This window comes from Limanda limanda, chromosome 16, assembly GCF_963576545.1.
Source record: "Limanda limanda chromosome 16, fLimLim1.1, whole genome shotgun sequence".
In the NCBI taxonomy this organism is placed as follows: Eukaryota; Metazoa; Chordata; class Actinopteri; order Pleuronectiformes; family Pleuronectidae; genus Limanda; species Limanda limanda.
This window is the reverse complement of record NC_083651.1, coordinates 23866586-23923481: the sequence shown is the minus strand read 5'-3', so window position 1 is coordinate 23923481 and position 56896 is coordinate 23866586. Positions and strand designations below refer to the sequence as shown.

The window sequence follows — 56896 nt, the reverse complement described above, 5'->3', positions numbered from 1 at the left end:
TCCGCTCTGCTGACGTTTGTGTAAATTGTAATCGTATCGATGAATGAACTGATTATCATTATTGCACCAGAAAAGGCATCAACATCAAACCCAATCATTTCACTTCATTTAATAAAAATCAATTATGATAGCAATACCGAAACCACTTCTCTGTTACTATAGGCTTTGCATGGGCTTTTAAAAACCCCTAACAGCTACAGTGGTTACGAAAGCATTGCAGCCACACACACATACAACACACACACATATGTAACTGAAGTGACAATGAGGCTGACTATGTAACAGAGTCATTATTTATCTGTTTGTACAGTAATGATATCAGTGGTATTACAGAGGATGTAAACACCATTTATTTATTTAAATGAATGATATTTCTTTGTCAAAGAGCGAAGTTTTATTGATTAATAAAGTTTTATCCTGCTTATTCATCAATGCTGTTGAGTCTTTGTGTGTTTGTCATGGAGGGTCAACCTCCAAAGGAAAGTGTGGACCTAGATTATATAACTGGGTGACATGTAGCAATCAACACTGAGAACTAGCACATGGAGCATCAATTTCATTAGTCAATTATCTTAGATGTAGTTAAGGAAAAGTAAAATAAAGTTACAAAAAAATAAAACAGGTATAACTTGTATGCACACTATTCAATGGTATTTCAAGTATCACATTAAGATTTCCGTCCCACATTTAAATTCACTAGATCCAGATTTGTATTTGCACACATTCATAAACATCAGTCCCATAAATATGTCTGAAATTTGAGTGTTGTTTTTTTAATGCATAGAATTTGCCTTGAATTGCAGAACTTGCAAACTCTATCTGTGTATTTTAGTCGGAGATAAGAAGAGTGACATATGTTTTAAATGCATCAGACTTGGATTTAACATATTTAATATAATATATATATTTATTGTACCAAACTACAGCAGTTAAAAACACAGATATTTCTTTGTCACATTCCAGTGAATGCAAACCTCCAAACAATTCTGCAGGAGGATATTCTGGGCAAGTATCGACCTGAGCATGTGTAGTTTGAGTGTCATCATTGACGTGTCAGGTTAGAGGAGCGAGATCCTGCAGAGTTTCTCCGGTGGCGCTGTATGTGTGAAAGTGTATGTGCGAGTGATAACAAGCTGTTAGACACATGCCTTGTACGAGGCTTTCTGCTTTTTAATGTAGTCTCTGCAGAGGCAGATGGGAATCAGGGATTGGTTGGATCTCACACAGCTGAAGAGCAGGGGGTTAGACTGGAACAGACAGTTTTTGGTACCATTGTGGGCAGGAAACACCAGGTTACCGTCGGACACTTCTGATGTTTGACAATCTACACCATGTCTTGAAAAACGAGGTCACAAGATAGGTTACTATAACCTCTATTTCAATTTCTAATTTACCTGATATTTATTGTATATATTTGCAAAAGGTCTCATCATGACAGTGAAAGACAATGGAAAGACTTGTGTGACAGTAAGGTTTAACTTGAAGGCAACGTCTTGAAATTTAAACTTATCTCTATGTTTCCTGGGCACCTCATAGTGAAATTAAACATCCTTTTATCAAGTTGTGGCAAAAAGAACGAGCTATATCATTTGCTAGTGAATAATGTGTACACATATTGGGGGAATTCTGCATAAAAGACGTAATTAAGGTGGGTTTTGACTAATACGATTAGTTATATATCTAATCTATTGTTATTCCAAAAAGTTCAATGGTAACATAGAAATCTCTGTGTGTGTGTGTGTGTGTGTGTGTGTGTGTGTGTGTGTGTGTGTGTGTGTGTGTGTGTGTGTGTGTGTGTGTGTGTGAGCTTACTCAGCAAGATCTTTTACGCTGTTGAGCTGTGGGAAGAGCGCAGGTTCACAGATCCTTCCCACCATCTGACACGCCTGTTTACAGGAAATGCCCGGCTCCGCCTTCACAACCTGGACTGGAGCAGAAGTCCTAAAGCAAAAAATATATCCATCTATCTTTTTCTAATCATAAATCTATTTCCTCTCCATCGTTTTGGCAATTATACAGACAGGCTCCAACCTGTTTTTCAATCAGGACGCTGAGCCTCTGGAGCATCCCTTCACACGTGAACACATAGGGAAGGTAGGGCTCAATCTGAAAGGTTGAAGTAGAATGTTTAAGATGCAAATAGCTTTGCTTCAGTGTGATGGTGATGGAGAAATTGTGTGAAGGACAAAGTGAGGAAGGGTTTTCATCGAACGGAGCCTGTATTTTCACTTTGCTGTTTGAGAAACAAGTGGATGAGGCACCAAGTGGAAATAATCTTACACTTTGATTGAGAATAGCAGTGAGAGCTTTTTCTACTTCTGTCTCATTGAACATTTCCATCAGCCAAATGTACAGCTCTCCTGTGGCCTCAACGTCAGGATTCCGCGATGTCACCTACAACACAAACTGATCAACTGTCAGAAAATATCTTCCTGGAAAATGATTTGATTAATTCTGGCTCATTTCACTGAGGTTTGACTCCACCAAAGGTAAAATGCTCTAATATCTTTAAATAATATATCAAAGGAAGTGTCTCAGCTTGGAACATGAACACAGACTTCTCTGATGTTGGGCTTTCCTTTGAGGAACTCTGAGTTCCAGCTGCTCAGTGCGGGGTGCAACCTCGGGTTCAGGAAAGCACGGCCATTGGTGTCCAGAGGGGTGGGGCATTTATATGGGAAGGAAAGCCCCACAAAAACCTACAGACCGCAGATAAAATAAAAACAGGTTTCAACACATGTATACAACATCTGTTATATTTATACTATGTATGATGAGCACATGCACTTGTTAATTGTCACCACAAGGTGCCAGACAACACCAGCACAAGAAATGAATGCTCCTACAGTTCCTGCTTTTAGACATAAGAAGGGTTGTCAGGGTTTAAAACTGAGGCATCAAATTCATTTAGATTATGTTTTAATTATATTCAAACATGACATGATGAACATATGACATATGAAGAAACATGCAATGCTGCTTACTGTACACTGATGCATGAACAGAATATATTATATTGATGAGCAATGCAAATAACAATTTAATCCTTCAAAGCAAAGATCTAATTGTGTTGCTGGAAATCCCTTTTTACACATATAACAACATATAGTACTGTGCAAACATTGTAGGCACATAAGATGATCAGATCCTCAGTCTTCATGCAGATGCTGGTCCACAAGTTATTCCGCAGCAACAACACTAAACATTCAGCCGGAGTTTCAAACAACTTGCGATCTACAACAAAATGAATAAGTAGTAGCAGATAGGCTGGTCACCACATAAATCTGATCCCATCATGATGGAATCAGTCTGGGATTGAACAGATGTAAAACACAGAAGAAACCCCACCTACCTTCCAAATATCTTGAAATACGGTGTGCAGGCGTGTGTGGGTAGATGTTTTAAAGCCAAGGGCTCCTTACACCAGATAATAGTTTGACTAATGAACTAGTTATGTATAAAATTCGGTAATTATCAAAAATAATTCATGGGTGTTACTTCTGAAACTATGCTACTTTACTTTTTGTCCTACAAATCTTTGCACAGTACAGTAAACACAGCAGTAAAGCAGCTGCCTCCACCAAGGCCTGATTCCCAAAAAATATGTTATAATGAAAATCCATTTATTATTCCCGCATGAATTAGTGAAAATGCCCAAAGAAATGATTTGCAATGTGAAAGTGAAATGTGCTCCTTTTTTTCTGGACCAACCAATTACTTCTTTTTTGGCTTGTGTTCCATCCTTCAACCAAGTTTCATGAAATCTGTTCAGTCGTTTTTTGCAAACTCTTGCTGACAAACCAATAAACAACTTCCTCAACTGTTATAGAATTCAAAAAACTTAATATACCCAGCTAATTATCCACATTAAATTTATAAAATCCTTACAATGTCAGGAAACTACTTCACATTGTCTCTACGCTCAGAAAGTGTATGACTTTTTCCTGATAAACAATGCTAAGTTATTAAATGAATGAATTCCCTGCACAGAACAGTGTCTTTTAAAGTGTCAGCTCAGTATTGTGTGGTGGAGCCACCTAACAAATTGTCGCTTTTCTGGTTCTCTTATTGCGTAAATCCCTGGTAAAGGCTAGCTCAGAGGAAAGATCACTTGGTTTCAGAAGAATCTTAAACAACTGACACAGAGCAGATATGGTGTCTGAATGGAAAGTTCACAGCTGAATGTGCTGCTTGAACTTGAACTGTCTGAGTCTTCTTTTCTTATATGAAAGCAGTCTGGATGATTCAGACTTCCTCTTATCAATAGTTGCAGATAAATGTTAAGTTCATGCTTTGTGATCATGTCTTTACTTAGTCGCCTACATCAAATGTGCAAACCCAGGTTGTGGCAGAGAGAAATGCAATACTCTGTAACATAGTGGATTTATCCAAGAGAAAATAAATATAAGAAGAGATTTAGCATGAGGAAGTGGAGCCTCAGTTCATTTCTGGATAGAAGAAGGAAGAGGAGACACATCGTCTATCTTTATATACAACCTGTGATATAAAACAAAGAAGGAAATTATGTAGAAGAAAGACGTACGGAACATGGTGCAGAACTGCGATAGGGTCAGGCTGAAGCCACCAAAGGGATTTTTAAGTTTCTGCTTCTGGGCCCAAACTGCATGATTGAAGTCTGGTTCAGTGCTAAAAGTGTCCAACACACGCATAATGCATCTGATGGACACACAAACACATCCCACTTATAATACACTTACAGCAATTAATGGGAAATAACATGTACAACCTGTAGCTCCATTATCAAAACGCATCCTCTACAACGAAACAAAAGAGCAAGCGGACGCCTGGACATCACATCTGATTATTGTTGAACATTGCGTTTCAGGAGCATTCGCATTAATATGCTGCAATCAAAGGCTTTTACAAAGCAGCTGCTGGGATTTGCTCCCACTCGACCACGAGAGCATCAGTTATGTAGAGTCATAGTGTTCTGCTTCACAGCCAAGTTTTCAATTCTTCACAGGAACGTCAGATCGGTCGTGTTCTTTCAAACTTGAAGCAGAAATAAGATCATAAAAGTAAGATGGCAAAGCAAAACGGTGAAAACCCAAAAAAATAAACTCTCCCTGCTTTCTGAAAGATTAATAAAGGATTAATGATCCATCTATCAATGACATATATACTATTGATACATTCTAAATAGATCTGTACTTCAAAATTGTACTTTGAAGGTATGTTACAGTATGTAAGGGTTAACTGAAGCCACTCAGTACCATCTACTGCATTACTGGAAATAACCACATCTTTACGATTTGTGTAGAACGATTTGAATGCTTCAGTATGTGCAGCTGAATTTCACACTGAAAAGAACATACATCCATAGATCAAAGTATTAGAGTGTTGAGGTGCAGCCGCATGCTGTTCCCCACCCACACATCATTTCATTCAATTTACAGAAATGTTCATACATGAGACTTAAGACTACATGGAGATACAGTTATTCCACACACTCCAACCAAATCCAATCTGCACAATTTTCTCTTCAACCTAATAGTTATCTCCCAAATCCAGGTGGCAGTGAAATGTGTCCAATGTTCTCCTTCCAAAGGTATGATTTGGCTGAGTGATCACCTTTATCGTAAAACGCTTTTTTATCAAAATGAATCTTGTCTCCATGATGACAATGTCCCTCCAGGGGTGTGAGGGGATCCATGGATGTTTGATTTTAAAAATGATATGAATCCTCAGGCCTCCACACTCATCTGATCTCAAGCCAAATGAACATCTACGCTGTGAAAGAAATGATGCGAAGAACGGTTCAAATCTGGCAAGTTAACAAACAATATATAGCCCCCTTGTTGCCATTTGGCCACTGAGTTACATGGACGAGAATAACACAATTGTTGCAGTGTGCCTGACTACAAATTATGGTTTTCTTCCCAGGAACATGTATATCAGGCCTCAGTGAAGGCTCCATGGATACTACACTGTACCTAAGTATGCAGCTTCAGAATGCACGATCCAGTATCTTTGAAAGAATGATGTTCATTCCTCCTGTAGCGTACAGAGATGGAGAATCCGTGCCGAGGTACATTGAAGCCGTCCTGACAACCCGAGGGGCCAAGAAAATCCTGCGGTTTCGCTTCATTGTAAGTTGTATTATTCTATTCCTCTATAAATTGAATGTTTTTCAATGTGTATTCATAGAACATGAGGTATATGGAACAGAGTACTGTTGCTATATGAGTCAGTGTCAGCAGGAATTTGTGATCTAAAAATCTGAGGCTGAAATTGTACAAATTGTTGTTTTCTTTACCCTAGAATGGACCCTTTATATTGACATACTTTATATTTAAATACTTTATATTTAAATACTCTATATTTACATTCTTTATATTTTAATACTTGTATATTTACCTCGGGTCTTGTCTGCAGAGGCTGCCATGTTTTTAACAATCGCCCAAACTAAACCCCTTTGAGTTTTCATGACAACTGAGGGCGACCACAGGTTCTCTTTAATATTGGAGGAGGAGGGGGAGGTGACACATTGTCTCAGTCAATCTCACAAACACATCCGATTTATAAGATAAGGATACTCACTTTTATTTGATCCAGGATTTCTGAAGTACTTCCTGAAACTGTCTGAGACCAACGATGTCCGCATAGATCAGCTTTGTTTTTGATTTTGACTGACCAGAGGGGCAACCCACTTCATTAATGCCAAGAAAACTTAAGAGACAGAGAAACAAACTTAGATTGAATACACAAAAAACAATCAAGGGGAAATTAAAGAGCAGATTATAACTTTCAAAATACTACAGTGTTATTCTTTCATCCACAACCTCTTGTTTAAATCAAATTTTGTCTTCCCCCACTCACTTCACAACAGCATCCTGATGGACAGCCGTCTGCAACAAAAGGCTCTTCTTGTGTGCAGCCCTCACTTCTTTAGATCAGGTATAGAGGCAGAAAAGTGAAGATGGGGACCGAGGATGTGAAGTGTGGAGATAAAGTCACTCCACTGGACTAGTTCTCCAAGGGGGCCGCCACTGAAGGACCCGTCTGCTGTTCTAAAACCTGACTCGTCTGTCAGTGCTCCAGGATGCAGCAGGATCTGGGGAGAGGAAGAAGTCGTTTGGCAGAATCCAGTCATTACCATTCTCCGTTTATTCATGTCTACAGGGCTGTGAGCTCGGCCCCATCTGTCTAGCGTCATCAATGGCCTGTATGTTATCCCTACTGATTAGATGTTTGTCAGACCCTGATGATGAAGAGCTGGTTTTCAGTCTTTTGTTTGCTCTTGTATCAAACTGAAAACCCACTGAAAAATTTCCAGGAATTTCAAGTGGAAAATCTGCCACCATTGTTATGTTAAACTGCATATCTGGAATGGAAGAGTGCCGGAGCACCACAGACTAAGAAGAGCAGAGCTGATCAAACAGTCGTTCACAGGATCAATGGGGAGGTAAACATTGCGTGTTTGGCTTTTTGCTCTGTGAGGTTGGTTTTGGCTGAGAGAGAGCATCCGGCCTCGACCCAAATCTCATCCACACTATGAATTCTTTGGTGAATCCATCAAAAACTGGACTCTGTTTTTCAGAGATGAGTACAAACCCTCCAGACTGGTCTCTACCACAGCCTGGTCAGATCCTGCCTGCAAAAATCAACGAGACACAAATTCACTACTTTGTTGAACTTTAGTGCTGATAAATAATTATAAATATTGAGTACTCAACACCCTGTGCTCACACTCAAACAGCCCCTGCTTTGGTTTCATTAGCTCTGCTTGTGCACAAACTGCAGGGTGCTTGCACTCGCTTACTCAGATATATTTGTTTGTTGAACACTGCACAGAAGCTTCAGCTCTTCTCCTTGTGCTTCTCTCCACGCTTAAAATGTCTGCTCTCAGATTTTTCCTTCTAAGCTCTTTTTTTTTTGTCAAAATTCCCCAAAACCAATAATATGCCAGGTGTTGTGGTGACAAGTGAAATTGTCTGGCCTTTGTTCTGGGTGTGTAAGCTTGTATAGAAATTAGGTAAAAGCTACAAGCATAAAAAACACAGAGAAAAATAACACTACGCATACACACAAATATCATGGCGTCTCGGATTCTTTGGCCTCGTCTTTACCTCCGACTTTTCAGCTTGAGCTGGAGAGGAGGATCGACCTGGAAGCCCAGGGAACCACGTTTCAATCTTCAACACAACACGGAGAGGAAGCGAGGGCAAGTTAGACCCAAGCGTAAACATAAACATTGTGTTGCTGAGCAGGTGCTATGTGAAATTTAAACCACCTGTGTACCTCGCATGATTGCATAACAGGGATCAGTCTTCCATATCTCCTTCAACCAGTGGAGCAACAGCAAACCATAATGGCCACAAGAATGTCAATATAGTGACGAGCAGAACAGCTTCAGGTCAAAATGTCCAAAATAAAACAGGCTGTTAAAGCAAGAAGAGCTTCACAATAACCCCCCCGATGAGCTACAGTTGAAGATTGCTGCTCTACCTCATATCACATTCCAACTATGTTGAGAAACTCTGACTTGTGCTGACAACATGCAACATAAAAAGTATGGTATCGCTACTTTTGTGATTTGTGTTTCTGAGACATTTTAAAACTGATATTGTTTCTGTGAGGAAAATAGGTTGTCATCAATGTGGAAGAGCAAAGTTTTACCTTCACTTTTCCCCTTATACTGTGGGAATCCATCCAATGGTGGCAGTGGAAAGTTTCCATTCTCTTTCCTTCAACCGTGAAAGTGAAACACAAACATGCAGTTTTTATTCTAATTAATGCTCTATGCATTCAAATATAATAACAGTAAAATAATAGAAGATAGCAGTACAGACTCCTGTTGATCGTTGTATGCATTTCAATTAGTCATTTCATGCTCATTTTAATTGGTGATATCGATAGAAAAAAGAACTGGAGTAGATTATTTTCTTTCATTTCCATTCTGCATAAATACACATGAGCTGACCTGATGTGGGAAATAATGCCCCTATAATGCAAATGTAACAAAACCACATTTGTTCATTAAAAGTCTTCATTAACATTCAAGGGTGAAGCCCTTGGGTTTTCACCTCCTGCTTAAGGCAGTATTGTTTTTGTTTTTTTAAATCCACCTCTAATTGACAGGGATTCAGACAACTTGTAGTGTGTATCGATTCTGTCTTTAATAATTTTTTAAAATCTCCTGAAGGCACATGGGAGGAATAATGAGCAGTTTCCTCCAGTGAGTCAGTTGCTAAGTTTTCTGCTCAAGCTCCTTCCAGCAGTGAAAAAAAATAAATGAACAAAGGAAAATAAGAATCTATTCGTGTTTCTTTGCGTCTATAAACCTTTGAGATTGCATGTGAGCTGGCTCTGCAGCAAATAATCAATACTTACTCAACACTGCCCAGTAAACACAGTGTGCTAAATTATAAACAACTGTACAATGTAGTGGGATTTAGGTTTAAAATGTATTTTGATTTGGTTGATTTTGAAAACATGACAGGGGCTGGGACCTATAGTCAAAAACTTTTTAAACGGTATTTTAATTGTTAATATATCACCCAAACTTTACAGATTGTTGCTAAGTAACTGCTGACGGTATGCTTATCCTTTTCAGTTCTTATTTTATATTTTTTTATTTTTTTATTCTGTATTCATCTTCTTTTTAACCTATTATTTATTTTTAAAATGCTACTTTTAGGTATTGTCTTATGTTGCTTATATAATTTGTCACGATGTTTTTAATATTTTAGGTAAAGCAATTTGAATTGTCTTGTTGTTGCGCTACACAATTAAACTCTCCTTGTTGATTTTAGCTTCACATCATTATCGACAGTAACATTAAAATCAGCTACGTCAGTGTTTACTAAAACAGTTATTGGAATGTGATAGTGTGGATGGTCCCGTTGGGATTAAACTCTGTCTTCAAATGTTTTTCCCATTCTTTTTATAAATTTAAAATCTTTAATTTTCAATAAAAAATAGTCCCCATCATTTACCACTCTTTCTTAGTTATTTTGATGGACTTGGACCTTTATTCAATTTGACCCATTGTTATAAGATGCACCTCTTAAATATAAATTATTTAGCTTGGGGTGGTGTGTGACAGACACTGAAGGGATGTTTGGGGCCATATATTAAACTCATTTCATAATTTAGTCAACATGTCCCTTCTTGTCTATTAAATAACGTTATCACATGCTGATTAAATGTAATTGCTTTCCTCTGCACTGATCTGTTAACACTTTTTCACTGTTAAAAACAGACAAGGTGTGAATATAGTTAGAATCCTCTTCTGAATTCGATCCAAGGTAATTTTACCAGTTGTTTGGTCGTCTTTGTTCTCTTCCTTCTCCACCTGTAGCTTCCGGAGTTCCTTCAAGCGAGCCATTTGCTGCTGCAGATGCAGGTTATCAGAATGCAGCTGCTTGATCACCTCATCCTTCATTTGCCCTATTTCTCTCTCTGCCTTCATTTTGAGCTGGACCACCTGCAGCTCTTCTTTGTAGTCCCTCATAGGAGGTGGAGGTGGAGGAGAGGCTGAGACGGGGAGAGTTCAGGTTGATAATTTCAAAATCCATTCCATCTGCTTTGAAAATAGCATTTTCAGGAAGCTTGCATCTGAAAAGGACAGTGGAGCCAGTCGATTGCTGTGTACAATCACTTTTCAAAGGGTATTCAGTCAATAGATATGTTCTGCCTCCACAGTACAAGCATATGGATATTACGTCTGATAACATTTTAAAATCACATATGGAATAAATGTAAAACAAACATGTTTCCTCTTCCTATCAGATCCCATCTAATCCCATTGGTTTCACAACTGAAGTTATATTGGCTCCACACATCAAACCATATGGGAAATTCATGTGGTTGGTCAGTGAGGTTGGGTAAATTCCCATTTTAATTGAATATAATAAAACATATTAACAACTATGATATTAAATGTGTGCTTACAATAATTTGAGGATTCCAAAATGTTCAGAAGACCATCAACAAACTTGACAAATCTCTTCAAGTCTATGAGACATGAGCAGGGAAGTGGAAGTGTACAAATAAGTTAAAGGAGAGAGAAGACAGAGGGGAGCAGGAAGAATTTAGAGAAATTAAGTCTATTACAACATATTCCTTTGAAAACAAAAGATTGTTCTGACATGACAGAATATTCCTTTTTTAAATCAGATGTTGATAAAACAGCCTGTTTGTACACAGGCACTACAGTATTCAATGCCTCCAACCTATCCAAATAGAAAAAGGAGTCCAGCGTGAAGAGCTGCACATTCACTTTACTGTTTAATGGCCATGTGAGAAGCAGAGCTAAAGAGCGTTAAATGGCATCTAGATTCTAACAAAATCTCTCTGCTTCACCTTGTTGACAATACAGCACTGTTCACACACATACACACACTTTAACGTGTAGTCAGATACACATAGCGTAAACACACAAACATAACACATAGTTCTTCTCCTGCTTCTCAACCTCAGAATGTTTCATACTCCTTAAAAAGGGAGTCTGGCATAGCGGACAGATAACAGGTTTTCAAACCTCTGGCTTCATGAATCACTTCATTATATTAGTTCTGAGACTCCCTCACACACACACAGCGGACAGATTAGACTAGAGGTTTTCATGCCTTTCTCACAGTTTTCTATGACCTCACTTCACTTCACACACACATAAAATAAGCGCACACGCGAGGCAATATGCTCATGAACTTTAGTAACCGCAACACGGCTTGCACGTCATCACGCAACGCCAGGAGGAGGACCAAACGACGCCAGGAGGACGACCCGACGAGATCCGACCAATCCCAATCGAAGAAGGACCTCTATCATGCCCAGTATCAATATATAAGCTTTCTGCGTACTCTGCCTCACTGCCATTTTTCCTGTACAGGATCAGTGGACCATGCATGCTCATTTGCTAGACACCGCAGTTTCCTGACCTGTGACCTCTGAATAAACTTGCTTAATTTTAACTTGAGAACGACGCCTTCTGCCTTTGATTTCCACCCGCAACAACCTCCACTCCTCGTTTTTCACCTCATTGCTTCTTGTGTTTATTTCTCATCTTCAGCCCTAGTTTTTTCCATTCACATTTTGTCATGCCTCTTCAGTTCGTTGCTACCGAGCATCTCAATGTCATCCTGGTGGGAACTGTTCTAAAACCATGTCAGAAAAGACACAGCAAAGCGACACAAAGCCAAGTGGTTGTACCAAAAAACACTTTTGTCCATTCTGAATGGGAGCAGATTGTGACCTTCAGACTATTACATTTAGTATATATGTTTATACAGGGAACGAGACTAACAGAGTGACATTTATTTTAAGTGTTAGTGAATAAAATAGCAGAATTGACAATATGTTAGGCGCATGCTCATCTACAAACAGAACAATGTTGAGTAAAGGTAGCGTAACGCATGGTGAACCTAACAAATGATGTCATACGGAATTCTTTAGTCCACTCTATGAAATGCAAAGGGAAACCAAAACTAGCTGGATCAAATGTAACAAAGACCTGAACCTTGGTTTGGACCATGGTGTTCTTGATTAAATCAGCAGGTTCTTTACGTGAAGCATTGTCCATTTAATCAGTAAGGTTCAGTGGCTGTGCAGTACAAAGTGTCGGGTTATTTATCAGTTTTACTGCTTAAAAGTAGCTCAGGATCTAGGATTCTTAGATCCAAGATCAGATAGCTCAGGATTTGTTGGACAATATGTTGCTTAAGAGGCCACACACTGAAGACACACACCTGGAGGAGATTTAGGCAACTTAGACACCAGATGATAGTGATAGTAACAAAATGAAGCGATTTAAGGTCACAATACGAATGTTAAAGATATAGAAGAAACATAAAGCTGGGATGAGATGAAGGCAAATAGCAGAACACTGACAGACTTGGTGCGTTTGCTTTCTGCGTTTCTCGCGCTTATTTGACTCGTTCCTGACTCCGTCACATTGCTTTTTGAGTATCAAAAAAGAGCTAAACTGAACCCATCAAACACAGAATAGTCACCCTAACAATCTTTCCAATACAAGTGAATGAAACTAAAATACAATTTCTTTTAAAAATAGAAAACTCCTGTCTGTGCCTTGACAGGATCTGTCAGGTGGAATGACCCTGTTCACTCGACAACCACTGAAACTGACAATTTCCTTTTAACAGCCCCTGAAAAAAACAGTTTGCCAACTTCTTTGGCCGCATTAATCCATGAGAGTTAGCTTGTTCGCTCATTTGTTATTCATCAATCATTACTGGACAAGCCCTTGTACTGTACGTTATCCACATTCATCAGTGTGTCATTAAAAATCTATTTTCACGCATAGAGGCGCAGCAGGATCAGTTTATCACAGCTGGCATGTTTGGCAATTATCTCAAAAGTTCGCATTGAAAGTCTGTTTATACAAGTAAATGTCAAGAGTTTTGATTCAGGCTTGGACGCCATTGCTTGTATAAGGAGATTTTAAGTACAGTACAGTACAGCACAGTTTGCCATTTCAATTCATACAGTGCATTCATGGGGTTCAGGGACACTTCAGCAAGCGGATGGGGAAGACTGGGATCGAACCGCCAACTTTCTAATTGGAGGACGACCCCTCTACCCCTCAGCCTCAGGCACAGCCACCATTCTCTTCCATATGTTCTGTTTCTTAAAATAGTATTCACATACAGGCCCCTAATAAAGGCAACAAAAAGGGCTACTCTCTCTCTTCAGAGCCAATCACTGCATCCAGATTTCATTTTCTGATAAGGAAAGACATTTCAGGAAGTGTGATAACAGGTTACAAAATACTTTAAAAACTTCTGGAAAGGAAACTTGGTAGGAGGAGGTTCAGGGTAAACCTGCTTCCCAGGTGACAGAGGAGTTGTCAACTTGGAGGCTGGAAGAGACTTACCCAGCAAGACAGACACACTTAAGCTTCTTTAAGACATGTTCTGAACTAATGATTATCTCCTGACACTCTCCGGGGGGCGGTTTATGTCCAAGTGAGAGGCTGAGCCCATGTGCGAAAACAGCAGGAGATCCTCCGTAGGTTTTACAGCGAGCGAGTGGGCGTGTTGATGTTGAAAAACCAAAAACAAACAGAAATACAAATACCTCATGAATAAAAAGATCTTGACCTTGACCTTGGACCAATCAACTCCAAAAGTTAATCTGGAGAAACCCTCTGGACTAATATTCTGTCCAAGTATGGGGAAAATCCATCCATGAGTTGTTGAGTGATTTTACACACACACACAAACACACAAACACACAAACACACACACACACACACACACACACACACACACACACACACACACACACACACACACACACACAAAGCATGATGTGTGATGTATGCTGAAGTGTTTGATGCTCACTGTCCTCCACTTGTTTTAAAGTGTCACAGATTGGGACCTGGATCAGATGGAAAGGTTTGAATGATCCATGAATCCTCTGAGGTGAACTCAGGTAAAACCATTTCTGCTACCATGTGTCGTAGCTCGTGCACAACCTAGTACCGAATTCCAGGGTTCTTGTTGTGTTCACTGTCCCATTAAGTTGTAGTTGTATTGTATATGAAGAACTTTGTAACTCTCCTTCAAGTAACAAAAGTTCACTGTTGTTGTTACTTTTCTTTTCATTGTTGTGCCTCTTGGATTGACAAGCAATAACAGCATCGCAAACGGCTGAAGACTGCAGCCAGTAGAACTGTATTTCTAGGCCTTTGCTTGAATTGAGGCAAGCTGTGCGATCGATGGCAAACCTGCGTACTGTCTTGAGTGCAACAATTGATCCAATTGGGTTTTACTCTCGAAAAAAAAAAAAAAAAACTCAGGGGAAAATGCTGAGCAGAAGTACTTTGCAAGTGGTATTGATGGTGCATTTTGATACTGAGCAGAGTAGCTTGGGTGCAAGTCATCCACAGTAATCTGTAAATTTAAATTGAATACAAGCCAATTCTAATAAACTGGATAGGACGAGCTCGATGGGAAACACGAGACATCAGATTTGGAGCGAGGGAAGTTAAGATACTAGTATTATGAATGTTGATCTGTGTTTTCTCTTTCAATAATGACGACTTTACAAAAAAGGACATCCAAGGACTTTCATCTATTACATAGTCGTAAATTATTAGTTTGAAAAATAATCTTCTCAGGAAGAAATCTTGGAAACAAGTTGTATAGACATCACCTCTTGGGAAACAGTTGCCCTCTCTCTCTAAACAGATGCATGAAGCTTACTTCAGACTACAACTTTCAAAGTTGGTGGATCACAGTGTGTTATCTGGAGTCTTGCAGTGATCCTGAAATCATGCTCCACGACAGGAGGTCACACACTACATGATCCATGTCTTCCTGTTCACACACGGACACGTCAAGCTGGAGGAGTTGAGATGCTTCAGTGGATGTCATTTGTACAGAATATAGATTGAAACCATCCAAGCCCGAGTGGCATTCTGTTTCTGTGTCCAAACCCGACCCGACTAATGGAACAACTGACCCTCCTTTCTTCATTGATGGGTCATCAAACCATTATAGCTGTGAACCAGCAATTCAACGTTTCAAAACAGTCCAGTTTGTCATTCAGAGCTTGATTTATATTGCTGGCTCATCCTGACCTCAAGTGCACTGCCATCTGGTTCCCTTTTGTTGCAGCTCTGTCTATGTACCAAGCAAAGCATGCATTCGTTTTTGAAAGGCTGCTAAGTAAATAATGTTCCCCTGAGAGGACCTTTTAAAAGCCGAATGCGTCTGTGTACGAGTGCACTGCAGGAGGAGGTGAAACGGCGTTAACCGAACTCTTGCAATGAAATCACAAACACGCTGAAGTGAGTGACGGACATTGTTCAACTGGAAAAAGACAGGATGTGCCGCACATTTCTGAAGCTGCTGATCCTGGTAACACTCGGGTATCGATCAGGTGCCGAAGATGTTTCCTGCCCAGAACATCAGAGGGCCTTTCAAGGCTCCTGCTTTGAGTTTGTAGCTCACTATCGCTCCTTTGTCGGTGCTCAAGCCTGGTGTGAGGAGAGCGGAGGACACCTTGCATTCATTCAAGATGAAAACACTCAATATTTCCTCCAGAAGCACCTGGACTCTGAGAGGGACACGTGGATTGGAGTCGCACGTGCTGCCTCTCTGAACTGGCAGCATTCTGCCACAGCTGAAGGTAAGAAGAGCGAAATGTGGAATACAGAAAAACTGCTCTCATGTGGTGAGCAGAAACCCGACATCTGAAGGTACCTTAGATTAAATGCAGTCATTTGCAATTAGAAAGGGACAACTTTAATTTGACCTGCCTTACGCATTTAATCTGTCAAATTCAACAAGTTGGAACACGATTTATAAATAAAGAGAATAAAGCATGGTAAGTCGGAACATGTCTTGAAAGTACAGTTCCCGCTGAGACGTCATTCTCACTAAAAGCCTGATAATTGGTGTAAAGCATTTGCCTCTCCCTCCTTCACGTAACAAGATATTTCTGCAAAACCTACAATACGAAATTTCAGAATAATTAATTTTACTTAGGCTAGAGGTTTTTATTTATTTTTCCAACTAACTGTTACTATGTATGGCATTCAGTGGCAGACAGAAGTATCCATTCTTCCTAAAAGATTAATATTGTAATGTATTTTATTTCCTTTCATTTCTTCCACTACCTGAAGTACAGCTTGGAATATTAAATTCCTTTTTTTACAGATACAGATCATCAGTTGGTGCATTGTGACTGTGTATTCATGAATATATTCTAAAGTTGGTAAAAGCTTTACATTAATTCAACTCCACAGCCAATTATATATAAATTATATATAATTGGATGTATTTAAGGGCAGTGTGTGTTGGATGGTTTGAAATAGTAGTGAGAGAACATATTTGATGAAGTTGTTCATCGGAATAAATCTACATTATTCATTGAACAAACAAATTGCACTTAATTTAATGTATCCCTGAGTATTGTATTTTGAAATATGAAAAGTTGCTGTGGTCCTTAGGGTTAAAGTGTCTCACTTGAACTGTTAGTGCTGCATTGGTTAAAATAATGTTATATAATGAAGAGATGTGTTAAGCAGTGGTTTGTTCCGTCCTCAGGTCCTCTTTCTTGGTTGGATGATTCACATATCACCTTTTCAAACTGGGCCAGCAGCCCACAGCCTGGAGCGGCTTGTGGACACATACTCAAACACTCAGGCTTTCAGTGGGAAGCCACGAGAGACTGCGACAAAAAGCTGAGCTTCATGTGCCAGTTTGGTACGTACCCGGACTCACAATTGAAACAGAAAACAGCACAGTCATTACGCACCGATTCACTGGCCCTGTACCATTTTGTTCTGTTTTTTTCACAGAGTCTAGGAGAGCCATATTGTGTGCGGGCCAGAACATCGCTCTGCAATGTGGTTCTGGCAAAGTGCTGGTGATAGACACCGGTTTCTATGGTCGCAACAACGTTCATTACTGTCAATCCACAACCTCCACAGCAACAACCTCAACACAGCAGTGTGGCTGGGTGAATGTTGTGGAATCGCTTACAGGTAAAACATGCTCTAGATTAATTCATTAGTATTCATCAGTTATGAATCTAACTATCTAACTGATCTGCAGTGTAACTCCTCTGAGCTCCGTAGTCTTTCCTCCCATTCGATCTGCTGAACTGGGGAAATATAATGAAATAGGACAAAAACACTGAAGCCACATAAAAGGTTCTGCCCAGATTATCAACAGTGATGAAATTCAATCCACTTCTGAAGGAAGTGATAACAAGGTGTCACAAAGAGACTATTATCTCACTGTTGACCAGTATTTGAAAAGAAGTATTGCCCATCCGGACACAAAGAAGAGCCACACAATAGTTTATAAAGCTTAAGGGCTTCGCAGATGACATGAATAATATCATTCTATGTTTGTGTAAACATCATCTCATGGCACACGCAGACCATCCATCCATTAAAAGTCCAAACCTGCTCATCCTGTTCAGGGTTTCTGGGCAGGGCAGCCTCTCCCAGCATGCACTGGGCTGGAGGCCGGGTGCACTAAACAAGTCAGCAGAGCAGACACATGGACAAGTGCAATCACACAGTGTGTCATTTCAAATTCACCTCCATCTCCTCGAGCTGTGTGCACAAGGATGTGACACACGTAATTACTGGTATTAGAAAATGTGGAAAACACATCAGTGACAGCAGTCAGCGACCCTCTTCACAGCAGCTTTCATTAGTCCTGCTATCGCCCTTGACTGTGAAATGGTCTGTGAGCTGCACAGAGTAAACAAATCACTATAGGAAACCTTTACCTGTCAGGTCAAGTCGAGCTGAGCCCACCAACAAGTTCTCTGGAAAAATACAAAAATGTAGCCTTTTCACATTTGAATGGGTCAAACTGTGTCTCACCAGTTATACCGGAGACTGCTTTACTTTAATGTTGATATGTGAAGGTAAATCAAAGACACGTTATTATTATTATTACACAACAGATAGTTTTGTTGTGTAAGTAAAATCACACTAAAGGAGAGAAAACCCAAGTGTATTTATTGGCTCAGGTAGTCTTACAACTTTTCACCTTTTTGATAGATTTAATTATTACCGGATTTAATTGAGTTTAAATGTGATTAGTGCCAATATTAGAAGCAACACTACAGTACAATCCATGTCATGAACCCCAAGAAGATGAATGTTGATGAGTTATCTGCAGGTTAACATCATTGTTATCACTGGAATACTGAGTGTGTTCTCTATGTTTTCCAGCCCACTGTCAGGGCCGTCAGGTTTGCCAGGTTGCTGAAGCTGTGAACTCCTTTGGTGAACCCTGTCCTCCGCTGGGGAATTACCTGTCAGTGGATTACCACTGCGAAGAGGGTCGGTCACAGTAATTCTAATTCTCATCAGTGGATTCTATTAAAAATGAAATGCTTGACAGACCTCTGCAAAAAAAGCCAACCTGCAACGTATGAAAACCCGACAGCAGTTCAGTAAATCATTCACACTTGAATAAAAAGCCACATATGTGAACAGTTATGAAGCAAATTCATTGACTATGAAATCTTCAGTGCAGATCAAACAGATAAGATGAACAAAAAGTTTTCTCACTTCACTCTGCACCATAGACTGTTTATGTAAAAAGCTCTGAACACAGCGTTCAAGTAAAGGTGACAGTTTATAATAGAACTGTTGGGGAATTATCATGAGGAGATGATTCTGAAGTAGCTGTAGATCATTAACACAGGACAATCAAACAGCCGGATCCAAACAGGCAAGTTTAGATCACTTAATAAACCAAAACCATATAATGTCTAAGAGACAGGGACAACTACAAGGGACACAAACAATTGTCTTGGGTATCCTGGGAGGATAGTGAGTAAAAGTTACTTATTAAATCCGTTTATTTAATTGTTTCTCATTATTGGAAAAATCAGCAAAGCAGACACTTGCTCAGAGCAAATAAAGCAGGAAACAATCAAGACAGTTGTAAAGAACAGGTTGTTGTCACGGTTGCATTTGGTTCCCCTGTTGTATCCGTGCTGCTGTGATGATTGGGATGTGTTTCTTTGTCTGTGGGTGGATGGATGTTTGTTATGGTTGATTATAGCCCTTTGCTACATTCCTGGTCATTTTCTACCCCCAGGGTTCACACTGACAATGAACAGCGTGGCTGCTGTTTTTACTGACGTCACCATCATCATTAAGTGGCTCTTAAAACCGTCAGGGGGAAAACCTCTGTGCCGCCTGAGCACCGGAGATGGCCACATTTTCCATGTGGACAGTCCAGTGGGGTGAGGCAACATTTTCACAGAATGACAACGTGGGTTTGAAATGAAGGCAAAAAAAAATCGATGAGAAGCGGTGTTGATCTGAACAAGGGAGCACTTCTCAGCCTGTGAAAACATGCATAAAGACTTGTGGAGCTCTGGGGGAGCTGGTAGCCGTGATGACTGGATGGTAAATCCTGAGATTTAAGGGTCTTAAAGAGTAGAATTATGGGATTTTGTATTTTGTAGCCCAAAACCGGCATTATAAATATAGCAGAATACCCCTTTAACACAATGCAGATGCTTTTGGGGACAACAAATTTACACCAAATAAACAAATGTTGCACATAGATACGAACTGTGCTACACTATAAATCAGAAGTATTTATCAGTCTCTGTGTCCTGTTTAATTTGATCCGCCCATTTTTAACTGGTGCACATTAATTTATGTGAGCTTGCCGTTCCTGCACCAGAAATGTCATAATTTCCGAATATGCCTTTTTATTTTTTTTTACTGCCGATAGCACATTATGAGCAGGAGGCAAGAGTCAGCAAACAGACGTGTCACCGAGGGAGCACAGGTTCCTGGATGGGCTCCTTCAAATCGATGACAGACATCTTAAACAAACTGAAGTTCATCTATTGGTCCAGCATTATTTCTAGCGGACACTGAATTATCCCATAACTGATGGCAGCGAAATATCCTCATAATTCAGAATTTATGAAAATCCAATTTCACATTACAAACTGCATTGAAAGTCATCTAATTGTGTTTTATCACACACTGATAATGTGTCCAGGCCACATCCTGCTTATAGCGTTCTGCTGAATAAGACATCACTTCTGAGGAATAACTAATAATCAAAATACATTTCAAGTTTAGGCTTGTAATTGTTATAAACAGGATATGTGTCTAAAACAGCGTAGAGACACATTTAATTATAATTTAAAACAACAGCGCAACTTTTTTTCCTTAGATTTCTGTGAAGTACATTGCAGTACATCATCGTTAATTAGACTGTATCATCAACGCATGCTGAATCAATGTCAAGGAGGTAAATATGCGTCACTGCTAAATGTTCCTCTATTTGCTCTTCCTCAGGTTGGAGAGCAGAGTGATCCACAGATATACTCACCCGAGCACGTGTGTTGTGGCGGTTGACTGCACCACGGATGACATGCACGTCACATCGCAGAAAATAATTACCATCCTGGAGCCGGTCACAGACATTAGTGTCACCAGGTGCTACGCTGGAACGCAGACTTTCCATGCAACCGATTGCAAAGCGCTGTATGGAGGAGCATTTCAAATGCAAATGGCAGTAAAAACAGGTAGAAAATATCATTAGTCATTTTGTCAAATTTGATATCTTTGCAACAGGTTTATCCTGGTATTGAACATATTCAGGAAATGGTGTTTACATGCGAACACTGAGAAATCAGCTTTGTCCTCTTTTCCATAACAAAACACGTTTCACGGTTGCACAGTCAAATCACAGCCCACCTGCAATTTTGATTCCTGTTTGGTGGATATTGAAAATGAGGCTGCTTTGGCTTTTCAATAGCTTATCTCTGTTTGATTTGGCCCATCCACTTTAATGCCAGCAATGGGAGAAACGAGTGACAGCAAATATTCAACATGTCCTCAACTTTGTCCGGACCTCAGAGAATGAAGATTCACATCTGGGACTAGTGGGAGCAGGTCGTCATGATGTTGTGTCATGGTTGAACATCTCATGCGACCGGAGGAAACAATAGTTCGGGTTCAGTCCAGGATTGAGAAGATTTAATTGTTCACAGTCAGCGTCTTGATGTGGATGTTTTATTAATTTGTGTTTGTTTAAATGGAAATTGTTGCTCAGCGACTTGTCCTGTATGTGAGTGCTTCTTTTTCCTTTTATTTTCCATAGGTCTAAATATAAGCTACAGAATCCAGAGTGAGGAGACTGTGTTCCTCGGTTTCTTTGTGGTGAAAGGAAACGTTTCTCATAACATCACTGTGATGCCAGAGATGGCGAAGCAGCTCGAGCCCGGCTGCCACCAACTCAGGATTTATGCATCTAACAAGGTCACGTTCCCTGAAGTGTCCACAGACCTGCAGGTAAATCAACATGTGTTGTCTTCTCTCCCTGGAGCAGTAAAAGTAAATCATCCGCTCGTGTTTTTGTTATGATAATGACGGTAGCATTTAAATGGTAAATTCCAAAGTTAACATTTAGATCATATCGTTAGGTGGTTGATTGGAGTAAGAGCCTCTTTCTAAATTAGATATTAAATTTAACCTTTCATTAAAGACAATTAGTGGCATATCTGTGAACACCAGAACACAGTGGCTGTGTTTGACATGCAAAGCTTTTATCCTGGTGTTTCCATTAGGCTGATAAGGGTTGTGATATTAAACAGTGGTAAGTTTAATCAAAAAAGAACTGAAGATGCTGCATGACTGCCATGTTAAATACATTAGGTCACAGATCACAAATGTCAATGTTGGCCAAGTTAACTCAGAAATTATTGTGTTATCAGATCAGAAGAAATATCTTTTTACAGCCAAGGCCTGATTTAGCAAATGAAGTAAATTGAATAATTGCTTTCCATTGTCAACACTTTGCCTTTGCTATACTGTACCATGACTTTTCTCAAGACTATTTTACATATATACATATTTTCATGTGAGTGGAAATAGACTATTTTAATTCACTAAAATCATGTTGCTTGAGAAGAAGTGAAACTGACATGCAGAGAGATTTTCTTCATAAAAATAGAAAACAAAAACTAAAAGATAAAAGTTACCACAAGATTTAAATGAACCTTGAGACTTTCTCAAGTGTCACATCAAAACCATGTACGTGAATCTTTGAGAATAAATTAACATTTTGCATAGCCAGACTACTTTGACACGCTTTGACACCTTCGCTGCCTGAGCTGAAACTCGTTCGAATCAAAGTAACAGACGTGAAGAGGCGTCTGATCAAGTTCTGCACCAACGCACTAAAGTTTGATGGGACTAAAAGTGATGCTTTTGATACTTTGTACTAATTCGTTGAAACAATGAGGGAAAAGCCAATTGTCTCATTTGCTGTTGCAGGGATTTAATGTTTTGCTGCAGGTTATTATGTAAATTTTTTTTTCAGATTATCACCATTTATTGGCCAATTTAAAAACCTTGATTGGCTGATTGTAAAGAGGAAACTGTTTCTGTGCTCGTAGGATTTTACAGACAACTCACATAAAACAAGAACTTGATGTATTTCTGTTTCTTCACATACTGCAGGTGTGTATTTTGGAGCAAGTGGCCGGGCTCCAGGCGTCCTTGTTGACAGATGCGGGATGTCTGCATTCTTCAGATATTGCTGTTGGCGTTTCCCTGGAACATGGAGCGCCTGCACTGCTCCTCTTCTCCCTGACAGGAGACAACAGCAGCTCATTCTACGAGACCAGAGACATGAATGCAAGGAAAGCCATTTTTCAAATTGGTCAACCAATTCAAGGTATGGAAAACCAGCTGCATCTGCTGTCGTTCAGTGATGTGTGAAATATGTTTGTGAAGATTCTCAGTCATCCATGGTTTCTGCAGGAGTTGTACATACTAAGACAACTGGATTAACTTGGGTTTCTTGAAACCATTCACCTAAAGACTGTATAAAAAGATAGATGACTTGACAGCCCCACATAAGTGACGCCAAATCATCTTCATTCCCCCTGGTGGCTGTCTTCGGTAGAGGTCAAAAAACCTGCCCCTCCCAGAGTGACATTCTTTCCGAGATGGCGTCTGTCATTTTAGGTCGTTCTTTGACACTGATGAGTGACATTAATGATTCATTTTACTATTGTCTCTTAAAATGTTTTTTATTGAAAAATGCTTAATTGTAAAGTAACTAGCAACTATAGCTAGATAGAAAATAAATAGTGGAGTAGAAAGTTAATAGCGGTGTCAAAAAGCTGCCCGAAACTTATTGTTTACCTTTTTTCTTTTTTTACCACTTTTTTTACCAAATGACGTCAAAAGCGCAATATGACAGGTGTTGTGGTTTCATTTTTTGCAATTGGAAGAAGTGGAGACTTCCATCTTTATATACAGTCTATAGTTTCTTTTCTTATCAGTTCTGACTGACCAGTGGATAAATACCTGGAACCTCTTATCAGTTAGTAATAGACATACCTGTGAGATATGAGAAAATGTTTAAAATGATGTTTAACTGAATGTTTTGCAACAGGAACTGTACATTTGAAACTCAGTGCGAGGAATATCTTCTCTTCTCTGGAAGTGGATGTGGGAATGTTTTCTACCTGCGGCAACGACTCAGTCATTAAACCAAATGGTCATAATGACGCCTGGCTGAGTTCTAACACAGGGCCGGTAAAATATATATTTTTTCAAATATACATACATACATATTACACAATATCTGAAGTAATGTGAGGTGCCTGTTGATATTTTATGGAAGCATAATGCCTGCCTTGCAGTGTACTGTATTATTAAAGAAGCCTTTTGTTCATTTTCAGAGAAACAAACATGTGAGAGTTGTCAGACATAAAGATCACGAGCCAACATCCAACAGTATTAAGATCGAAGCAAAACCTAAAGCTTCAGTAGATGGCAATAATAAAAAAATCGACCTCTCCATTAAGGATTCCTGCTCCTTCAAGGACCCGGCTGAACGGTACCAGTGGGAGTGCAGTAAGAATCACACTTTTCTACTTCCTTTTCTCAAACTCAGTCAGAATTAAACGCTTAGATAATATGATAAATAAGTTCACAAAGTGATTAAAACTGTTTTGCTGACTTTTCCAGCTTTCTCAACTTAAACCAGTTAGAGGGACCTCAACTTATATTATCTTAATAGTCAACACATTGCTACAAACATGAAATCATAGTGAGGCTAACGCTCTTAGAGATGGAAAAATTACCATCTCGCCATCTCAGTTAACTAGTACTAGTGTTATAAGTGCAGGAGATCGGGGCTTCATGTCACATGTTTCATTCTCTTTCATGTCTCCTGGGATCAATACATCAAATTCTATGAAATTGTACACCAAATAAAAAAGAACAAAGCAAGCAAAATGTTTGTAATTCATTTAATTTCCATATCTTAATTCAGTCACGAGGTAGAGACTTTTAAATAGTGAGTGAGCATATGTGACACATTGCCCGACAATGTCACACCATGTGGGGGGTAAGTTAATAGATTTTAGAACAAATTAAAGACCACCCAGTACATCGCTGCCTGGCGTCACATCGCTCTCTGAAAAGATTTACCTTGTATTTGCATGGCAGTCAGAACTGCCTTCGTCACCGGTGTGTCAGAGAGAATTTATATTTTTTGGGGCTCCCAGACTCTTTTCTTGGCTTTTAGGTTTTCTCAGATGTCCTATGGAATTGATTGGTGGGTGGATCAGACCTTTTTAGGTGAGTGGGTAATGGACAGGACTTGGTTAGAGAGGGAGCCAAGTAAAGGGCAGAGTCAGTATTCTTACTTGAGACATGTGACAACTTTCCCCAAAATCACAGAGACAAGTCGCCCTGATGACCCTGATTCCTTTGATTGTTTCTGATCATTAGTGAAAGAAACCCACCAAGACGGTTTGACTGAGAGTCAATAAGCTATTGCATACTAAATCATTTCTGACATTAGGTTTTGTTGTTGTGTTTGTTGATCTGACTGGATTTAGATTTAACTGTCTCAATGTTTTTCAAAGTGAATTCTGTACACCTTATTTCGTCCCCTCAGTCGCAATAGTAAGTGTAATGACTTTCCTTTTTGATTCGCAGGTAACCCCTGTAAGTGTGCAGGGGCATTTGAGAGGCTGACTCACGTCATTGAAGACAACTGCCTACCAGATCCGTTTGAATTTAATAAATATCATTTTAAAGTGAAAGACAAAGCTAATAATGAGGTGAAAAAGGAGGAAGCCATCTGCATCATCCTTAACCCCAAGAAAGAAATAAAAAAAATTAGGTACATGATCCTTCTGAACTTATTTACCGGAGTGTGGTCTTGTTAAATGGTTGATGTGTGTTAACCAACTCATCTGTCTTTGTTGTACCATAGCCTCTTTTGTACTCAAGGCTGTGATCCAGTAAAGCTGTTTACAGATGCAAAAATTAAAATGTCATGTGACACAACATGTCCAGAAGTCGTGTGGAACATCGAGGACCCAAGACCAAAAAGTAGCTGGCCAGTAAGTTTCATAAATAAATTCTGATTTGTTTAGGACTGAAATATTATATTCTGCTGTAAAGATCCATATCTGGTGTTAAGCAATCACATTTTATCTTCGACCTGATGGATTAGCATGTTTGTCAATTTATTTACAGGCGGAGACACGAAGCTGCTACGTAGATTCGAAGACAAGGCCACTTATAGAGAAGAAGAATGGTGGGACTGAATACACAGTGAGATCTAGCACGTTTGATCTGGCCAGGACTTGGGGTCAGGATGTCACTGTGGTAGTGACTAGTGGTGCGTTAACATCACTCAAAAAAACTGACTTAGAACTTCTGGTATTTTGGCACGTTCATTTTTAGGTTGCAGAAACACAACAAGTCAAACAATTAACTTTTCTTTTTGTGTAGGAGAGAAAGAGGATGAAATGAAAAAATACACTATAAAGACAGGATATTCTGCCTCGACTCAACCCGCCGCCACAGCCGCTCCCCCCGCTACAGCCGCTCCCCCCGCCACAGCCCCTCCCCCCGCCACAGCCCCTCCCCCCGCCACAGCCGCTCCCCCCAATACAGCCGCTCCCGCCATTACAGCCCCTCCCCCCGCTACAGCTGCTCCCCCCAATACAGCAGCTCCCCCCGCTACAGCCGCTCCCCCCAATACAGCCGCTCCCCCCGCTACAGCCGCTCCCCCCGATACAGCCGCTCCCCCCGCTACAGCCGCTCCCCCCAATACAGCCGCTCCCGCCATTACAGCCGCTCCCCCCGCTACAGCCGCTCCCCCCAATACAGCCGCTCCCGCCATTACAGCCGCTCCCCCCGCTACAGCCGCTCCCCCCGCCACAGCCGCTCCCCCCGCCACAGCCGCTCCCCCCGCCACAGCCGCTCCCCCCACTACAGCCGCTCCCGCCACTACAGTCGCTCCCGCCACCACAGCTGCTCCCGCCATTACAGCCGCTCCCCCCACTACAGCCGCTCCCCCCACTACAGCCGCTCCCCCCACTACAGCCGCTCCCGCCACTACAGTCGCTCCCGCCACCACAGCCGCTCCCGCCATTACAGCCACTCCCGCCATTACAGCCGCTCCCGCCACCACAGCCGCTCTCGCAATTACAGCCGCTCCCGCCACCACAGCAACTCCCGCCACTACAGTACCCGTCACGATCAGTGCCTCTACAATCATTGCTACGCCAAACACTGGAACCACGATCAGCGGTACGCCGAACGCTGGAACCACGATCAATGCTACGCCAAACACTGCCAACACGATCAGTGCTACTCCGATCACTGGAACCACGATCAGTGCTACGCCGAACACAACCACCACCATCAGTGCTACTCCGATCCCTGGAACCACGATCAGTGCTGTGCCAAACACTGGAACCACGATCAGTGCTACGCCGAACAGTGTCACCACGGGCACTGCCACGGAAAATAGTGCGACCACGATCACCACTACCATGGCTGCAACCACTGGCTCTTCTGAAAGCCTCTCGTGTAGCATATCGCCATCGAGTGGAACATTCCTCGAAGCTTTTAATATAACCTGTGAGACTGAAATCCCCTGCTCTAGTTGTCAATATTGTTTTAAGGCTCACGGTAAGTTTTTCAAGGGTTGGCTACCTCTTTTAATAAAAGGCTCATTTACCTGTTCTATGACAATGTCTGTTTCCTAATCAACTCATTATCGGGTTTTGCAGGTAACTATCTGCGTTGCAGCAATAAAAATGACGTGGCATTCGTCTTCCTTCCTCTTGGAGACAGCAGTAACAACTATAACCTGATTATCACAGCGACTGTAAAAAATGCCATCTTTGTTGTTAGCACCACCATAACAGCACAGGTTGGTCAAAAACCAGATGGTTTGAAAAAAAATTAATAAATAAGGAAAGCGAAGCAGCAAGAGAAAGAGTGATGCTCTGATTCTCTTACGTAGACACAGCTGAGATAAAGATGGCTTTTGTCTCCTCAGGTGCTGGATTCAGCAGGAGGCTCCGGCTCCTCAGTGGATGATCTGAAGTCGACAGTGGAGAATGCTGTGGCAAAGCTGAAGAAACAAGGTCTACTGTCAGGAGAGACAATCGCACAAATCATCAGTTCTGTGTCCGACAAACTGAGCAGTCAATCGGATGATTCAGGGACAGCTGAAAGGGAACAGGTAAATCCTGACAGCTTAATGACTCAGTCAGTACTAACAGTGAACTGAGGTATTGTATAAAAGGAGCCACATAAGAGTAAAGAAGTGAGCCCGAGTTCATCAATTCAGCTGTTTTATACGACAGGTTAGCTGCCCAGGTTTACTGTATTAAACACAGATGTTCTACAGGCCTTTTTTTTATTGTGATTCTGCCTCAGAAACGACAGCAGTTCAGTCAGACAACTCACTTTCAAATATTCATTGCAGAAGTAGAACAGGTTGGTGTTGGGCATCTATGCCACATGATCGGAGCAGCGCAGCGTTGAGAGTTGGCTGCCTGAGCTAGCTCGCAGGCGTCGCTCCATGATCGGTCGGGATCCAACAGCAAATATATTTACAGACACTCTCTGGATTAAAATTTTTCTCTGCCGGTACTGGAGAATGTATTCATCCCATTGTACCCATTGGAATAACGTCCTTTTGCCTGTAGATGCTTTTCATTCCACCCTTCTGTTTGCAGAAGTTCTTCACAGGCTTATTTAAGATTTAACGGTAATACTTGTGTTGCCTGTGCGGAGACGATGCCTTAAAGAATCATATTCGACTACATTTAACCAAATCACGTGTTTTTGTGAATGCCTTTCTCTGTTGAAGCTTCGGGAGCAGATGCTGCACATGTTGACTGATGCAGTGAAGGAGGTTCCCATCATCACTCCACAAGTGGTTCAGGTGGTCGCCAGAAGTCTGACTGCTGTCATCGCCAAAGAAGTCAGCTCCACTGCTCAGGTAATACTCACCCCACACTGAGGAATTCAGGGTATTGTTTGATTAGAATTACATACGGCTGCAAGTCTTAAAAAAAATGTATCTCTGATTGTGGGAATCGATTTTCCATCTCCAGGAGGAAGCCTCTTTGTTATTTGTGAACCTCAGCTCGTCCCTCCTCCACATGGATGTGAACAAAAGTGAAGAAAGCAAGAAGGAAATGCAAAGTGCAGCCAGCGCCATTGTAGAAGGAGCGAGCAATATCCTGGACAACTCTTCCAATGTGAGTCATTTAACCCCACAGCCCCTGCTGATGGGATTAGAAAAGGTTTGGTGATTTAGTGTGACAGTGTGATTTTCCTCATTTTGGGAATATATACAACCCTGAATAGTTCAGTGCACTTCATTATTACCCGTTTACAAAATATCAGATCAGTTTCTTGTTGCAAAGTTCCGTACACAGAGTACGGTGACGATGGTCACATGATCACATGTCCTATCAAATACCTCTTTGTCCAGGTGTGAGGAACGATGGGACCAGTCACTCTTCAGCCATCTTTAGTTGAATATCTCATTCTAAAAAATGTGATGTCTTATTTTTTTGCAGAAAAACGTCTCTGATGCTCTTCTAGTTGTACTGAACAATATCCAGAGTGCACTGCTGATATTCCAAGCTAATAACGGGATGCCGACTGTTATCCGTAAAAATAATATAGCTGTTTACGTCAATAGGTAAGTTCCACCTAAAGGCATGAAGAACACAGATTAACTCTCCAGGCAGATATCTATTGACAAAGACTGATGGTAAACGTATGGTAAACCCAGATAGCTTAGCTAAGCATACAGACAGGACAGAGCGCTGTCTAAATGTAATAAATCCCACCTACCAGCACCTTTAGTGTTAACTACTTAACATGATATGTCTACAAAAGAGGAATTATGTTGTTTTTGGAAATAACCTGCTAGTTACTATTTTATCTAGTTAAAATCCTGTAAATCTTTATAGTTTTTCTATATAAAAACTGTGTTTTGATCTAGTGCCCATTCCCGAGGAAAAACACAAATGAACACAAAGTTCAAATTGTATTTATTTCTTCTTACAGAGTGACGCCAGGAAGATTGCACATGGCACCTTTAACGTTTCCAAACTGTTCCTGCCCATCGTTTTCTCTCCCATCTCTACCCTCCGACATATTTCCTTCAGATGAATCAGTGGATTTACGAGTAAGTTGGCAGGTGTTGACGTGTTAGATCCCAATTTGTCCATTAGTGTCTCAGCAGCAGAGTGTGACTTGCTAATGGGCTCTCTGTTCATTTTGCCTCTAAAAAACATTTACAGATGCTGACTTTGGATAAAAATCCGTTTTCCTGGAACGAGAGAGGGAACATCACCAGCCAAATTGTTTCTCTGTCCCTCACAAAACAAGATGGCTCCACTATCCATTTACGGGATTTAAGTGAGGACATTGAGGTGAGTGCAGCAGAGGACGTTCCTGTAGACCGGAGTTCTCTCCTGCTGAGAGGCGACAAATCTGTTCCTTTCTTTTACGAAAAAGTAAAAGGAGAAAAAGCACAGTGGAGCATTCTGTGAAATGACAACCGAGAGTGATTTTGTATTGTGGACATGCAGTACTCTTATGATATTTTAAATTATGCATCTTTTCTATTCATTTAGAAACATTTGGTCGATAATGCGGTTCAGCATTTACGAGTAGCATTAAGGAGATAGGCATGTTCGGCTAAATGGGCTAAATCTCTCAGGCAAGTGGTCATGATGAAATTCCTAATTTATGCAGATTAACAGTGATGGCGACTGTAGTGCAGTTTCCACAGTTGCTAGTGGATAATTGGAGGATCTTTTATGGTATATTTTAATCTCCACTTGACAACTGTGTGCCTCCCAGTCCAGCACAAGAGAGGTTGCATTTTACTGAGTGTTTACTGTTTGGAGGCTGTGACTATAAATATCAACAGAAGTGGCTCTCAGAGAGTGTATAGCTCTCTCAAGGCCCAACGTTACCCTTATAAAACCACCTCTGAATTCACTAGATTCAGATTTTTATTTGGATCTGCACAAAATTTCATGAATGTCAATCCCCTGATTTAATTTTGATAAAGACACATGACGTTATTCTCTGAGAAATCTGTGAAAATGTTAACAAAAGTCCCTGTCTTACAGTGTTCAAGTAAAAAATAAATCCTGGATCTGCTAGACCAATAAAAGAAAAGTAAGGCGAGGCAGACCATAATTTGTTCAGACTGGAAATGTGAGACAATAAGATGAAGCAAATTAATTACCAAACCCATTCATCCATTTAAAGACCATGTACAGTTGCAGGGTTTATTAAAAGAAAGTTCAAATGATGTTTATAATTATTTTATGAATGATTAGGATCAAGCAGTTCACACTGATTCATCCACCACCTTCCTGTTAAAAGCATGCATTTGATTACACTTTATAAATGTTTGGAACTGTCTTGCCTCTGTGGAGAGAATCTGAATCGCTATGTTTTCTGTATTTTTGCCTGACTCACAGATTAGGCTGCCAACGCCTGTGGGGGGTCAGGTGAATGCCTCAGTTCTGGACCTGGGAAACTACAGCACCACAATCATTGACATTCCTTCAGCTGACACTACTCTGGTGATAAAGGTCCAGTTACATGTTTATCTCCCTTTCTGAGACATACATATTCTTTAAACTACTATTTTCATGTCAGCTCTGGTCTACTGTGACACAACGGACACTTTTATTCCAATGTCTTCATCGGTGTACATTGGTTTGTGTCGTTGCATTACTATTGTCGTACAATTTATTAAATCCATACATGCTACACTGTGTTAATTAGTTTTTATGGTTGCACCAACCTTGTCCGTTAATGAGAATTTTGCTGAAACCATGGTGATGTACCTTTTAAAAGATGGTGCCTTCAGAAGATCCATTACCCTTCAAGCTGCTCCTTGGCTATATGAGCTACCCCACTGAAGCAAGTTACGTTGCAATGACAGAGATGCCTCAAGAGGGAAAAACACAAGGTAATAAATATTTTAAATTCTGTACACAACTTGAGATTTCTCCTTTCTTGGTGCCTTGAAAACGTGAGTGCTTTTGTATTTGATGCAGAGGAGAGATACACGTGGCTTGTAGATGCAAAGAAGCTCAAAATGGAAACTGGAGTGCACTATCTTGTAGTGAGGCCCATTGTAGGACCAGGCATAAAATCCATCAATGCCACTTTGTCGATCATCTCCATCTCTGTCGCGTGTAAATTTTGGAATGAATCAATGCTGGAATGGAGCAACAAAGGATGCAGGGTAAGTAAATAATTCACTCTGTCAAGTTTGCTATGTGAGTAAAGTTTAAAGACGGTAAAGGCTGCTGTGGTTCAAGGTGGGTGCACAGACGACCCATTTAGTCACCCAGTGCTTCTGCAACCACCTCACCTTCTTCGGGAGCTCCTTCTTCGTCACACCCAACCTCGTGGACGCATCCCGCACCGCTGAGCTGTTTGGGACCTTCGCTGAGAACCCCGTGGTTGTGTGCTTCGTGGGCTCGCTCTTTTTGGCTTATCTCTTGGTGGTTGTGTGGGCTCGACGCAAAGACATCCAAGATGCGGTCAAGGTAGATTGTCATCCCCTTGAGTATAATACACCAACGTTTGATTTCCAGTACCTGTATGTACCTTGAATGAAAACACTGTAGTACTAGAAGCGAGAACAATCTTTAAATATATTTCTTTATTTTAATGCCTTCTACTGGATCTGTGTGGCATCTTGGCAGGTGAGGGGGTCAGTGCTAGAGGACAATGACCCCATGGACGAGTACCGCTACCTGTTATGTGTCAGCACTGGGCATCGGAGAGGAGCCTCCACTTCCTCTCAGGTAAATGAGTTTTCAGCTCAACATGTACATAGTCAACACAGTTAGATTCCATGAAAAACTCTGCATACACACAAACCTCCCTTAACAAGACATAGTGTAGCATACTACTGCTTTGAAATGCTCATTTTGATGGTGTATGTGAATTATTCACACAAAAAAAGTGTCTGCAGCAAGCTCACAGGCTGCAGTGTGCTGTATTTATTAATGTTTTAATGTTTTGTTGTTGGGATAGAAGCTGGCTTTTCCATCAATTATTTAAAAAAATTAATTACTTTTTGAGAAATTATGCAAAAGAAATGCAAATTAATGCAACGCGCATCTGCTACCGTTCTGTGAGTATTAGGATTTAGTTTTTTAAGATAAACAACTGTTGCTGTGATCTCTCATGTGGATGCCACTGAAGTACTGAAGGAGAAAAGCGTGCAACAATATGATGTCAACATGTCAAACTTAAAACTGTGAAAAACAGGAAAATCTTGATTTGAGGAAGTTGCTGTTGAAAAAAAAAATGTCTGCTGCTAAGTCCTCCTCCATGGAGTAGACGCCTCATTGGACATTTAAGCCACTTGTATTCACATCATGATTTCAGGATTAAGAGTCTGGTCTGTTTCAGATAACACTAACCCTGATGGGTGCTGATGGAAACAGCGAGCCTCACCACCTGACAGATCCAAAGAAGTGTGTGTTTGAGAGAGGGGCGGTGGACATGTTCCTGCTCACGACACCCTTCTCACTGGGAGATCTGCAGGGTGTCCGGCTGTGGCACGACAACTCAGGCAGCCATCCAGCATGGTAGGCACATCGATCAATGAATGACAAACCAAACATTCACTTTAGTTCAACCTACTATAATTATTATACTGACTGCTTCTCCTCAGGTATGTCGGCCATGTCATGGTGCAGGATGGACAGACGGACCAGAAATGGCATTTTCTGTGTAACTCCTGGTTGGCCATAGACATGGGAGATTGTTCCCTTGATAAAGTTGTCCCTGTCTCCACAGAGACAGATTTGAAGAGTTTCAGGTAAGAGTTACACTTTGAGGTGCATGGGCATCAAAATAACACACAAACACACACACAAACAAACACAAGCAAGTCTACAGGCTGAATGTGCAACCCAGAGAGGTGTTTTTCATTTCAATATAGAGACCATCAAATTAAAGTTAATTGCCGTAATTCTATTTTGACTACTGGCAACTTTCCCACATGCTCAAATGTTGAAAACTCAAATGTTGAAAACCATGAGGGGGACAGAGATGTTTTTTAATTGAGCAATTACTAGACATGTAAGGTCTGAGCAGCAGAAATATTCAAAGGGAGACGAGTAAATTGTTATTTACAAGGAAACTGGAATAAATCCCCTTTAACATAGAAATGCATGTGCTGACATATATGACCCAGGACACAAGACTGTGGGAGGAAACCATAGCTCACAGGGAGAAGATGCAAACTCCAGAGACGAACTCCTGACCTCCTGCAGCGAGGATACGGTTCAATCTAGTGCACCTCAGTGCCACCACCAAAATCCACTGAAACAAAAAAATACAACTTTCAAAGAGCCAGTGTTGTTGTAACATAACCATTTATTTTCTAAGAACCTCAAAAATGCGGATTCACATTAAGCGTGATGCAATTAAGCAAATTAATTACACAGAGAAAGATTCAGTCTAAATCTAGCGATGATGATTTCACATTTCAGAAAGGGCGTCAGGCAGTTGGCTGACGCTGGGATAGCTAGCTTTTTTATTACACTGTAAAAAATAGAAATATGTGAGCAAATATATTAATAAATAAATCAACCCATAAACTGCATATGAGACTGGGTGGAGGAGTAATTTGTTCTCCTGCTAGCGCTTCAAAATGTGATGTTGTCAGGAGCAGTCTTTCTGACGTGTATGTGTCAGAAATAAAACCTTGGGACTCTGACCTCTGTTTAAAATAAATATAGGCTGCTATATCGCCTGAATAAATTCTGTCAGTGGTGTGAAAAGTTGTGAATTATTCACACATAAAAAGAGGCGTCTAGTTTGCAAAGGGCTTAACACTTAAACTCAAACTTTAAGCGTAAGCAGCAAACTTACAGGCTGCAGTCTGCTGTGTGTATTTTTTTTATATTTAGCTTCATTAATGTATGTGAACTCAACTGCAGTTTATGAAATTAAATGGAATTAAAACTGTCACTTGCCTCTCATCCCAGCTGAGTCAGCCGACGCAGTGAGGCGGTGATTGCAGAGGATTAGTTTCTCTTTTTAAATAGCTTTGACTCAACGCCGAGGTTTAACAGCAACACAATAACCTGACAGGAGATTAAAATGTAAAACTAATCCATCCTCAATTAGCAGTTCATGTGGGATAATCATATTGTTTCTCCACACCATGTCCCCCTTGTTGCTTTTCTCTTCCAGTAATTTGTTCTATATGAAGACGACAAAGGATTTGAGCGACGGACACCTCTGGTACTCTGTGATCAGCCGTCCGCCGAGCAGCACCTTCACTTGTGTGCAGAGAGTGTCCTGCTGTTTCTCCCTGCTGCTTTGCACCATGCTGACCAGCATTATGTTCTACGGCATCCCGACCGACCCGTCTGAGCAGACCATGGACCTGGGTACTGCACACTATCATTACAGCTCAATTTATCCCAGGAAAAAATATCCAGTGTGCTATAAATCCTCAGTTGTCTCTTGTGTTCTCAACTTTAAGTTCTTGTAAAGTTGCTTCCACAACTGTTTTTAAACTATATGTAGCACTTGTCTTGGGCTAGTATTAGAAAAAGCACTAAATTTCTACCTAGATTTGAAGGACAGGTAGGCTTATGTCAAAGAAGAAGTTGAACAAATTACCAGTTTATTGATTCACAATCAGTCATGTAACAATCACAATATAAAACAAAATAAAATAAAAAGAACAGTAAATTATATAATTCTTGTAAAATAATTCAGTCCTTTCAGTGTGTGTGTATATACAGTTCCCAGGATATAGTCAGTTCATTCCCTGAATAGTGTGTGCTCGAAAGTTCAACCGGTTCCGTTCTGGTCCAGGTCTTTATGTGTACTGTATCTCTAACCCGGTACTATCTTTCTACCTGACGGGCAGGACTGGGGTCTGATGTCGTCTCGATAAACGAATCAGGTTCGAGCTGGATCATACGCTTGGCCACACCGCATTTCACGATCTGGGTTTAGCTCGCCATCTCAGCATTCAGATTCACAGGATTCCGATTCTTCTAGTGTGCATAAAAAAAAACAATCAGAGTTTTCAGTATCAGAAAACTATGGAATCACTTCAGTTGACACTCAAGTTGGACGTCGAAATCCGGGAGCTTCTCTCTCTAAAGGTGTCATGAGAAAATCTTTCTTATTCGTGGGGAGTTCCCTTGAACGGAACACATATTGAGCCCCCTTTGGGTAAGGAGTTTTACTACTCCTGAGGTTAGTACGTAGCCATGATTTCATGAGGGTTACATATAGAACCAACCACTATATGTTTTGTCCACGTTAACGTGCACCTCCAGTCCCAGTTCTTTCTCTCCCTCTCTCTCTGATTGGCTGTCTCTGGTCTTTGCAGGTCAGTTTGAGTTCACGTGGCAGCAGTTCATGATTGGAGTTCAGAGTTCGCTCATCATGTTTCCAGTGAACATCCTCATCGTTGGCATCTTCAGAAACACTCGTCCTTGCGAGACGCCGTGCTGCAAACGCAGAGCAGAAAAACCGGAAGCCAGCTGCTCACAGACCGCCTCTACCGAGATGAATGGCCAAGTCACTTTAGACACTATCACCAAGGTAGGTGCTAATCCAGCAGCACCTATGAGCCTATCCTTCACAACAGTGAGATCTCAAATACAGTCTCATATCTTGTATAGTGTCATTTCCTTTTTTTCTTTTACATTTCTCTCTTACCCAGGACATAACGAGAATAGTCCGCTCATTCTCCAAGAGCATGAAAAGCAACATCCCATCTGCAAAGTCCGAGCTTGGGCCTGGACAACAAGCTGACATCAATGCTCTCCTTTCTGTGGTGAAGGATTACATCAGCCAGATTTATAAAACCGGTGACGGCGCAGAGTCGAGGACCGAGATTGCTCCCGACGTCACTCAGCCTCAGGAACCAGGTGGGCTCCGCTGTGGATAGTGGACACATAGCTGGTTTGATTGCTCTGCCTGCATGGAGGATGTTATAAACAGCTGGAGTCCTGTGCGGTCTCCAAGTTAACATCTCCTCTCATCGGCCAGGAATGTCAGCTTATCTGACAACTGAGCTATATATCTAATTGCTAGGAAGCTTCAATCATGTGTATGTATCATATTCAAAAATATTTATATCTTTTTATGAATATGAGTACAAGGTGTAGTAACAGAGACACAAAGTGGTATCATTCAATAACCACACATCGATGACTCTTAACCACACAAGCACTGTCAAAGCTTCATAGAATACAAATGGTAAGCAGTTATGGTTCTCTATCATAATTAATATGAGGAGGTGCACATATTTTAGTTTTCTAGAAGAGCAGCACTTGTTCATTTAGTTTAAAATGAACCATTTTCATTTTTTATTTTGCTTTAATTCCATGAGTTTGGGAAGTTTAGATTGAGAGTTTCAAATAAAGTTCAAACATTCAGTTGTAGTACAGTTAACACCATGAACGTGGCTTGGACTTTTCACAACAAGTGAAACTTTAAACAGTTTTCTATTCACTGCTTCTCAGATGATGAGTATAAGAAACAAAACAAGCCGGCATAAATAGAAGGATTTCTGATCTTTATATATAAAGTATATGGTCCAAAGTGTCCAAGCGAGTTGTGGAAGCGTTGATAATTTTGGTCTGCTGCGGGGGATGCAGAAAATAAAAGATCATGTAAACAATGGGTGAACAGATCAAACTCAGAAAACTACAGCTGGAGAAAAACTGAGAACTGAGACTGGGAAGTTCACTCAAAGAGACAAACGCCACAGAGTGATCACAACAGCCTCCATGTTGCAGAAATGCCTTCAGCGTCGACGAAGATAACTAATTAAAAAACATAATTCTTTGGTATTTACAGATTCAGAAAGCGGGGGTAGTGTGCACCCTGTGATCGACGTGGAGGGCGTTCAGAAGAGCAACAGAACCCAGTATCTGTACAGGCAGATGTGCCACATCGACAGGAAGCTGGGCCTGCTGGGCTCGTCAGGCTTCCCGAGCCCACACAGCTACAGCCGGGCTCTGCAGCAGGTCCAGGGCATGAAGGTCTTCCTTGAAGATCAGCTCCTCGCATCCAGCAGCATCGGCCCAGATGAACTCGTCCAAAACAAGTACTGAGTTCACTCATTAAAAAGACCACACGTGTGGAACTGCACGTGTTAGTGTGTGTTTTGACTTAAACGTCACAAAATTAATTTTTATTTGCTTTCTTTTTTGTATATTAATTCTAATTATGTTGTTCTATCATAGTTCATCAATCACAGGCAACGGGTAATGGCGATAACTCTAAAAAAGTTTCTTTGTTTGTGATTTCAAGAAAAGTTAATGTGCATTAGATTTACTGCCGCGTGTGTGTGTGCGTGTGTGTGCGTTTGCAGTTTATGAATACATTTATCCCAATTAAGTTTGATCCTAATGTCTTCAAACTGTTGCTATGATAGATTAGTTTTGTCTCGCATATTTCAAAGTTTTGCAAAGTGGCTCATACAGATACAGTGTCTATCTTCTCCTGTCCCCCCCAGCAAGACAGTGAATAATATTTCCCTAAATATTGAATAATTCATGGAAGAAAACTGTGTGTGAGTGATGGGCTTAAAATTTCGTATAATATATAATCATCTATTTCCTTTTCTGTTTAGTTCATACATAATAATATAATATTGATATCACATGTGAAGTGTTAGGCCTCATCATGCCTGAAGTGAAATCATCAGAGTTAATTGCACGATAGTAAAGACTCAACTCCAGTAATTATAAAGCTGTGTTTAAGTGAATGCTTTTCTTCTACTCTCACATACAGGTTGAGTCCTGCAGACAGCACCAGTGGAGACGATCAGAAGAAGAAGGGCTGCTGTCATGGAGGGCTGCCCTGGTGGTTCATCTTTGTCGGCTGGCTGCTCGTGATAGCTACCAGTTGCGTGGCAGGATTTTACACGATGCTTTATGGTTTGAAATTTGGGAAGGAACGTTCCTGCAGCTGGTTGGTGTCAATGATCGTGTCCTTCTTTCAGAGCATCCTCATCATTCAGCCACTGAAGGTGAGAAAAGAACAAATCTTCTCCTCCTCAGCATAACCGCGCACCTTTAGAAATTTAAAAATTGTTACTTCTATGTGAGTTTTCTAGATTCAGTCAAGACCACTCTCAAATAACTGAAATAAATATCATTTGGGGATACATCTCTGTTCTGGGACCTTCCTGCTCTTCCTCGTGCAAATATGAAAGCCTAAGGCAGCGAGAGCAAACCTCCATGTTCTTCAGGGAAAGGCTGGGATGGAAAGCAGCAGATAAAAGAGCCCAGCAGCATCCAGATCTGATACTGTACTCAAAGACAAAGTTTATGATATACTGGCGCTTCTGTCATAACATCCTTACATCTTTAAATATCGCTTTTATGTTCAATATAACAACCAGTCTGATAGAGATAAAACTGTCACACATCTGTTTCTTCCCAACCCTTTTCTTTCACCTTTTTTCCAGCCTCCTTTCCTCTTATCCCCATTTTTTCTCTGCTCACCCCCAACCCGTTGCTGGTTTGCTGGATGCTGTGTCCAGTTAATGAGGGAGTTTCTTCTCTCCACAGTCGCAAAATGTGTTTTTTGGGGGTTTCTCATCAGACGCCTCTCAGATGTGGTTACGGCTGTTTGTGAAGAGGCGTTGCAGTTGAAGCAGGAACAGAATGCATTCAAGGAAACCAATTATATGAGCTGGTGTGGTCCGGCATCGATCTGCTGCTGTCAGCTGCAGGATGTGGCTGAGCTTGACTTGGTGACCTACCCGACACGGCTCACTCTGAAAGCCTTTGTATTCTCTCATGTTCTTGCCTCTCACTACAGGTGCTGTGTCTTGCAGCCTACTTTGCACTCGTCATAAAGAAAGTTGACGAGGAAGACATTCAAAATGTGGCATTTGACTCAAAAGCAGGTAAAAGAAAATGACCCACTATATAATTTCTTGGTCTCAGACTTTGAGCGAAAGATGATCTTAAATGTCCTGGTTTAAAAAAAAAACATCTCCTTCCCCACAGGCGAGTGTAAAGACCAACAAACGATCCGACAGGACAGGAGTCTTTACGAGCCGCCTCCTCCTGGAGACGTTGAGAGGATGAAAAGGATCAAGATAATTGAGCAGAAAGCCTTTGCCCTCTTCCGAGAGATTTTCAGTAAGCAGGAACACTGATATGTTTCATCACAATGGGCACGGATGTGCACAGCATAGGATTTAGTTGTCCGGGCAACTGCTCATCTGCCCCCTTTGTCTGAGTTGCCAAATATTTGCTTGAGTTTAACCAAAGTATCCAGTCATAAAAGATTGAAAGAAAAAAAAAAAGATGCAACTGTATACTCAATAAGTTCATGTGTACTGTGTGCTGCACTCTATGGCACTACATTGTCCCAATATTCTATTGAACATATTCATTTTTTTATATTCTTCTAACCTCGATATTTTGTATAACTCTTAAAAGCACGGTATTCATCGTGGAAGGCAGATAATGAATTTCATTGTACAGGACTCTGCACACAACAATAAACGCTTTGAACTTGAACTTGAGAACTCGAACGTGTGTGTCCTACAGTTTTGCAGCCTGAAGAGTGAATAGCTGAAAAACAAGATACATTTAGATGCTTGCATATACAGAGGACACACATTTGAACAGCCCAGCTGGCTTTTTTGTATCTCTTATAAGGACACCATCTCTGAACTCATTCCACTAAGGGATCACCTAAACAATCCAAACCAACAGGAAGCTCGGCCAGGTTAACAAATATGCGCACGAGGAAAACCACCATGCAAAGTGAAGCAAACATACTATTCATGCAAATAACACAAAATCGGCCCAGGCCCTTTACTTGGATGGTAAATAAGCCGATCTACAATGATTGACTTTGTTGCGTTGTGTGATTCAGTCTACACAGGCTTCCTTTGGATGCTGCTGCTGGTGGCGTACGGCCAGAGGGATCCCAATGCCTTCCACCTGAACAAGCACATCAGGAACAGCTTCAGTCCAAACACCTCACAAAGCATGAGTCTCAGGGACGTGTTCACTTGGGCCAACACGTCCCTGCTCAGTAACCTCTTTGGAGTTCATCCAGGTACAAAGTGTGTCCCCACTGCAGAGGATATAAGAAACAGGCTCTTCTGTTTTTATCCTTTCAGCCACAATGTTATGTCAGCGCTGCATAGAACGGTTTGAACTTTGATGTTTTACAAATGCTGTCTTGGTAAATCTTGTATTCTATGTTTCACTTCAAGATGAATAGCGTCCAGCCAGATTCCTATGCACATTTGTTTGTACGACTATGAATACATTTGTGAGTGTTGAGCTAAACCTTGTGCTTGTGTTTCTATCACTGTGTCAACATAAGCAGATTTTTAAATAACTCATCACTTTGTGCTGTGTAAAGTTGATCCACTATTGCATCAGTTCTATGAAGATATTTGTGTGTTCAGGCTCTCATTACAAAGTGTATGAGTCACTGACAAACTGTGTGACCTACAGAGACTAAAGAGAAACTGTAAAATGCTCTGTTCTAGGATTTATCACGGATGGAAACTCGAAGCTGGTGGGAAACACTCGTCTTCGTCAACTGAGAGTGCAGAAGAGCTCCTGTCAGATCGCAGGCTCCATGCTGCATCTGGTGCCGGACTGCCAAGCACCGTATTCATGGGAGGTGGAGGACATGGACTCCTATGACTCTGGGTGGAACCGGTCTGTGGTGGATAACAACACGCTGAGCACCCCCAGCCCCTGGACGTACCAGACACAGGCCCAGCTCAGGTCCTACCCGGTGTGGAGCAAAATGGTGCTTTACAGGGGGGGTGGCTTTGTAGCGGTGCTTGGCCCTGATTTAAAAAATGCCAGCAGGTAAGTTAACAAACGGGAATATACTGACAGGAGAAACAATGACCCTCAGATTGACGAAAGCAACATATAGGGTGAATTTGGATAACGTGGGAGAACTAAGCTCCAGATTTCTGGTTCTAACAGAATCTTGTGTGACTGAAATCACATGACTCCATTGGGGGGGATGTCACAGAAAAGGGGCGGGGTAAATGTCAAATCAATATCCATAGATGCATATGTATTGTGTTGATTAACAAAGATAATATAAAACACATCATTTGATCACCAATAGTTTACCAAGCAGTTAAAAACATCCTTGTGTTCTTGATTCACAGAACCATCGAGTATCTGTTCAGGAACAAATGGCTGGACACGTACACACGGGCATTCTTTGTAGAGTTCACCATCTATAACGCCAACGTCAACCTCTTCTGCATCGTGACTCTCTTACTGGAGACTGCAGCTGTTGGTGAGTTTGAGAATGTATATATCACATATGTGTTTGGACGTGTGGGCGAAATATTAACACCTTAAAAAAGAGCTTTAAGAATTGTAAATAAAATCACAATCAGAGAACCAACCAACCCTGTCTTTAGAAAAGTAAAAGCACTTCAGTTTAAAGACTTTAAACACAAGTAAAATCAAGAATAAAACAAAACAATCGTTATGCAGCAGCCGTTTCAAAGAAGAAAAATTCAGCCAAGATGTAGAGGAATTCAAATTTTCTGAAAACATGTTAACAGTAAAATAAATGTAAATATATGTTTACAATCACTATAGTCAATGCATATGAAATGGACGGCTGTGAAGGGGAAGTGACAGAGGGGCAGGATGTGTATTAAGATGTGTAAATGCTTAGTTTGCTCTCGCTGAGTCATGCATTTCTGCTTGCTGATTGTGACTGAGCTGTTTATGATCAAAGCTGCAAGATTGCACAAAATGTTTAATGAAACATGAAAAAATCGAGGTAGAACTCGCTAAGTGTTGATCATAATAAATCTTTTCTTATTGATATTTAGGGGCGTTTCAGTTCCACAGCGAGCTGCAGAGTGTCCGTCTCTACCAGTCCACTGGAAGCCTCTACATCTTCGTCATGGCTGCAGAGATCATATACTTGCTTTTCATCATCTATTACGTGTTCGTGCAGGTAAACTCTGACATTGCTGTGACAGGGTCGTAGGCGGGAGGATCTGTTTGTTCTCCAAGCATCTCAACTTCAAGGAAGTTTATTTATTCTCTGAGGGAATCTCAAGCTCAGACTTACTGCAGAATGCGCACACAGGCCTCATTAGTGTTTTCACATGCACCCAGTGGTCTGTCACCTGAGATTTGAAGGGAGCGTGCTTCTCATAGATACACTTTATACAACTTTAACATCGGTGTGACTTGCAAGTTGTTTAATTACATAAAAAATATCCAACAAATGTAATAATAATGCCTTAATGATGAAGTTAATATTGTTGCGAGGCTGTAATTCCATTAATCTGTCTCTGCAATGTGATTGTCTTGTATAAATGTTTTAATAGTACAGCAGTGAATCAGCTCTCTCCATGACCATTTGGATCAATGTTCATGAGTGTTCACTACTATCGTTTATTTCTGAGACTGAAGTGTCTCCGTCCTTGCAGCCCGGACAGTGATTACATTTTCTGAATGTACTGGACTATAAATGTTATATTCAATAACGAAGATTATGTATATATATATATATATATATATATATTCAAGACTGATGGTAATTTTTTTTTATGCTGGAAGGGCAAATTAATGAAGCAACAGCGGTGGACTTACTTCAGCAGCAAGTGGAACCTCCTGGAGCTGTCCATCATCTTATTGAGCTTGAGCGCCTTAGCTGTTTTCATCAAGAGGACCCTGCTCGGAGACCGTGATATGACCTACTACCAAAACCACAAAGACCAGTGAGACCAGCCTTTAATCATCTTTAGACTGTGGGGCTTGGAAATCAAATGTCATATCAACACTTTCAGAAATGTAGAGGCTGTGTGGTGTGCTTCATGTTGTGGTTAGATAAGACATATTTGTTTTTTTCTGATCTCCAGTTTGATTATCGCTAACCTATTTCAATTTTGGTTTTACTTCATTATCTTTTTTGCTTACATCATAAGTTTGAGCATTTTCAAACTGTGCTACTTTATTCTTTCACTACCTTCTGGGAAATACGTGTTTATCGGCTCCCTTTAGTTTTAGATATTAAATAAAAGTATAAATGGTTAACATTATAATTCAAGTATTTCTCATAGGAGTTACTAGCTGGTGCTCTTTGCTTTGGTTCAAGTGTCAGCGAGTTCAAAACTCAACCACACATTACTTTAGTAAAAGTTTGAGTGTTAAGTAAGGTCAAAGTCTACACGTTCCTCCCCTCAGATTCACATTATGACCCAATAAAAAGGGGCCTGACCCTCATGTTGGACCTTTTTAATAAAGTAGCTAATAGCTCCATCTCAACCAGCGGCAACCACTGCAAAACTGCTTATGCTTATGTGAACTTCCCCTTTTACAGATTTCCCAGCTTCTACGAGACGGCCTCGGCAGACTCGGTGCTTCAGTATCTCATCGCCTTCCTGGTGCTGCTCGCCACGGTGAAACTGTGGCACCTGCTCAGACTCAACCCCAAGATGCACATGGTCACCGCCACGCTGCAGCGAGCCTGGGGCGACATCTCCGGCCTCCTCGTGGTCATCGTGATCATGTTCACAGCGTATTCCATTGCCGTGAGTATCTGGTCTATTAACCGAGATGTGAGACCATCCTTTCCGTTCCTCATTCATTACAGGGGGATGAAGATCAAGTGCTCTGTTATCATGATGTAATCCCCTTTTAGTAGTTTTATAAATAACAATAAAAGGTATTTACTTAGCCTCTTAATTAATAATCAGTAAACCGGTCCGTTTAATTTCCCATTTTCTTTAAAAGCATGTTGCACCTGCACCTATTATAAGGATGGATTTGTCGGGTAGTAAGAGAGAAAGTAGCAATAACAAAACATGATCAAAATCATTCCTCATGTCTGAGTCATTATCAGAACTAGGCAAATAAGGTTCAGATATTTTTAAGGTCGATTTTATTTCTAAGAATCAGTTCTCATCTCACAGTTTAGGTGTTTTTACTGAAGACCAACAGACAGTTGGGTGAGTGCATCAAGTGACTCCAGGATTTACCAGGGTCCTAGTACAGTGATGATGGTGCAGTGGGAAGTCGTCATTAATATATTCGTGAATAAAATCATCTAATTTCATCTTTCGCAGTACTCTATGGTAAATTGACAATATGTAAATGAAGTGTTTTAAATTCTAATGAAAGAATCTGAGTCCATCGTCTCCAGCCTGATCTGTTTAATGAAACCTGAAGCTTGATGAATAGGATTGATTCCCCTGCTGGTGTGAGCATTTTACTTTTTCTAGTGCAATGTGATTTACGGCTGGAAGATCTCCTCTTATAAAACCCTGGGGGATGCTCTCCTCACCATCATCTGCCTGCAGGTGGGCATTTTTAACTACGGAGAGGTGAGTGAGTTCTTCCCAATCTAACCACATACATGTTTTGCTTTCTCAAAAAATCATAGAACTCATGTGGTCAGCTTCCCTTTAAAATGTGTGATTACTCTTTGCCAGGTTTTGGACGACAGCCCTGTGCTTGGTGGACTGATCATCGGCTCCTGTATCGTGTTCATGACGTTTGTGGTGCTCAACCTGCTCATTACAGTCATCCTCGTGGCGTTTAAGCAAGAGCAGCTCAATCACAAGGTGAACGTTATCAGGAGTTTGGATTTAAACAAGACATTTGATGCTTTTTCAGCTTATTGGCCTTTCCTCATGTGATAAAATGTGGTGTGTGAAAGTATATGATAAAACCAGGTAAAGAGAGATCAGAGACAGACCTGTCCAATCAGGAGGGGGGGGGGGGGGGGGGGTGTCTTACAGAGAAAGGAGCTAAAACTAACAGGGGCTGAAAAGAGGAGCTGCAGCATTCGGGAGAAGGGGACTCACACACTTAAAGAAAAGATTCACACTGTAATTCATCATCTATATTGCTCGTATTACAGTGCAGCACGGACAGCAAGAATATACAAAAGTGCAAGGAGTTCAAACACATTCTTTTTCACAGCCCTGCCATATGTGTATAATAGACATTTCAACTCTTAGACTTCAGTCTGAATCTCTTGTTGTTCCGTGTGCGAGTTCTCCTCTGCTTCATCGTGACTCCTCCTGACGTCTGCACCAGAAAAGTAGACAAAGAAACAGAAGTTTTTCAAGGTGCTGCGACCATTTTCTGAACATTATGAGCAAATAATTACAAGTTATTACCCAAATTAGAAGTATGATTCTGAATGTGAGTACATTGTCAAGGAGCTAATCGTGATTTGAAGACCAAAACAAAAAGTCAAATCTTGTCTTTGTGTAGCTCTGATGCTTTTCATTCAGATGTTAATATGCCATCATTTTGGGAAATACTCTCTGAATTTGTCCCTTGTCCTCTCTTACCCTCAAGCCCTCAGAGGAGAAGGAGATTGTCGACGTGATGCTGAGGCAAATCTACAGTTTCTTTGGGATCAGATGTAAAGAAACAAAAGAGAAAAGACTCCCCGGAGCCTGATTTGGACGGCAGCACTGGCTGGACCCTCCACAGCAGCAGAAATATCAAATCAGTCAACCTAAAAATTTCTCAGACATCTGACAAACCAACAAGTGACAAACACGTGATGTAACATATCTTTGACTTTTTTTGAAAGTTACTAAAATCCTGACGCTCATGTGTTAATTATACTTTGCTTTGTGTTAATATGTTAATACTTACACATATGATTTTAAAGCACATCAGAAAATATACACAGCTTTAGGCTAGGCAATATATAATTCTTATTTGTTTAGGTCTGTATTTGTTTTTATTTGTGTGTGTGTGTGTATGTATGTATATATGTGTGTGTGTGTGTGAGCACTGTATAATTAAATGTGTTCTGCCTTTCCTTCCAGTAATCTCTACTGTGATGATGTGATATTTAAATAAACCATCAAGATGTTCAATCTTTGTTCATCTGGCAACACGTGTGGTTACCATGGTGGCAGCCAATAATTAAAATATCTCAAAGCCTTAATTAAGTCAGTCGATCATGATCTGATTCCATCCCCAGTTCAGCACAAATAGTACAGGAAGAAAAAGTAAAGTTTTTATTGTTGCAAAAACATTTTCTGCCTCGTCTTAGTCTCAATTATCCACTAACCATGTTTGATTATCGACGGCATCAATGTCCATCTCTTGGTCAACCAGTTCAGCACATGTAATTTGAGGCATCAGTAATAGGGGGCTGTGTAAATGAGGACTTAAGTATCACAGCCCTAATGTACAAAGAGTGAGCATTTCGATGTGAGGCGCATATCAATGTGTCAATCTATTGCTTTATCCAGCACAGAAATTACAGGCTCCACCACTGCCATTAAAATGTCTGTATCAAAGGGGTTATTACAAAAAGAACCCCACCATAAATAAAGGCAAAGGCAAGGCAAGTATATCTGTACATCACATTTCAACAATAAGGCAATTTAAACTGCTTTACATAAGATATAAATGTTACATAACTAATTGTTGAAGCAACAAAAGACATTACAAAAAAATAAGCATTTAAAAGGAAATAAGAGTCAAATACAGAATAAAGAATGACTAAATCAAAAAAAAGAATAAAAAAACAGTTTAGCGTAATAAATGGTAATAAAAGATTAATTAAAAGGCAAATATCAAACTAGGAAATTACATACTGAGAGAACAGATTCTTTTTTGGGGAAATCTTCAACTGAATCAACGACATAAAAGAAAAGTTCTACCTCAACAAATGCGGAGCATAGAAACCAGACGCTGCATAATCCATGTTTATTCAAAAAGTGGAATTTGGCTTTACGTAAAAAGAAAGTTAACTTTTAGATTTTCTAACCCGTTACAAACTGCTAAGAGAGTAGTAATGCTTGGAATGAACGAAAAACAAGAGCTTGTTACCACATACTGGTTTTTTTTTTCTGCCTCATTACTATTAACCTTTTTAACTTCATTCTGACAAAGGAGCTCATCTTCGCCCGACAGCTTCAGTCTTCACGATTAAAATCATAACCATTCAGTGCAGCAGCTCCAGTCGTCATGGTAACCGTAATATAACAGTCACAGTGTGATTACCTGTAGACTCAATTTACGCCTTCCAGTAATGGCCATCTGGTCACTTTGTCCATCTTACATCAAATCGTCCTCTCATGTGTGAGTCCAATCCAACAGCAGCAGAGACAGAAGAAGATGGTTTTCATGACGCTGCTTCATTGGGTTGTTGCTTTTCGATTGGTCCTCTGTTAATAATGTGAGGACTGATGAGAGGTTCACAGGGTTGCTAGCCAAATGGCTGCTTGCTGTCACGTGTAATATTATTGGATATTGTTCGAGGGCGTCTTTGCATTTACACTTGAGGTCCTCTGGAGGTCCATCGTCCGTGCATCTTGGTTTTACCTTCACATGATCAAGCTCTGAAAAAAACATTTTAAGATTAAAAAGTCTTGTTTGTCTTGCAGTAAGAGTTTGATTAAGGTTAGAGGATCATTGTCATCATGGTTTCGATAATAAACAAACCATTTGGGCTGTCACAGCTAAAAGAAACGACAATGAGAGTCTCAAAAGGGAGTAAACTGGTCTCCTGTGTCAGAGACTTGTCTAACTTTCTCTTGGACATAAACATGCTGCCCAACACTTTCTCTCTCTTTCATGTTGCTAATTGAGTCAGCAGTCAATGTAATTAAAATATATTTAGCTCCTCAGATCAGTGTATTTATTATCAAGAGCACAGCCATGAAAATGACAGAAATATTACAGACAACATCTTCCAGAGACTATCACCTATTGCAGTTACAATAAGTTATTAAAAGAATTGGGATAGACAATAACAGATCCTTTATAAGACAGAACATATAGGAGTTTATGTGCAGGAGTTTATGCATGGAAATTAGATTGAATTCGGACAAAAGAAAAGGATGGAAACTCAAAGTGATAAACTCTTAAGTTTTAATCTGAGACCATTTATCTGGTCGACAAAGACATTTATAGGAACTGTCATTATTCTGTCCCTTTGTGGAGCCCATGTTTTACTGTGGACTCTTGTTTATTTGACCTTGAAATCTACCTTGCGTTTGATTTCTGGTGTCTGTAAAATGTTTAATATATCACCACCTGATTTATTTTGTGCTAATTGTTTTTTCTTGTTTGCGAACCCTTCACTTCCCATCTTTGTCTGTTTTCCCCGCTCCTCCTTGATTACCCGGATTAGTTCCCCCTTCGCATCTTAATCCATGGATTTAAACCTTTTTGCTCAAAGCCAAGGTCTCACATCAATTTCTCTCAGCATCCCAGCAGTGTTTACTTCCCCGTTCGTCATTGATCAAGTTTTATTTTTCTGACCCCTGCTCATAAGTCAAATTAAAGACCGTCCATTGGATCTGTACCTGTGTGGCATCTGCAGTTGGGTTCTCACCCATTTCTTGACGTTACAAGAACTTATAATAGTTATTATAAGAAATGACCAGAATTAGTAGAAGTTGTTAAGATCCGAGAGTTTAGAACAGTGCAGGAATATTCAGATGCCTGATATTTCAGAGTAAACTGAATATAAGACGGGAGACACTGCTCTTTTTCACCTGTGACATACTGTTAGTTAATTCTGTGTCTGTCCTTTATCTTCTCCTCTCCTCGTCTCTCCAGTAGCTCTCTCTCTCTTCTGCTCCTGTACTCTTCTCTTCTCTCCTGCTCTGCTCATCAAAAAAATTGAAACCCAACTTCTTAACCAATCAGTTATTTGAGCAAATCAACCAATATCAGATTACACAAAGTAAAGCATTAATAAACTATTTCAACCCACAGGGGATCGATGCTCATGAATATCCATACAGACACAACACGACTGGATGCCAGATACAGGCCAATGCAATCTGGTCTCTATGCTGTTGGAGTTTCTGCAGTGTAATCAGTGCATGTACCTCCGTCCATCACCTCATTTAACCTCATCGCTTCCTCTTTGTGTTCTTTAAAAGTTCTCCAACATCCTTTAAGTCTCGCCTCAGGGGATTAGTTCCTCCTGATGCTGACAATGGCAAATAATTGGGACTATCTTCACATGTTCACATGTCGAGAAGCTAGAAGTAGATAAGTGGATTGAATGACAAACACATCCATCCCTCCATTATCTATACCACTTAATCTTCACGGGGGGCGGGGGGGGAGCTGGAGATAATCCCAGCTGAATCCGGTGGAGAGACACCCTGGACACGTCGCCAGACCATAATAGAGACAAACAACCATTCACTCTCACATTCATTCTGTCAGTTTAGAGTTGCCAATTAACAGCACTCGAATCTGCAATTTGTTTGCGTTCCTCCCCAACAACATACATCCCACAAAGTATTCTTATTGTATTATTTTTTATCAGTAATAACATATCATTTGCTAGGGTTTGACCGATGAATTGATTCTGGGCTATTCATAAAACAGACACATATTCCCAGGCTGCTCAAGTCCACACAAACATCATTTGCGCTCCTTTGTTTTATCTCATGTTTTCCGGGCTGCACATCCTGAATACCAGAACTCAATCCAGGGAGGTGAGGACATCAAATGGATTTGCAGGAGCAGTTGGAAATAGTTAATAACGGGATAGAGAAGGACAATCCCTTCTTCACTTCTTTCTCCATGTTGTGGTTATCAACACGGTGTTCTGGACATCGTGTGCAGTCTCCTATGGTCTCTGCTGTTTTTCATGTAAGTCAATGTACACACACACACAGATGAGGATGTTTTAGGATGTCACAGTCAATTTGTAGATGATGTGTTTAGTAATTTTTTACACCTTTTAGAGTATTGATTGAAGTCAGTTAAAATATGGATTTCAATTCAACAATCAAAACCCGTAAACATGAGCAATAATCTTAAAATCGTGAGAACATATGGAAACTTAACTGGCTCAAAGTGAGACACTGTCAGAGAGGACATTTGCACTCCAGAGGACGATCAGCCTTGCACCAGCGTAGGTCTGTGTGAACCACTGTCATCTGGGTGTGTGTGTGTGTGTGTGTGTGTGTGTATGTGTGTGTGTGTGTGTGTGTGTGTGTGTGTGTGTGTGTGTGTGTGTGTGTGTGTGTGTGTGTGTGTGTGTGTGTGTGTGTGTGTGTGTGTGTGTGTGTGTGTGTGTCCCACAGTGCACATGCAGAACCAAGTCTGTACTTATGACCACTCAAGTTGTAGCAGCTTTGGAGCCTCCCTGGAGTGAGCAGTAGTGAAGTTGGAAGTTGTGGGTTGTCTTTCCTGTCTTTCAGTCCCTGGAGGAAAAGGAGAGGCTTTACCTCAACTCTACGAATGGAAGACAATGTAATTTCATAACTATCCTGCTGTAGCTAACTAGTCTTTCTGCAGAATGGTTTCCCCCGTTGACTTTTCTACTTGTGTGAAAAGTGCTTGTTTTAAATATACCTGCACAGTGTAGCCTCTTCCCTTATGTAACAGCCATCCACATCACTATGTTGGTGTCACAGCCTCTTTTGAATCCATTTCAGGTATTTCATCAGCACTGAGTGCTGCTGTGGCTCAGGGGGGAGACCGGGTCGTCCTCTAACCAGAGGGTTGTGGTTTGATCCCAGTCTTCCCCGTCCACATGACACAGTGTGCTGTTAACATGGATGTTCCATCAGTTCCCTCTTGTTATTGATAACTTTTTTAAATATTTTAAAAAACAATGTAACTGGATGCATTATAAAATGTACGGGTTACGCTGTTTTTATATATTGATATTTCATGATATGTGAAGCTAGAGTAAAAAATATATACCCCAAAATAAATCTACATTAGTAAAGTACAGGTGTGTGCAAAGTGTATTTAAGTGCAGTTATTAAGTAAATTACATGGTGACCACTGGTGGTCCATCATGGACCTTCATACTGCTGCTCACACACTACTGCTATTGCTCAGGTACAGAAGTCTCGAGACAAACAATGTCTCTTGCACACTTAAAGTGTTGCCATATTTAATACTTCTAACACCCTCTAGGCTTAGTACTTTCACAGGAGAAACATGTCAACGAGTACAATGGTAAGCATTTATCAATCTTGTTTTTCCTGCAGAGCACCCATTATGTGTGGCTGGGGTCTAATAGAACATACGCGCTGAAGTGAGAGTGTGAGCACGGAAAAAGACGAACATACTGTCCATGGGCAAAAGAAAGCCTGAGAAACAGAGACCATTTGTTGCTTAAAGCTACAGTACATGGACATATTTAAAGACTTAATGATTTAGCTGAGATGTGGTGAAAAGCAGATTTGAAAGCGTTGACGTAGTTGGTCTGTGAATGGTGTTTTCTTGATTTATTTAATACTGTGCATAGAGTTATAGACGCCAGCATTAATAATTCTGAGTAATCCTGTCTCGAATGTGCATCGTACGTGCTCTTTTTCACCCAATTAACCATCAAACTTTCCCACCTAATGTGTAAAAAAAAAGTATTTTCAATAAAATCTGTTTTCTGTCTATTTTCAGAACAGCTCCTCTTTTGTTAACTCTCTCCATCTCTCATCTTACTCGTGCAGCTGTGCTCCCTCTCTCCTGATCACCATGGTTCTAGCAGCTTCCCTTATGTTTCCTATTTTCCCATTCATAAACTTGTTTACCAATTCATCACCAGCATCTCAAGACCTGATCTACACAGTGTTGTTCACCATTTGTTACCCTGACGGACTGCAGCCAATCCTCTGCTCTTGCCTGGATGCATGTTGTTTTCTCATTAACATATTAACATAAACATAAATGATGGTGGAATATCAATTTGATTTTATTGTTTGTATGCATTCATGAATGGAGAGTGTTGAAATATAAATGTTTTCTTCTTTCCACAGTGTGGGAGCTTCTCCGAGCTTTGTGTCACGCTCCGTTGCAGAAATACAAACGACTTTCAGTGAAAATCAGGACGGTACACAAATAATAATATTAACACACATTTAAGGTCCCGACACAGTGAGCCCTCTACTGTCTTGTTTGCCATGCACAATAACTGCTGTCCATATTTAAATATAACAGCTTTGCTAGAAGGCTTCATCAAATCATTAAGAAATTTCTATATCTGAAATAACAACTTTTAAATCATCTTGATGGTACACAAACTTATAATAGTATATAGAATGATGGAGTGTCATTGCTACAGCGCCCCCTGGATGCCTGGAACTGTACTGTGTACCGTACAGGAACATTAGCCCTGCTTAACCGCACACCACACATCAGCAACCAGAGCTGGAGCTATTGTCGGAGGAAACAAAGAAAAGGAAAACATAATTGACTGAGTAAGAAACCAAACGAGAGTGAATATCGGAGCATTTTTCATAGAGAGCTAAAAGAGGCCAAAGGATGCGGGACAGATTCCGAGCTGTTGTTGTTATCCTTGATGGAAGTTATAGACTCACTAGTATACCATCAGAAGAACGGTAAACCCATTTCATTATAGGTTTATCGGGCAGGTGAGCCAAACTATTTGACATGATTTGATTCACATCATGCTTGGATATCAATGACCGCATTGGCTACTCGATTGCTGGGTTGCGTCCAGGTTCCGTCATATTTGTGTAAAATCCTCTACTGTCGGGTGGAAGTAATTATTTGGCTTCCAAGGTTGCCAGTTCCTTCTCCGTCAGCTTGTGTTACAGCTGATGTAATTATTATCATGTACAAACACGTTGTAAATTGTTGTTGGGGGAAATTAAACATTACTTTCATCCTAACCATTCAATCTTTCCGTCATAATATCAACATCCAAAGTGCCTCTTCACCTCTCACCCATGCTCAATTGATTTGATTCCACGGTGACAAGAGGAAGAGATCCATGAGTCTTTGAAAGAGGGTTTATTGTTGGGGCATTGATCTCAAGAGCATTAATCATAAAGACTCTTCAACTGGATGCACTTTAACGTCAGATATTATTTTCAGAAATTGCGGTGCCAGGCATATATTCGATGACTGTTTTGCTCCTGCATTAGTGCGATGTGTCAGGAACACAAAGCAGCAACTCCTCCTCATTCCACTGAGAGCGTCAATGCAGGACGCGGTCGCTCTATGTCAGCAAGAGTCTGTCCACCTCCACAATAACAGAGAGGTATGTTATTGCAGGGCTGCAGTGCATAAACCACTCGTTAAAGAGATGATGGCACAGAGTTCAGCAGAGTTAAAACCATAATGCCCAAGGGGATTTCTTTAAATTCTGTACAGAACTTTTGGACTGAAAGATTAACTGAGTGGAATTTGGAGGTCAATGGTTAAAGGTCAAGATGACTTCCTGATCTTGTAATCCCAACATCTCAGGAACAACCCATGGGATTCGACTACGTCTGGCACAAACACTCACTTTGCCTTGACCTGATAAGAATTGGGTGCTCAAAGGTCAAGGCCACTATTACCTAAAATTTGAATTTATACCATTTGTCACGTGGACTCAAAGATGAAGTGAGGTCACGGTGACCTTTCGTGAATCTGTCAAAGAAATGCACATTGACAAACTACCCATATGATTGACGGGTCAGGTTTCTCATGCTTTCATGTGAAACACACCAGACCAGCACATGAATATCCCCCTTTCCCCCGGCCGCTGTGTCAACACTGCAGTGAGCTGTGATTCTCTTGTGAGGAAGTACAACAGGAAATTTGATTGTGTGAACTAAACCTAAAGGAGATGGTCTTTGAATTTAAGTGCACAGCAAGACGTGGAGAGGAGGGAGCCAATCACATACAGCAGAACCCGAAGGTTGCAGTTAAATAGTGCTTATAGATCTGTATTCAACACAACTGCTAAATTACAACCAGGCCACTTAAACGTTTGCCTCCCATCCCGCTGCTTATTATCTCTCAAACTGAGCTGTCCTCATTAGATAGGCTGCTTTAGTTTGAAGAGCTTCCCTCGCTCCTGCTCACACAAACAGACCCTGCCACCCTGTCACTGCTTTCTGAGAATCAACCAGTGCTACACAAGATAATAGCCCCTCTTAAATTAACAAAACAACATGGGACACTTTACAGGTGGGCAATCTGAAGGCATTATAATGGGATTCATGTTGAAGACATCCATGCCTGACATTTCACCATCAAACAAACACGACTTGGTCTTTTATAAGTGCCTCCATGCTATATTCACAAAACAAACAGAATGATTGCCTACCAGGAGGCTGTGCTGGTTGCACAAAGGATCACAGAATTACAGGCTTTGTTTCATGGCATATTTGAAAAACAAGTAAGCCTTGAATAGGCAGCATAGCAGATAAAGAGCTGACTTCCGAGGGAAACAGGTTGAGTGTTTCAGTACAACACCAATCGTCTGCATCTGAAGAGATCTTGAAACATTATCACTGAACTGCAGACATCATGGTATCTAACAAACTGAGGATCACTTGAGATGCATAGTATAATCTGCCGGTGGCTTTAATGCAATATTGAGTTTTTTAAAGACAGAAATGTCCATAGTCTGGATCTAAAAGAGTCTGGATATTCCCAACTGTACATTTAAGAAGGAGGAGATTTTTTAAATATATATAATTATAACCATCTCTAATGGATTTGTATAACAGGGTGAGTAACCAGAGCTGTTGAGGGCTACATACCTCACAGCAGAGTGGATATTTAGAAACTTCGAATTGTTTGACAACTGGTATCTGGACATTTATTATAAGAAATGATTGAACAAGAGAGCAAAGCAGTGATAACCAGACAGCGCAGCTCCATCAGTGGAGCCTCCAGCAACATATAAATATCAAGGCCATGACTCCATCTTCCATGAGCTGCACAGTCTGACTTGTTGATATTTGGGCTAATCTGTATTAACAGATATCTGCATATGAATGTAGCTTCTTCCTTCTTCTTTCTTTCTTCTGTTCTCTGACCAGTTACCTCAGCGAAAGCCTGCACCAACGTGAAGAAAAAATATTGTCCCTCACCTATATATTCTGCAAAATCTAAGTAGAACGTTAGATAAAATTAACAGAAACAGTTCTGCTTCCAGTGTGAATAAACTTGTGATACAGTGATATCACTGAAGTGTTTGTCCTGTGGGAGGAATAACATTTAGTTTCATGAATACAAATAATGCCTTGAATAAAACAGTATACCTCAAACCTGCTACAAGCTTGTTTGCTTTCTGTTATTTCAAGCAAACCATGAATACCATCGACCTGGAGTGAAGCCAAAGAATCCACTTCGCCATCTAGTGGCTGGCTGCTGTAAAGGCCAAAAACCCCACCTCCACCATGTTTGCAGATGGGACATGGATCAAACTTAGAAGAAGGCATTAAATAATCTTTCCCTCAAAGATGGTTTCTGTTAATGCAGGTTTTTCTCATCATGCTGATGTTTGTTTTTCCCAGTAAATTATATTTTAATTCCTTTTTTAAAGTTATAAAAAATGGGGTGATACGTCATGATGACAGATTATGATGACTCACGCTTGGTCGATCCAGTGTATCGACGGGAGATCGCTACCACGACTCTATCCTCCGATTACTACTGTGCAGACTCTCATGCATCGTTAAACACTCAGATGCCCATTATCCTATTCTATCAATTCCCAGCTAGAATATTCCACAAAAGTACTTTTTTAAAACATTAAACATTTATTAGCAGATAATAGAGAAGTGAGGTTGGGAGTAGAGGGAGAAAAAGAGAGAAAGACTCGAACAGCTGCACTTAGGACACAGACAGATACAATTACAAAGAAACCATTCAATTCTACATTTTAAAGCTTGTGCTGGAGCAGGAGAAGCCCGGGTACAACAAAGATCCTGTTAGTGACAAGCACTGCATTTAACTGGCTGACAAACATGCTTCCGCAAAGCGGACATCAAACCCTTTCAGCTGGCGCCAGACGAAGCCGTTCACAGTCAGCACAATCTGATTGTCAAGAATACAAAAGTGATGATTTTACTGCTGCTTTACTGTCACATGGGATGTTCCACAAAATTCTGTCTGTGGAAAAATTCCGTGGCTTTTTTTAATCAGTGGTAAACATTGCACGATGGACGTGTAAAAGTGTCCGAGCACAAGAGGACATCAACAAATCCCTTGAAAAGTCAACGGTGTTAGCATTTCAACCTAAAGTTGAAAACGTTAGAAATGTCGTCACACTTGGCACAAATATTCACTTGGTCTGATGTGACATGATTTAAAAATTGATTGGTGACGG

At 40.6% G+C, this 56896-nt stretch overlaps 1 protein-coding gene and 1 pseudogene across 1 annotated transcript; one reads left to right on the top strand and one right to left on the bottom strand.

Moving 5' to 3' along the window:
- Nucleotides 1-1136: 1136 nt before the first annotated feature.
- Nucleotides 1137-12499, bottom strand: LOC133021288 (alpha-1,6-mannosylglycoprotein 6-beta-N-acetylglucosaminyltransferase A-like; annotated as a pseudogene).
- A 3316-nt stretch (nt 12500-15815) lies between these two features.
- Nucleotides 15816-46275, top strand: LOC133021287 (polycystin-1-like protein 2). The gene is given in 41 exon segments (XM_061088070.1): nt 15816-16119; nt 17040-17198; nt 17294-17479; nt 18689-18799; nt 19566-19713; nt 20792-21021; nt 21600-21790; nt 22961-23177; nt 25460-25646; nt 26339-27289; nt 27426-27451; nt 27553-27695; nt 27825-28010; nt 28644-28775; nt 28891-29037; nt 29362-29486; nt 29858-29978; nt 30094-30225; nt 31291-31404; nt 31673-31787; nt 31876-32066; nt 32143-32373; nt 32533-32634; nt 33248-33426; nt 33513-33659; nt 35042-35241; nt 36201-36415; nt 36537-36744; nt 37679-37928; nt 38618-38855; nt 39653-39773; nt 39856-39978; nt 40724-40909; nt 41352-41682; nt 41997-42130; nt 42681-42808; nt 43420-43580; nt 44183-44393; nt 45084-45185; nt 45294-45425; nt 46171-46275. Coding segments are annotated over 41 exon segments (7620 nt in total).
- The last annotated feature ends 10621 nt before the right edge of the window (nt 46276-56896 follow it).